Consider the following 72,089-nt stretch of genomic DNA (forward strand, 5'->3'; position numbering starts at 1 on the left):
ACTTATTTCATTATAATTAAAAACAAGTGAAAACAAACAATTGACTGAGTTAATTGTTGAAATACCATGTATAGACAGTGTTGATGCGCAATCGTTTGTTTTTTTGACGTCACGTAAATAACAAAAGATATCCACTTTTAAATAGACACACACACAACTGATATTCCTATATTAATACATACTATAAAATTTGCACCTAATTAACGCCCTCGTGGGTAAACAGTGATGTTTACAAAAAAATGTTTCAAACAAAAGTTTTTTATTTTTTTATAAGGAACATTTTTTACAATTTAACTTTTGTTCTATCTCTAACGGTTTACAAGATGGGTCCTACGGACCCAAGACCCAATTGACCTATGATGCTCATTTACGAACTTGACCTCACTTTTTACGTCCTGAGTACGTTGTAAAAATTTCAGCTCGATATCTTTTTTCGTTTTTGAGTTATCGTGTCCACAGACGGACGGACGGACAACCGGAAATGGGTTAATTAGGTGATTATATGAACACCTATACCAAAATTTTTTTCGTAGCAGCAATATTTTTAAGCGTTACAAACTTGGGACGAAACTTAATATAATATGTATATTTCATATATACATGGTATAAAAATAAACTTTTGTCGAATCATTATCAGTGTTTTTCTAGCAGTTTTGAAAAAAGAATAAATATTTTAGATAAATACATTAAGGGCTATCCATACAAAACAAATACATTTGCAAATGTAATATCACATCATATACAATATGTATAAAAAAAAATTCTAAAAAAACACAAAAAAAACTTCTGTAAGTATAAACGAAAAAGTTTTCTTTTGAAACTTGTAATAGAAAAGGTGTAATGCGAAGATTCAACAACAACATTCACTCACAAACTAACATACACAGGTCATTTTTAAGGTTAGATGCACAAGGTGTCATCATCGTATTATATACACAATCACCTTTTCAACTCGGGTATTATTGATGTCCTAATCTTATATCTTACAACATATTCTTGAAATTTTTTTATTGTACACATATTAAACCACATAAAATATTGTTTGTTAAGATTATACACACGTTCAGCTAATCTGAATCTTGTATGTAATCTTTTAGGATACCATACGGTTGGTTATACACAGGGTCGCACAAAACCCAAATATTAAGCATAATTAAAATTAAAAATTATTAACAATTAATTACCCTCATTTAATAAAACTGCATATAATAATGAAGACATAACCTCAACACATAAAGTTTTCTTCAGCCCAAAGTATTTGATTTTTTTTTACTTTAAACCAATGAAAATAAATTCAAAATATTTATTTGCTTCAAACACCATAATATATATTACTTTGTACATTATCATTATACCCTTCATTATTTGTCATTATACCCTTCCCACTGTGACCTGAAAATGTCTTTCTACAAAAGCATATATACACCAAAATAAGAGACACAACAAATTTAAATAACGAAAATATTATTTTTAGAAAAACTAAAAAATTCTATTAATTATAAACTTAACGATATTCTACGAAAATACATGGGCTATTGTAGGGCTTGAGATTTTAATATATTATTAAAATAAGAAATATGGGATTAACCTGGTTGAAGGTAACTGACTGCTTTTCCGAGATTCCGCTTCTTTTAGTAGAGCAGTAGCGCTACAAGCCTTTAAAAGCGCTATTTGATGTGTCAAGAAGAAGAATCAGTGTTTCTTGGTGTCACCGAATGCATTTTTGAGGTCAGAATGACACGAAGAGCTTTACCCCGACCCTGAGTGCCCAGTTGAATATCTGGAATATTCACCTAGGACATCTCGCAGCAAAACTGTGATGGGGGTGGAATCATTGGTGGTGGTAAACACCGCTGCAGCTTACATTACGTGCCTTTCAGCTGATGAAGAAGAGACTGCACTGTACTGATGGAACAATTTTTATTTCGTTGAGTAAGGCAAACTTACAGTGATATGATCTCAGTATTGGTGCTACTGCCATACTTAGACATATAGTAGTTCACATTTTCACGGGGAGAGCGTATACTTGCTAGACTATTCGGGTGGCGAACCAGCGTGTTGAAGGACCAAGTTAAAGAAAGTAATGCTTAATATTTTTCGTTTAATGCTGCTTCTAGGACATCGTTTAGATTTTGGACTTCGTTATAAATCGTTTTGACATCTTATTCCATATTTTAGTGATAAATCAATTTCAACAAAATTTTTCATTGGCTAGAACACAATCCTTCTAGGACCAAATAAGTAGTTATATAACAATAATATTTATAATGGCGTTTAACTTCCGTTCCTCAGACTTACACGTCTAATATACTACATCCGACTACATACAATAAAATTTTTATAATGTGATTACTTCGTCGGAGTCGTCTAATTCGTTATTATCCAAGCGACGACCGGGTAATTAATTTACCGCCCCATTAATTATAAGTGATCAGGCTGCCGCTGCCTGGATTCTAACCCTCAACCTCCCAGCTTGAGTAGTCAAACGGTTGAAGGCGATTGTGCCTCTTTATTCGCTCGGTCACCTAGCCGCGTAATATACGTAGTTAATATTTTGATAGCTTTGTAAAGGGTTAGAAAATATTTGTTAAACTCGTTTTATATCTTAAGACGTAACAACCAGCCATAAACACTTAGATGCCATTCTACAAATACTTCTTGACTGAAAACTAGTGTAGTGATAGTTTTTGTTGAGAGTGTACAATCTTCCAATAATGTTTTATAAGGTGAGATTGTTTTAGAAGTTCTTAGTAAATAGATAGTTGTTATCTTTTACAACTAAACACTTTGTGAAAAGACATAAATAAACATTAACCACTGTATAAACCTATATCGCATTTAATATGTTAGATGACAACCCACATGATGTTGTCTCATACATTAAATAAAGGATTGTTTATATTAAGCAAGTCTTTTGGAATTTTAGTTGATCATTTACTAAATCCTTAGTTATAATGAAATCACATCGAAAACATTGTTGAGTATAGGTCATGGTATAAAAAACTTTCGAAGGAAATGAAATTGATCGGCTTTTTTCAGAGCCACAAGCCCACAGGCCACATTTGTTTACCTTCGAAATATGTATTTATCGCATTCAAAAATAGAGCAAATGAAAGTAATGCTTTGGTAAAAACACCTTGGATTGAATAGTACCGATATTTGAACGATTTCTAAATCAAAAAATAAAAATATTGACCTGACTATACGCAAGTAAACCTGAGTGTCTAAATAAAAAAGCCACGGACTTTATAAACTTCAAATATAGTATTTATACTTCAAATATTTGCATTAACTACGAAATTTATAATTATCGCATTTAAAAATAGAGCAAATGAAAGTAACGCTTCGGTCAAAAACGCTGTGAATTGAATAGTACCTATATTTGAACTATTTCTAAATCTAAAAAGAAAAAAACTTTACCTAATTACACGAAAGTTAACCTGATTGCTTGAATTCAAAAACCACAACTTCAATTTAGTGTTTATTGCAAAACAATTTTAGGAAATCTTAAAATGCGGAATTGTATCAGAAAAATAAGTTTTGGCCAACTTTAACTTTTAATACGGTAGTTTCATCATGTCGAATTTGCCATATTACACATAAAAATGTAAAACTAGATACTATGACAAAATTTGAAAGTGAAATTAAAATTGATTAAAAAACTAAGAAGTTATAAGCATTCATAGATTGTTGCCCATCTCCTTTTAGTTATATGTATTTTATATGTATATTATCTATATGGTTTCTACTTTTTTTTTTTTCTAACGGTTCCCCGACAGTAAATACAATTTCACTTATCATAACAATTCAGATGAAAGTATTTTCTTGTAAATTACACCACACTTTGTTAGAAATTGTTTTGTAAATTACATTAAACTTTGTTCGAATTTTTTTTTGTAAATTACACCAAACTTTGTTCGAATTTTTTTTTGTAAATTACACCAAACTTTGTTGGAATTTTTTCTTGTAAATTCCTTCAAATCTTGTTTCATATTTTTTAGAGCATGATTTTGTAGAAGTCGGGGTTTAGTTTTTTGAACTTTATTTTATTGCAAATAAATATTTTAAACATTATAAATAAACATTCAAAGCATTTATTTGTTTATTTAAACCCCGACAAATACATGATTGGAAGAAAAAAGAAATATTTGATCGGATTTTTCGTGATAATATAACGAAATCTTATAATTTTAACGGATAATATACCGAAATAACATCGTGTTAAATATTTTTGAAATACAATAAAAAGTCTTAAATCAATTTGATCGTCAAGTGAATATTTCAAAAAATATAAGCTTTCAAAATATCTAACTAATAATGATGCTCCACCCCTAATTAACCCAAGTGGCCTTAGATAGGTGTTTTTAAAAAACACAAAATGGCGGATTTTTGGCACAAAATAGTAATACAATTAATAAAGAAATCAAAATGAAATGACACCACACGGGAAACAGATAAAGAATTATCAAAATCGATTCACCCTGTCAAGTTCTGAGGTAACACACATTAAAAAAAAATACACTCGAATTGAAAACCTCCTCCTTTTTGTTTGAAGTCGGTAAAAAAAACAAAACCTAGCAACTAATTACCTACAATAAATATAACTAGATATGACAAGCGAGAAACGTAAACAAAAAAAAATTTAACAGTCATAAAGACACCGATAATTTTTGTTACGTGTACAAGTAAATAGAAGGAAAGATGTACAAGAAAATCTTGATTAACAGAATTGTAAGCCAAATACGAATGTTTTTCAGTGACTTGTGTTTCACACTCAAATATTGAAATTGCGCTATCTATTTTATTTCCTTCGAATTTAAAATTAATTAATTTTAAAAATTACTAAAAAATATTGTTAAAAATTTAAATCATAGTTCATAATTTGTTTTTAATAAAACATTACGAATAATGATTTAAATATCTGTTTTAGGGATTTTCCTGCTTTAAAAATCATATACGATACGACACTGGAGGTCATTTGATTGTCTTTATGTTATTTATTTTATCAAAGTACCAGTAATTTCTTTGCGCAATTACCTTTTGAACTCGGCGCCAAACATATTACTCTATAGAAATAGATTCAATGAAATTAATTGACTTCAAAAGGTTTGTATTCAAAATACTATGTTAGTCACATTAATTTGCGGACGAATGAAAAACACTTCCTATGAGTTCCCAGTTCGCTTTTTATAGCATTTTAAATTTAATAAACGAAAAAGCCTTAATCTTTATATCTCGAAATAAATGTGAATGAAAATTTTGGAATGAGGCTAAAATAATTGTTTGAAGGAACTAACAATTAATTTGATTGGTATCCAAATTGGTATCCAAACAAGAAATAGATTTGAACAAAAAATCATAAGAAGGATATATGGTGCAATCCGAGTGACGGAAGAAGAATAGCGCATACGAACCAATAGAGAAATCCAAGAGATCCTGATGGGAGAAGCTGTTGTGAGTTCATCAAATCATAGAGACTCAGGTGGTTCGGACATGTGAAAATAATGGAGGAAGGATGTATGCCCAAAAAATTTTCATACCAAAGTGTACGCCACACGAAGAATAGGCAGGCCTCGACTAAGATGGTTGGACCGAGTTATCGACGACCTGAAGGTGATGCGAGTTACTGGATGGGGATCGACTGTCAAGGACCGAGCAATCTGGAGGAGAGTGGTCGAAGAGGCCATATCCCACCCCGGGCTGTAGCGCCCATTGGACTGAATTGGATCCAAATCGGAGTTGCGATGTATTTTTCGGCCTCGATACGGGTCCCCAGTATAATATTAAAATTGCATTTGCTTAAAGGCAACGTCAAATTGTTCAACAACTTGTTTAAATTATCTTTTTATATATGAGCAAGAATCTGTTATTATGAAGGAAAAAAAACAAATTAAGAAAAATTTCATTTTATTGTGTATTTTTTTATGCAAACAACAAATAAAATAATATTTGATATAATTTTTCATTACTTCAGACGACTGGAGATAGATACAGGCAGAAGACATACTTTTTATGTCTTGCAGATAAGACGTAGCTACTAACGTAAGCGTCATATACCCTTTTGTTTCTACAACACACATATATACTACACATATCATATGTAGCAAAAATTGAATCAAGTATAAAAAGAAAAAAAAAGACTACAAGTGTAAAACTTCACAAGGGTTCTATATATATCCATTCAAGTATTTATTTATAGGGCTTTATTTTATGAAAATTCATTATACAATAAACTAAAAAATTTTACTTTTTTCTTTATTTCCACTTTTTTTGCAATGGAGGAAAATTTCAACAGTTTTGGTGTCGGATTACCAAAAAAAAAAAAAATTTCTAAAAGTAAATTGTCAGCAAAAACTCTGAAAAGATGAATTTTTCTTTATTTTATATATTTGAAAGTTTTTCTTTGATCACCGGATAGCCAGCCTACATAGGATTTGCCAGGCCTGACGATGGGATCCAGGCTGACCAGCATTTATTCAACAAACCTTTCCCAAGAATAGCCAAGACTAATAAATCAAACCTTGATGTGTCAGTCCTTGTCCAAGCAAAATTTGATTAAATCTAATAACTTAAGTTTGCTAACTTTTTCCAAAGACTTGCAAGTTTTCGTGCAACTCTCTTTCTGTGTTAATAAATCAAATCCAGTTTTATCACCCAGATTCTGAACCATGCCCAACCATGCCCATGCCTTGACAAGGGTAACACAAGAAATCCATCCTTATCCAAGACTTGGCCAAGACTAGTAAATGAAGCTTGTTTAAGGATTGAGAAAGTCTAGTCCACTAGGAGGTATAATTGTTTTGCCCAAGGCTTAGGCAAGGGGTGGAAACTAATACATATACAAAAGCTAATAAATAGGGGGGTCGGACTAATTTATTTTATGACTTCAAATGAAGAATTTTCAATTCACGAATAGAAAAGTGAAGGCGCTTTTTAAAAGTATTTACTATTATGCAAGATATGAACGTTTAAAATTTCTAATTAAACAAAGAGGAAGATACCCACTAATGACGTCATACGTGGGTATCGCCATAAAGATTACATATATGCAATCTTTGATTTGTTTAAGCCTTCTTTATTTTTATCAATTTTAATTTCACTTTCTAATTTTGTCATGATATCAAGTCCAGTCTTGCACTTTTCTGGGGAATATGGGCAAGTCGTCACCAGAATTATCCTCTATTATAATCATTTTTTGTCATTAATATTCATGCTTACGTTTTTTGATAATAGAGGTAATGACCAAGCCCAATATGCGTGGGCTGGATGACCATTTGCTGAGAATGATCCTAAATTATAAGCAAAGGGTCACCCCGATAGTAATATGTTGTGTTTTATAGAAAATAATACTTGTTTCGATTCCACCTCCATTGATAAAACTTCCATGCCAGTAAATCAATTGAGTGTACGGAACCCTTAAAAACATAGAATATAAAACTAACATAAGTATTTAATTTTTGACAATCCATTTCCTACCAATGTGTTTTTTTTCTCTGTGAGTAACAACAAATCCTTTTTACTCTTTTAAATGCACATATTTTTGTCATACTCGAGTTTTATCGTTTTATCATTCTTAACTCATCTCTTGCTATTATTATTTTCGTCTTTTTTTATTCAATTGTCAGAAGAAACGATGATACACACAAGTATCTACTTGTATCTCTATTTAGTTTTTTTTCACAAACTTATTTCTACGAATTCACCATTGACTACTACATTCAACCGAGTCAATAGTGGTGGTATCCCCAAATTGTAAACTAAAGTGTTTTATAAGCCATCGTTGATGAAAATGACTACACTGCCCGTGAGAGAAATTAAATAAAAATTGTACGGTGGCCCAACTATCGCGTTAAATTTAATTTTTCGTTGCTTACGACAAATCTTTATTTGCCAATGTTAGCACAAATGCGAAAGAAAAATGCTCAGAAAATTTTTCAAAATCGATAGGGTTGAAGAATTGTTTGATTTTTTCGAGTCGACCCCTTTTTTTATATCTTGAGCAAATTCGTTCCTATTTGTGCACTTGTGATTATGACAGACGAATTGTGTTCAACGTATTGTGGCAAGTTTAATTTTTAAGGGACGTAATTGCTATATTATACACATTCATAATTTCTTTCCATTCTAACGAACAAAAAAATGTCAGCGTGCAAGATTCTTTACTGACTATCTAGCTCTAATCGACCTATTTCTTTGAAATTGGGTGTAATTCTTCTTTATAAATTTCTCTATCGTGAGTGCCTTGGATTTTAAAATATTTCAATTTTTAGTGTTTTTGAAAAATTCTAAAAGGTAAAAAAATAAAAAAAAAAATTAATGTCGACCCCATTTTGTGTCTTTTTGTTTTGCTAAGGTCCAGACGATAGCGACATTTTTACTGATAGAGAATTTTTAATTTTTTTTTTGTTTCAGACCACTACAAGGATTGGAATCGTATCAACCAGTGTGTCCTGTTTTGTTTTTTAGATCCCATTTCAACGGCTTGTAGTTAGTATGTAGCGGAATCTTTTAACATGATTTTGACCCCCTTCAAAACGTCGTATTAACTCGCAATACTTAATTTGGCATACTTATCAAGGACCGATGACAATGCGATAATTTATTTGATTTGATTATCATGACCAGAATTTTCTGGAATAAAAATTTACATATCTGAAAATATATATCCATTTATTTGCGCTCCCACCATATTTATACTGAAATTTTGGTAAATAAAAAACTAAAAAACACAAAATAAATAATAGTTTCAACACTCTAAAATTCACGATTTTGTAAAAAAAAAACTGAACTAAAAGGTAGAAAATAATTTCTTTAAATTCAAAAAAATCATTTTATCTTAAAAAAGCGTGTGGTGCTTTTTAAGATATTTTATAGTTCAAATTAAGATGAGCATTTCTGTGGGCTGTATTATGCATTTTGTTAAAATATATCCCCTTAAGGACCCACAATAAAAATATTTAGCTAGATTATAAAATTATTAATTAGCTAGACCGGTTTCGATTGCTTTGGCAATCCTCTTCAGTAGCATTAAACCTCTTAAAATTAAAAAGTCTTAAAATTAAAAAATATTTACAAATCCGAAAAAAGAACCGCATCAATCTGAAACAAATAATAATAAAATATTACCCTTAAAATTAAAATAAAATTATTTACCCGATTATAATAATAATAAATCTTTATGTTACACCCTCTAAAATAATGTAACTGCCTGCTTTCACCTAAAACACAATAAAATATTAAGTTTTAATCCTAAGATAGGATTATCGTTATGAAAATATCAGAAAACTAAGGGATTAAGCCTGAAAATAAAATGTAAGATAAGAAACGTTGTAAATATAAAATAAAAAACACAGAAATAAAAATAAAGAGAAAATTAGATTACCAACAAAATAAACATTTTAATCCTCGGTATACCTAAAACAGAATAAATAATTAGAATTTAGAAAAACCTGCAACAAACCAAAATAAAATTAAATGAAAATAAGCAAATTAAAAAACAAAAATTAAAAAATAAAAATAGAATTAATTAAAGAACAATAGAATAAGTATTACCAAATGAAGTAAAATGGTGTACCTAAAACAGAAGAAATTATTAATTAGCGTACCTAAAACAGAAGAAATTATTAATTAGCGTACCTAAAACAGAAGAAATTATTAATTAGTGTACCTAAAACAGAAGAAATTATTAATTAGCGTACCTAAAACAGAAGAAATTATTAATTAGTGTACCTAAAACAGAAGAAATTATTAGTTAGTGTACCTAAAACAGAATAAAATATAAAATAAATAAAAAAATGAAAGTGAGCAAAATTATAAAAATACAAGAAAATAAGTTGAAAAAATAAAAAATTTACCAAATGACAAACTGAAACAAACAAAAAATCAAATTAAGTAAAAATGATAAGCAAAAATAAAAAATAGAAATTAAACAAAAAAAATAATAATAGGAAAGATAAATAAAAAAGATGAAAAATAGCATAAAATATCGATTCTCGAGACAACACAAATGAAACAGGTAACTAAAAGAGACCCTGCCAACACAATTTGGGCAGGGTCTCTTTTAGTTACCTGTTTCATTTGTGTTGTCTCGAGAATCGATATTTTATGCTATTTTTCATCTTTTTTATTTATCTTTCCTATTATTATTTTTTTTGTTTAATTTCTATTTTTTATTTTTGCTTATCATTTTTACTTAATTTGATTTTTTGTTTGTTTCAGTTTGTCATTTGGTAAATTTTTTATTTTTTCAACTTATTTTCTTGTATTTTTATAATTTTGCTCACTTTCATTTTTTTATTTATTTTATATTTTATTCTGTTTTAGGTACACTAACTAATAATTTCTTCTGTTTTAGGTACACTAATTAATAATTTCTTCTGTTTTAGGTACGCTAATTAATAATTTCTTCTGTTTTAGGTACACTAATTAATAATTTCTTCTGTTTTAGGTACGCTAATTAATAATTTCTTCTGTTTTAGGTACGCTAATTAATAATTTCTTCTGTTTTAGGTACACCATTTTACTTCATTTGGTAATACTTATTCTATTGTTCTTTAATTAATTCTATTTTTATTTTTTAATTTTTGTTTTTTAATTTGCTTATTTTCATTTAATTTTATTTTGGTTTGTTGCAGGTTTTTCTAAATTCTAATTATTTATTCTGTTTTAGGTATACCGAGGATTAAAATGTTTATTTTGTTGGTAATCTAATTTTCTCTTTATTTTTATTTCTGTGTTTTTTATTTTATATTTACAACGTTTCTTATCTTACATTTTATTTTCAGGCTTAATCCCTTAGTTTTCTGATATTTTCATAACGATAATCCTATCTTAGGATTAAAACTTAATATTTTATTGTGTTTTAGGTGAAAGCAGGCAGTTACATTATTTTAGAGGGTGTAACATAAAGATTTATTATTATTATAATCGGGTAAATAATTTTATTTTAATTTTAAGGGTAATATTTTATTATTATTTGTTTCAGATTGATGCGGTTCTTTTTTCGGATTTGTAAATATTTTTTAATTTTAAGACTTTTTAATTTTAAGAGGTTTAATGCTACTGAAGAGGATTGCCAAAGCAATCGAAACCGGTCTAGCTAATTAATAATTTTATAATCTAGCTAAATATTTTTATTGTGGGTCCTTAAGGGGATATATTTTAACAAAATGCATATTTTATAGTGACTTTACTTTTACCAATATCTGTCCTTAAAATATTTACAATAATTGAAATTTAGCACCCCACACTTAAGCTAGTTACAAAAGCGTGTTTTTTACTTTTTTTAAACTTTTACTTATTTTATTTTATTTTTATTATTATTATTATTTTTTTTTTTTTGTACTTTGAAATGTCAAAAATATTATAAGAACAAATAGTTAGAATTCTATCAAATCGAAGGTACACTGAAGAAGAGATTTAATGAGATCCACGGTTACCATCTCGTAATCCAATGAGATCCATGGTTACCATCTCGTATAAATTACTTTGGTTACACAAACAACGTATTTCCATCAGAAAGTGGATTTAAAGACATCAAAATTAGTCGTTATTATTTCTTCTCCATGTTTCAGCATTAAAATGTATGAGCAACTTTATACAAGATATATGTATGGGCACTCATATCTACACTCTCTCTTGATCAGTGCCACTATGGTTTGATAGAACTATATAAAAATGTTTTCATTGTTTTAATCTTAATTTGAAAAATTTCTTAAATTTATGCTTCTAGATCATAATACCCCTTTAAACTAACGAAAGTACTCGAACAGGCTCGAAAATTTTCAAGGTTAATAAATTTTGCGAACACCCTTCAGTCTCGTGATGAGAGAAATTCTCACAATTTCTGCAGGAATTGAAAAAAAATAAATTTCTAAAAACTGTGCAAAGGTTGAAAAAATCTGAAAAATTCATTACGCGAAAAAAGATAAATTATATGGGAAAGATGGAAAAACTTTCAACCACATGAACCATTTGAAAAATAAAAGTTATTTTAGTTTTAAATCGAGTCTTAGTTGGTATAATTTTAAGAAATTACAGTTTTATCGGACAATAATTTTAGTTATTCATATCTCCGAAACTAGAAATTTAAAAAAAAAAAAGAAACCAAATTTTGTTAAAACAAGTGAAAAGAAACAATTGACTGAGTTAATTGTTGAAATACCAAGCATAGTCAGTGTTGATTTCTTTATCACATAACACATACAAAAATGTATAGACAGTGTTGATGCGCAATCGTTTGTTTTTTTGACGTCACGTAAATAACAAAAGATATTCACTTTTAAATAGACACACACACAACTGATATTCCTATATTAATACCTACATACTATAAAATTTGCACCTAATTAACGCCCTCGTGGGTAAACAGTGATGTTTACAAAAAAATGTTTCAAACAAAAGTAGTTTAATTTTTGATAAGGAACATTTTTTACATTTAAACTTTTGTTCTATCTCTAACGGTTTACAAGACCCAATTGACCTATGATGCTCATTTACGAACTTGACCTCACTTTTTACGTCCTGAGTACGCTGTAAAAAGATTTCAGCTCGATATCTTTTTTCGTTTTTGAGTTATCGTATCCACAGATATGATTTTATGAACAGCTATGACAAAATTTTTTTCCTAGCATCATTATTTTTAAGCGTTACAAACTTGGGACTAAACTTAATATACTAAGTATATTTCATATATGCATGGTATAAAAAGCTTTCGGTACAATAATATGTTTTTTTTACATTTTATCTTAAATTATGTGAAGGTAATCAAAAGGTTTAAGGAAAATCGAAGCTTTCTTAACTATTTTGAAATAATGCATGTTTTTACCGCATGTTTATTCCCCGATAGCTTCAAATCACAATGTTTATATAACTGGGTCGTAACTTTAGAACCTCACATAAACTGGTTTATTTTCATCTTTGACAATTTTTATATGTTTCAAAATAAATTTCAATTTTCATTTTATGTTATTCTTTATAGTCAAATAACATACATTTTATTAAATTATATCATAGATTTTTTTCGGTATATTTGATTTAGTTTATATTCACACTGAGCGAATAAATGGAGGAGAATGTTTAAATGAAGGTAAATTTTATATTTTTGAAGTCATTACGAACAAAAAAAAGTACAGTTTATAAAACTAGAACAATAAAGTATTATTTAAATATGGAGTACTAAAAAGTACAAAGTAATTATAATGGAATGATTATAATAATTTTTAATTTATTGTAAATCTAACCTTGTGTAGAAAACTATAGTCTAAGAGACGGTATAAGGTCGATCTTCAACTACTTGATAACCCAGATGAGACATTGTTTTGACCCTGACTATACAATGGCGAAGGTTATGTATTTGACCGATATGTATGTATGACCATCTGTTCGGACCTAGCTACTAAAATGATAATTTGACAAATAAGGTATGGTTAGAAGCGTTTTAATTGCCCGCTGGTTATAGGCTATGTAGCGTCACATTGAATTGAATGTGGAAATTTTTTGATATGTGATTTTTTGATCATTCATGAAATTATAACAAAATTCATCATCAAAGTTAAAAGTAAGGTACGAATAATTTCAACCCAAAATCTAAATTGCCTTGGTGCTCGTACTACCGTAAGTTTTAAAACATACCTAATTGTAAAATTGTTCAAGAATATATAAGAAATTAGAATTGCGCAATGTTAGTGTAGTGAGGGACGCAAAAGAAAATGAATTGGGCTGGAAATTTAGCATTCTGTAAAACGTGGTTTGAATTACTATTTGAATTACTATTACTATTAACAGTAATAAATAAGTACGCTTTTAAACATTTTAATAACAATGATAATGTATGCTGCTTCTTGGGGATGAAATAATTATCTTAATTAGTAATATTGCAACCATCCTAGATTTTTAAATCGCATTTTGAGGGGGAAGCCCGACTTCTTGGTTACGGTAAGAGTGGTCAAAGTTAAGTTTAAATTTAAAAGCCGGGATGCTACCTCTTGGGGGAAGACCACCAACTTGGTGTAAAATTTCTTTTGCAATAACTGCTGTCCTATTGATTCGTAGAAAATAAAATTGTCTACAAAAAAGGTCCTGTGTATTTTTTGCGCAAGTCACAATAAACAAAAAAATATTAAACAATCAACTGGAAAAGTATTGCAAAATTTGAAACAAATAATTTTGAAATTTTACGATGCAAATATTGCAATAATTCCATAACAGCAACATATATATGGGTATTTTACTCTTAAATAGCGTTATTAATGTTTTAAGGGCGCACAAGCTGTTTTAAATAACTCTGTTTGCGCTTTGTTCAGGAGTGCGCAACTTTAGCGACCTCTGGATCGAGAACTACGAGTCATAATAAACAATTATCTAGACAAATGTTATTGCCCGTTATGCTGTTTGTAACTTTCATTGAGGCTTTTTTACATTCCTTTCGCATGCTTCAATCGGAAAAAGGAAAATTATTTGTCTCAAAATTTTCACTAGCTTTTTAGTAGATTGATGTCCTTTACGGAAAAAACGCATGGGACCTATTTTGTAGTAGTGTTATTCTCTACAAAAATGCTTCCGGCACTTTTTTTATTTAAATCAATAGTGTGGCAGTTATTACAAAAATATTAGTGGCCCCCAGAGGGCGCCACATTCATTTAAAAAATAAACTCACCCCTTCAAACCAAAATGGCAATCTTCTCCCAAGGGGTACCATCACGCCTTTTTGTCGGATTTCTCCCCAAAAATACGATTTACTATATAGCATTTCGGCTAGGATTACTCTTACATTACAGTAATCTTTAGCCTGATTTGTAAGAGTCACACCCACCACCAAGTTGATAATGTAAAACAGAAACCTACAACTAAATGTATTATTGTCAAAGTTTAAGAAAAATATAAATAAATTTTAATAAAAATAAATGATCATGTCACAAATAAAAAGAGCATACTTAAAATTTTTTTTTTGAACGAATGGTTTTATCTCATCAGTATGTTGTTTTGTTTGTGATAAAATTGGGGATGTATAGTAGGAGAGAGAATTGATGTTCTTATCACATCTTAGACACAATGATCATCATTATCATCATATGAGAGCATTTTTTTATATGTTTCAACGCTATTTCACAATAGCATTTTATTTTTGAGAAAAAAAAATGAAATAAATCCTTTCAGGATAAATTATTGTTATTCACTTATTGGAAATGATGTGTTTATTTAAAAAGAACCATTTTTCATAAGTTGAAATACAATTTTTTTATTGGAAAATTGTTGTGAACAATTCTTAAGTACCATCTTCAACAATGGTAATCTCATAGATGATTCTATTGCATCTAGATTGCTCAACTCTACGCGTACGATGAAGAAACATTAAGCTCTGGTTCTATACTCTGAATTGCAAACTGAAATGGGACAGAAAATTTCAAGCATATTATATCAAAATATTTGAAAAATAAGTGAAAACAATCCATTAACTGAGTTAATTATAGAAATACCATGTATAGACCTATTATTATATCATCTATTACTAGATATGTCCAACGTGTACCAAGTATGTACATTGCTTCACAGAGATGATTAACAAAGGCAACAACACAATATTCAAACAGCTGACAGAGAAACACAATAACAGAACATGGTATTCAATGCGCATGATCGTATTGAAGGAACTCAGCTGCTTCGAAAGTTTGGTAGATTAATTCTGTTTAAAAATTTCAAAAAATGGTTAGATATTATTTTATTTGTAAGGAATATTTTAAAGTAGACATGTATCACAGGTAAATGACGTCTCATTATTAAAAAAAGAGTGTGTGTACTTATGTACACGCGTTAGAAGTTATACTTCTTTGGCGTATGAAAAAAATTTAAAATAACTCAAATGCAGTAGTAATCGACAATAAATATTAAAATCAATCAAAAAGATTTTGTTTAAATAAAAAATATTTTATTAACGTAAAAATATTGAAATTTTCATCAACTTGATTCACTGTAATATTAACAGATTCTGATCGAGGCTCAGGAGTTGCAGCTTGGTTTGAATCCATGTTACATGTTTGTTGCCGTTGTTCATAAGGTCGCTTGGGTTCTGCTGTAGATATATTTCCTTCCGATTTAGATTTTTTGCGCTTTCGGTAACGCCGACAAATTTCTGCATTAGTCATCGGCATCGCAACTAAAATGAAAAAAATCACAAATAAGTAACATTTAAATTATAGAACATGCTGTAAAATGTCTTCAAAAGAATTTGATTTTTTGATAGTATTCATGATTTTCGTGAATGAACTAATTTTGGACTTGCCAAGTATTAATGTATTTTACAATTAATCATTGTAAAATACATTAATTATTAATCTAAAATAAATAATGTTTCTTATTGAATATTTCATTATTTATTATTTATTAATTAACTTAGGTAATTAATTTCTTTGTAATCAATATTTTCACAGTTAATAATTATCACTTGAATTAAAATACTTGCCAGTATATTGAAGTACAATGCTAGATGTTTTCTATTAAATGCCGGAAAATTATTCAAGTAATCTGTAATATAAATTAAAAAGAGATGATTAAAATTATTCGATTCGATTCACAAAATGATAAAATATTATTATCTAAAGTAATAAATAATAAATAATAAATAATAAATAATTAAATTTTATTATTATTTGATTATTTGTTAGAAAAATAATAAGTTCTTTAGAAATATATCTATATATTATACTTACAAAATTAACCTCTAATATTTGAAAACACTTAAAGTTTTTACAGTTTTTTCACAACACAATGTCAAAAGTTTACAAATAATATTTATATATGTAATAAATTGAAGAAAAATGAATAATTATATAAAATTAATATTCAAAATTAATTATTCATATGAATACTATATTTCACAACCATTGACTTGAACTGGCTCAGGGATATAAGTACTGTGTACTGTATAGTATGAAGACTCAGTACTGTAACTATATTCAGTGTTGATATATTTTTTTATTATTTCAATTCTGTGGCTAACTTCACCATGTCGTTCGTGCGCGCGCAGCTCACAAATTCACTCTCATCAAAACGCGCCAAAAGAAGTATAACTTCAAAAATATTTATTAAATAATATTTATTAATTGTATATTAAGACATGCGCACAATAATCATGATCCGTCATTTATTATCCTGCTCAATCATCTTGGAGAGGTGGTTGTCTCAATGTTATTGCATACACATAAGTATAGACAGTGTTGATTACGTAATCGTTTGTTCTTTTACGTCATATAAATAAAGAACGACATAAATTATAACGTTATCTTTCTGCTCACTTCCTCGTTGGATATAGACAAAAATATATGTATAACGTATAAATTGAAAAAAATATATTCAATACCTATTCATACTATATAATATTTCTAACCTAATTTGCCCCCTCGCAGGTAGCAACTCTGTTTCAATTTCTGGTGATTGCATATACATAAGTATAGACAGTGTTGATTACGTAATCGTTTGTTCTTTTACGTCATATAAATAAAGAACGACATAAATTATAACGTTATCTTTCTGCTCACTTCCTCGTTGGATATAGACAAAAATATATGTATAACGTATAAATTGAAAAAAATATATTCAATACCTATTCATACTATATAATATTTCTAACCTAATTTGCCCCCTCGCAGGTAACAAGTGATATTTACGAAAAATTGTTTCAAACAAAAAATGCTTATTTTTTTACAAGGAACATTTTTTTACATTTAAAACCTTTATTCTATCCCAAATGTTTACAAGAACCCAATTGACAATTGACTTTTTGGAACTCAACCATACTTTTCACGCCCTAAGCACGCTATAAAAACTTCAGCTTGATATCTCCTTTCGTTTTTGAGTTATCGGGTTACAGACAAACTGACAGACAGATGCACATACGGACAGACGGATAACCGAAAATGGACTTATCAGTTGATTTTATGCTCGATCTATTCTTGGCCTAATACTGGCGATTGTCGATGATGGCTTTAATCGAAATAACATCCGAAATGGATTTATTAAGCTGTAGCTTCTCTCCTATGTTTCCATGTCCATAGTATTTGATTGTTCAGTATTTGAAGTGAGCAAAGATTTTTCAAATGTTCTAGCAACACGAAATACGAATCACTCAGGTGAACATGTGTAACGAGAAAGGTGTACTTTGCTACTCAAAATGCCACAAATCTTTTTCTTGTTGTAATAAATGATAGACACACTTTTTTTATAGGCTGATAGATCGTTTTCTTGCCAAAAGTCAACTTTCACTTCCTTAAGTGAGAATATATTTTACCTATCTAAATTCATCTCTGACTAGTACATTTTTTTACACAAAGTTTTAGTAAAAGAACCAGTTACAGTCGATTTTGCTCGGGGAGAGTCAACCCTTAGTGAAAGATCAACTTTTTCTAGATCAACAGATGTACACAAAAAAGAAAGAAGAAGGTACTTACAGTTAAAAATATTCCATAAAAATATAATCATATGAATGTACTCACCTGAAACAAGAACAAAAAAATATTTATGCATTCAAAAGAACTTACTAGACATACAGTTATTTCAAATATTACGATAAAATGAAACTTTAGTTAAATATACATATTTATTAAATCATATTTAAAAAGACTTCAAAAATTTTTAATATCATATCATTTAACGAAGGCGTCATTTGTGCAAAGAATTCAATGAATTCCCAAGGAAAGTTTCTCTACTGGGTATTTCGGTCTTCATACCATACATATCATATGGTTCCCACTTTATGGTCTTTTTTAAATTTTATTTTTAAAATGCTCGACATATTTAAGTATCACCATTATATCTTATTAAACATTTCGTTTTCCATTCAGCATCTGAACAATAATCTATCACGGAGGTATAAAGAAAGAAATATGAAGTTAAACAGCTGGAAAGTTCTTCAATCTTATGTAAAATTAACACCCTAAAATACCTAATTGTAATTTTTGTAATGAGCAAAGTAGAGTATAAAATTGACTACAATTTATCATCTGATTTTTTTTAAGTTTAATATTAACGATTTTCTATGGGAATGGGAACAATGGGATAAAAGCAAATGATACTACTTATAGTTTCAGTTTCCTCTATAGAATTCACTCATAGAGTTGTGAGAGAAAAGTCTATAATATAATTTGCCAGCCTGTATAATATACTATAATATACTACAGGTTTTGAGATCGAAAAATTGCAGGAGCAAGGGAAAAAAAAGGGATAGGTAAGAAAATGAATTTAAAGGCCCTTAGAAATATAAGAGAAAAAAAAAAGAAAAACAGAATTGTCTAGCGAGTCGAACGGGTAAAAGGTAGTCCGATGATATTTACTCAAATTTCATCGTCACTGATTTCAAATTACATTGTCAATTGAGGTATCATGTGTGTTGTGTCATATGTTGTTGTCCGATTACATTTTGTATTCAAGTTACCGCAAATATTTATTTTAGTGTTCGGTACGTAAAAATTTCTGTGAATATTCAGTTACAATTGTGATCAGACAAATTAAAGTAAAATTTTTAATTTAATAATCACAGTAACTTTTACGTATTAAGTACTAAAATAAATTTTAACTTGCCTAATGCTTACAGAAAACGAGTTAACCCTGGGACAGAAAGAGGGTTTGTTTAAATGATTAATACATACTTGACACTTTGTGAGTGGCTTCCTTTTGGCGAGTCAACCAAACTTCTTCTCTCTACGACTTCTTGCGAAAGTGCTGCGTTTTCAAATGAGCATGATCACGTAATATTAAACCTATCAGTCCGAAAAAACGCAGATCACTTGTTAACATTAATAGTTAAACAATAAAATATTTGTCTGACAAAAATACTGCACCGATGAGCTTGACTACCTTTTTCTGAATTGAATAATAATTTTTATTGTTATCAAGTAGTTCTAGTGTCCCACAAATTGATGCCGCGTTTTTTCTGAGCGATAACTTAAATAAGCCATTCTCAAGCTCAGTTTTAAACACAAGACTTTCGACAAAAGTCATAGAGGGAAGTTTCGTAGACTCGCCAATAGGATGCTACTCACGATATTTCAAGTATGTAGTAATTAATTAAAAGTAAAGCAACCTTATTGTCCTCTGTCTATTATCTAGTAATATCTGGATGACCGAGCTTTGCTCGGTATTCTTAAAAAGACACAAATTTTATCACTAATAGAAGACCGTTTTAAATGTCTCCACACAAATACCAATTTGAATGTCCCGGTAATGTATTTTATTTCATTAACTACGATATACACCAATAGATGTCAGGAAGAGTTATAATTTGCATTGTATTTCATTAACTACGATATACACCAATAGATGTCAGGAAGAGTTATAATTTGCATTGCCGGTTTCAGTTTTCCATGAAAAGACGGATAAAACGACGTTTTTTAAAAATGAAACCTTGCTAGATCGACTTTTTGCCCCAAAAAACCCCTGCTTACTCATTTTCATAAAAATCGTTGGAGCCATTTCCAAGATCGTTGATATATATATATACAAGAATTGCTCGTTTAAATATATAAGATTAAAACAAATTTAATAAAAAATTTTGATACACGAAAAAAAAAGGTATATTGTTAAATTTTAATAGCTCTGAAGTAATTCATCAAATTACTCATTATAGACTCTAAAATGTTTATGATGGAAATTGAACACGGAATAATTATTTAAAAATTTCTTACGTTTTGACCGTTTTGTCTTTTTTTTTATCCCACTGAGGAACGCAAAGGAATGGTAATGTTTTTATCAGTCGCGATATAAATTATTTCTTTTCAGTTTATATTAAAGTCGGGTTTTGTTGATTTTTAAAATAATTTTTTTTGTTTTTATTAAATAAAAGTTAAAAGCAGACATACACAAACATACGAAAAAGAAATATGCAATCTGACAGAAAAAAACTAAAACTCGAAAGGTATGTTTTAGAATTTATGTGGACATAAAAATAATTATATTCTAGTATCCATAAAACCTCAAATAAACTATTCGTAAATGCTTAAATTATATGCCATACTCACAAACAATAATAACATACCTAACCTTACATAGAAACTTTAATTATTCCTTATAACTTGGGTTCACCTCAAACTTTCAATTACCATACACATACCTCTAATATATAATAATTTCGATTTGCATTGATTGCATTTTGTGTGGTAACAAGAGAAGTGATTTATAATTCTATTATTGATTAATTGTGTACACGGTAGTTATTCTATTATTTCTTTTAATGCGATTTTGTCTTATATATAGCCTATTCGCAACAGAATTGATCTTTGGAGGGAACAATTAAGTTGTTGAACAAAATTTTGTTTAAAAAATGAAAAGATAATACATAGTTTTATTACAAAAATGTTTTCACTTTTTCATAATAATTTGAAAGTTACATGAGGTTTTAAAATATTTTTCAAAAGCGTAAAGGACACAATCGAAGGAAAACAAGTGAAAACAAACAATTGACTGAGTTAATTGTTAAAATTCTTTGTATAGACACTGATGAATGTCAGTGCTTGCATTATTTTGTATAAATTAGAAGACTTTAAAAAATCAACAGAATTATGGCGACCTTTCGGCCGCCATTCTTTTGGTTTTCAAAAATTTCGAAAATTTTCCAAAGTGTTTTCTAGAAAATTTTTTGCTTTTTTCGAAAGTGTTTGCAAGACAAAATTTTATTCATTTTAATAAACTTACTTTTAACTGTACGTAGCTTTATTAAAAGTTTTCTTTGCGAATTTCATTATTATTTATAATAAAAACAAAATTCCAAACAAAAATGTGCCTCTCTGAATCTTGCCAGTTAAGATAAAAGCCCTTAATAAGTCACTTTTTAGCCTGTTCTTCATAAGCCATCTGTACGGCGTTTAAGTAATTGGCTTCGTATACTTCTTTAGAATTTAGTACCTAACAACGCCGTACATATTTGCAGTGGTGAGACACGTTAATATTTTCAATTGTACTCACGTGTGCGCGTAAAACTTACGCCAAAGTGCTTAACTGACTTTTACATACAGGAAAACCTTTTTCAATATTACTCCCGGTTGGTCATTTCACTCAAAAAATTTTAGCATGCGGTTTTTTAGTATGCAATCAATAAGACTTTTTGAGACAGTTTCAAGTTCCACATTGAATGGCATATGACACTGGTATACTGTACTTTATTGAAAGTACGAAAAAATTATTTGCCTTTCATATTAGGTTTATTCTTACCGTTTTAAAGGCAAACTAATTAACTCTAGTAGTTCTAGGTGTCTTGAACTCATTAGTTGATTTAAAACGTTTCTGAACACAGAGTGAATTTTTAGCTCAAGTACGCTACTATCAAACAATATTCGTTTGTATTTCATTTATGGGGTATTGTTAGACCCTGGACGGCGTTATCCTTAAAATCGTGATTCTAAAACACTAAATCAATCATATTATTATTAAGTAATAATTAATAAAAATGTAAATAACCCAATTTTAATATTTATAGAGCAAATAATGTTTTTGATCATTTAGCACATCAGCAAAATTAATATTTAAAATTGTTAATTTTACGTCACAATATTTAATATTTTGACCTAGAGGTTTTATATTTGAAGACTCGCTTAATGATCAGAATTCATAAAGTATTATACACACGTCAAACATCATACAGTTATTATTCGACATAAGAATTGGGATCAATTAATAATCATTCATTAATCCATAAACTACGATTTCAAAGTTGAAAATTTATCGTCTAGAATTACAATTTCAAAATATACAACATATCAAGCATTAAATGAAATTCAGTGTTTGTGTTAAATTATCTTTAAGGATTTTACCAGTCTTTTCCTTGTAAAATATTTAAGATTGGTTGGTGGCAGTATATTCCATTATGGCAACATTTAGACAATGCATGTGAAGCTTTAAATATGCTTACAGTTCTTAACAAATTTTCATAAATATTTCGATGTAATTTAGAAACACATGTACATTACTTGGGATAGGACTTTATTTAGTGACGTTTTAAGAATTTCTAGATTTATATTAGTTGAAAATGATAGTGGAAATTCTTTCAATTTTTCTAAATAAAACAAAAATATTTTACATTATCCACTAAAAATGCCATTTATTTTTAAAATAAATTAATAATTAATTTGAAATATTTATAAAATCAATAAATATTTACAATTGTTGCAATCAATACGATAATTTCCAAAAATTTGAAACTCTATAGAAAAAATTTTGTTTATATATAAAATATTGTTAACACTATACAGGGTATTTTTCCATAGCACGTACACGGGGAGTAGCCACATTTTTAAAAGGGGTAGCCATATTTATCCACACAATTTCAAAGTAGCTGAAAAAATATTATTAATAGGTATTAACAAAACAACAAAGTATAAAACCCGCATGTAAAGACAAGTAACAACGCCTTTTATGACGTAGTTTGTTTTTTTACTAAGAATCTAATGTTTTCTTGGAAAAATATAATAAAAATAAAAAAGTAGGATTTGACCAAACCAATTTTTTTTAAATGTTTTTTCAAAATGATATAATCCAATTGAAATCAGTTCATATCCCTTCTTTAGTTTAATATTATTGAATGAAATATACTCATATCTACTGATTATCATTGGCTGCTGGTTATCGAATCATAGTCAGTGAATGAACAAATTTATCAATTTTTGCCATACCTGTAGCGCCCAAACTAGGGCTCAAATCCAAAATTGGTAAATGACTTTTTCCTTCGTCTTTATGAGCTTATTCTGTAGGCCGACGATCTGCAGTCAATAACAGAACACCCTGTATAAATAGATTCATCGAATAAGAATATTTTTTCAGTTACATTGAAATTTTATAGGAAAATGTGGTTACTTCTTTTAAAAATTTGTCTACTCCCCCATGGACATGCTATGGAAACACTCGCTGTATATTATATATTTCTATAGAATTTCAATTGTGTAAAATTGACCATAATACTGGTTGAAACAATTGTTAAAAATGCAATTTATTATTTATTTTAAAAATATGTAATTACCATTTTTATTGGATTTTGAAAAATAATATTTGTTTTATTTATGATGGCATTCCACAAATAAATGATTGCAAAATTAATATTTAATTTTTCTCTCTAATTTTCACAATTTGTATTGCTATCAATTAAATTATTATGGCCAAATTAAATAAATAATATGAGTGAAGGTACAAACCATCATAAATTATTGTGTGATCAAATAAAAAAAAAAATGGCGTCAATTTTTAGATAATTCTAAGTTCGGAGAAAAAAATTGAATGCAGTAGATAATTATGATACAAATTGAAGAAACTAAAATTGAACATTTTTGGATGGATAATAGTAATTTAAAATAAATATTTTAGTAAGTTTTAGTAAAGATAAGATCATATGATCATATAAAAAAATAGCGCCTTACCGCACCACAACTTTTTTAGGGCCATTTTACAAAAGTCCTTTTTTTTGCATTCAGCTGCGGTTTTTGAAAAAACTGTGATGCATTTTTTTCATTATTTTTCCGTTAATCAGTACCTCAAAATCTATTAGAAACCATTATTCAATTTTAGTCAATTTTACCTTTGCATACCTATGTTAACTACAAAAGATCGTACTAGCCATAATAAAATAAAATGATCCACCCTGTAGAAAATTATGAAAGAGTAAATATTTTACCAAAAATAAATTTTCACAATAATTCTGTTAAACCAAATGGTACGTCTGTTCGAATGAAACGAGTTTCGAGTAAAAATGAACATATAATCATAAAATAATCTTTTGTAAGTACACCTTTTCTAGAAAACTACCCACCTACATATAATAATAACAATAAACTTATGGGGTGTATTTTATGTATATTGTTTTAGTTGTTTGTTGTATGTTTACCATGTGGATTATATAGTCGCATCAATGAATGTGTTTACTCGTGACTCCTTAATAACAGCTCCGATTTTGATGATTTTTTTGTCAAATGTTTCTTTTTGTATATCATTTAAGGATGTATGAGCATGACAACAATGTTTGATTTAAAGGCTCAAAATTTGTTTGTAGGTAGTCTTTTACTCAAAGAATATGTGGTTAAAATTTCAGCTTAGGTATCCGTGCAAATTTTTAAGAAAAAAGTCATTAAAAATCGATATAAAATACATTGGCTCTTATGGAGGAATCTCCAAAAATCACATATTTTGGAAGTTTTTGATAATTTTCATTTGGAATGAATGAAAACAAATTAAAAAAAAACAAATTATCAAAAATATAAGACTTCATACTAAAAGTTAAATTCCAGTAATTAGTGAACATATGTGACGGAAAGGGAATCGAAGACTCTAACGTGGATAACTGCTTGTTATTTGTATTGTTTAAACAATATTTGTGCAACTTATATAAAAAAAAATCACTCTTGCATGATTTTTTCCACAAAAAAATGTATTTTTACTTACTAAGAACAATAAAAATGGGTTTTGAATTTAGGTGCGGAACATAACTTTTTGAAAATAAAATACAACCCATGTTACTAGCTGATAATATAGCATTCTATAGGTGAAGTAATTTTTAAAATCGGCTAAGTAGTGAACTCAAATGTTTGTATATATTTTCATACAAACTTTCATTTTATTTATTACTAGCTGACCCGGTGAACTTCGTATCACCTGCAACTTTTTTTTTTACAACTTTTGGTTCGTGATTATGTCAACCTTTAGACTCTAATTTATTTTTGTCAAAAATTAACACTGGTTGTATTATCTACGGTTAAAATGGTATTAGATTATTAAATGAAACTTGTTGGTCATTTTAACATGTTTTATGTGTTTTATTAACACAACGAAATACAATCAATACATAACAAAACATAATAAATAAATCTATTCAATTTAAGAGCATAAATATATAAAGACGATGGCTTTCCTACACGTGAACACGCGACATATAGTTGTCCGTGCGAGAAGTATGGACTAAATTAATCCCGCAAACTTCCAACGACTGGCCTTGCGATTTGTTTATGGTCATCGAAAGGCCAGGCGCACGGGTAAGTTAATAAACATACACAATATAAACAATATGGGAATAAACACAAATAAAACAAAAGTAATGACAAACATTCTTCTTGAGTTTCTTCTTGAAATTTTTGGTTATGTTTTACAAACTGAATATAGATAAATAGTATAACTTCGCAGTATACTTGTACGTATCTTCCTATATATTGAACACTCTTGCAACCATGAGGATCAAGCGTAACAATAGCGATTCCGATACAAAATTAAAATTAATAAATTTTGATTTCTTTACTTTAATTTTTGGGTTTTTTTAAATTTAGTTTAATTTAATTTTGCAATTTATTTTTATATATACATATCAATAAAATTGAAAAAAAAAACCAACTCAACCCACACCCACACCCACACCCACACCCAACTCAACCCACACCCAACTCAACCCACACCCAACTCAACCCACACCCACACCCACACCCACACCCACACCCACACCTACACCTACACCCACACCCACACCCACACCCACACCCACACCCACACCCACACCCACACCCATACCCACACTCAACCCAACCCAACCTAACCAAACCTAACCCAGCCTAACCCAGCCTAACCCAGCCTAACCCAGCCTAACCCAGCCTAACCCAACCTAACCCAACCTAACCCAACCTAACCCAACCCAGCCCAACCAAAAATTACAAAAATTGTGTTTTTTTGAATTTTTTATGATTTTTTCGATTTTTACAAATTGCAAAAAGTGTAAAAAAAGTTTTTGTTTCCGATTTCGATAAAACTAAGTTTATAAGGTAATTTTGACCCGAAAATTACAAAAATCGTGTTTATTTGACCATTAAATGAGTAATTTTCGAGATATTTTATGAAACTGACTGTAGAGCCAACATTTTCATTCCGTTCAGTCTCTCAATTATTCCGCATTGAATCTAATTATTCCGAAATTGTCCTTTTCATTTCAATTACGATTCATTACTGTTTCGGACACACAGTAATAAGTTGGACAAAGACCCAAGATATTTGTTATTCATTTTATTACATTAGTTTTCTTAGAAACTGTCCGAAACAAAAGGTAATCAATTTTTAAAAAGAAAATGATTTTTTTTCTAAGCCATCCCTGAACTATAGCGTACAAAAAAAAAACAATTTTGAAAATCGGTCCAGCCGTTTTTGAGTTTTAGCGAGACTAACGCACAGCAATTTATTTTTATATATACAGATTTTGCCCTATATAGGATGCATTTCAAAAAATTCTTTCTTAAATAACACCTACAGTATAAAATCAATAACGTATCGAAATTACAAACTTCTATCATAAGCGATTTAGGCTGAACGTCGATTTATCAGTCTCCCCTCTGAGAGTTTTCTGATTTTAATGATATACCAAAAGAAACGTTAAAAAAAAATCATTAAAATTGTAGCTGTTATTGAAGACTCCCTCAGAACGGCTATTTTATGTACTCCTTTATCCGACTAATAAAAGACCTGTGTTTTTTGCCTCCTTCTCCCAACTCAAAATTGAGGATTATTATAGTTATCATAATAGATACACTTTCTTCAAATTACTTACCGATCGTCTCGTTGGTCGAATAACAAAAAATGTTTTAATCATCATTAAATTTTATTATTTAGGTTAATCACATAAAATTAAATAATATAACTGAGTTAGAATGTATCTACTATTTATTTATAATTAATTTAAATAATAATACAAGTTGGTTAAAGTTCAAGATCCATACTTTACGTGGCTACTTCTTACAAAGTTGCAACATTCGTGTTCACACACTTCCTACGAGCCCTAGCGTAACTGCACTTGGTAGATAATTCAATTCTTATATTCCATAAAATAAAGTTAAATAAAAAATAATAATAAAATAAAAAAAGAAAACAAGAGTAGTATGAAAACAAGAAAAAAATTTTATCTAAAATTTTTATGATAAGTAAAATCGTCATTACAGTCGGGGGACCTCTATTCGATCCTGTGCAAAACTGTTTAATCTTAGAGGTCCCCCAACTGTAATGGCGATATTACTTATCATAACAATTTCAGATGAAAACATTTTCTTGTTTTCAAACTTTTAAGAGCGCGATTCTCTTCACTTTAAACTTATATGAAACAAATTGGCTGAAAATAAACAATTGACTGAGTTAATTGTTGAAAAACTTTGTATAGACAATGTTGAATATCAGTGATTGGATGATCTTTAATAAGTAAGAAAAGTTTAAGAAACGATGACGCATTGATGGTGGCCCCTCCCTCCGGTCAGCATTTATTCTAGTTTTAGAAAATTATTTTCAAGAAGTTTATTTTTCATTTTAAAAAATCTATCACAAGACTTACAAGTTGAAGTTACCTGCAAATATTCAACTCTCTATCTGTTATATTCTCTATAGAAAATGGACACCAAACTTTTACCCTAATTTGAACCTTCACGATTAAATAATGATGTTTATGGATTAGGGAAAAGATGCACCTATGAATAATGCTGCTCACTCACGAACTATTTGGATCTCACCACGATATAACAAATTTTGGCTCGACATCATGTTGACAGACTAATAAACGAATTCAAATGTACGAATTAGGTGATTATTTTATGAACACGCATACCATACTTTTCTTTGCAGCATCAATATTTCTAAACGTTACGACTTTGAAACTAAACTGAATACACTATGATGTATTCTTCCTATACGGGTATAAAAAATAACAATAAAACATATGTATATAAACTGAGATCCAAGGTACAACACACTCCCATGTATAAAATTAAAAATTAAATTCTATGAACTGAATAATTACATTAAGTGTAATATACAATTCGATACATAACAATGCGTTTTACGTAAAAGCGTAACATTATTCCATCTACCAAATAGTTTGTATGCACTTTAATAAAACGGATGTTAGAAATGTTCCGTAATAGCATCCAAACTCGAAAAATAATGATTTTAACAAAAAAAGTTTCACAGTTTTGGAGATGAAGAAATAAAGCGTGACTTTAAAGATCACTGAAAAGTGAAATAAGTTCGTATATGAAGATAGATAGAGGGAAACCTTAAACTTGAAAGTTGTTTCTCATAAAAACCGACAATTGAGCATGCTTGGATGAATCTGGAAGGATGAATCGGGAACTAGAAAGGGCAGATCACACCTTGCAGGACCAAACAAAATTAGATAGAAAATCGTGGTTTGATGATGAGTGTTAAAGCGCAATAAAAAGTAGAAAAGTTAGCAGAACAAAATGGCTAAACAACAAAACAAAAGATACTGAAGAAGCAAACAAACTACGAAGAAGAGCAGCGAAGAAAATGTTCAGACGAAGAAATAGATTTTTGAAAATAAATTAAAAGGTATAGAGAAGAATTTTTCCAAAAATCAGTCAAGCGAATTTTTCCAAGGTATTAAAAGCTTCAATGAAGGCAAACAAAAGAACTCGATGAAAAATTATACCGGTTGGAAAGATATTTCTCAAGCATGTCCAATGCAAGTGAAGAATGTAGTGATAGCAAGCATGACCAATGCAAGCTCTAGCGAAGTTCATGTACAAAATAAATAAGTTTCACAGGAAAATCCTAGTGCAACAGAAATCAAAAACATTATTCAAAGCCCGTAAAATAATAAGTCGTCAAGGAAAAACGGTATAACAGCAGAAATGCTTAAAGATGGAGGCAATCTATTACAAAATGAACGAAGCGCTGCTATAACCCTTATTTAAAAAAAGGGGATCGATCAGTATGTGAGAACTAGAGAGAAATCGCACTGTTAGACACTAGACAAAACATTGGCAATAACAATAAAAGATAGGATAGCAAATCTGATGGAAAATGAAATAGGGAAATATCAGTGTGGTTTTCGTAGGAACAGGTCAATTATTGATCAAATTTTTATAATATGGTAGATAAAAACAGCAGTTATGATCAAAATCTCCCGCTACACGTATTGTTCATTGACTTTAAGCTAGCATATGACTCTGTTAACAGAAAAAAGCTGTACGGTGCGATGATGTTACAAATACCAACAAAATTGATAAGACTTGTAGAAATAACTTTTAACGTAGCCAAAAATAAAAATTCTTCTTGATGGATACATCTCTGGCGTGTTTGATGTTAAAAATGGGCTTCACTTACCATACTTTTTAATCCCCGAACTAAAAAAAAGGGATGTTATAAGTTAGCCCGCTGTGTGTGATTGCCTGCCTGTCTGTGGCATCATAGCACTTAAACAGATGAACCGATTTTAACTTTTTGGTTTCGTTTGAAAGGTAAGTTAACTGAGAGTTTTCTTAGCTATGTTTCAAGTGCCAGTTTAGAGTTCCGTACCCGAAAAATTTATCGGGGGTTTTTTTAATTTTGTAAATTTCACTTGTTAATATACTGTTAAAGATGGTTATAAGGGAGAATGGGATACATACCAAAGGTAAAGTGTATGACCATCGAGACCAATGCATGCCATTTGGTTCCGAGTTTGACTGATGTTCCGGAACATTTCTAACACCTGGTATATAACATTCAAGTATTAACTAACAGTTACAGTTACAGTTATAGTTAAGTACAATAGTGTTTGTTGTGTGTATTTCAATATTTCATTATCCTATCTATATCGTAATAACATTGTATTTCTACATGCTAATTATATATAATGATACCTTCATGTAGATACGTTTACAATGAATGTAAATGAATAATGATTTACTGTCAAAGTTAATCAACTATAATATACTCTAATTTGAATTTGTTTAAATGCATATACACATATATACTACATACCTGTTACTGTTACTGTAGAGTAAGAGCCAGCGCCTGCCAGACATACGTTAAAGTATAAAAGCTGAAATTTTTTTGCGTATTCTCACTGGTGTAGGGACCAATCTTTGGGGGCTACAAACCTTGACTAACGGTTCCTTCGGTAGGTAGCAGGTAATCAGGGGCGCAGTACCCGAGCTCTCTCACGTTAAAGTATAAAAGCTGAAATTCACCCAGAGTGTTCAAATGACCATTTTAAGTCAATATTGAAAAAGACATATCAATCCATCCAACTAACATTAGAAGACATATCGGTCAAATATTCAATAAGTAAATCGTCATAGTTGTCATAAACGGTTAGTGATACACAAAAAATTAGTTTACAAAAAAGTAGGTAATTTAATTATCTACAATAAAAGTTATTACCATATTTGGTCTAAAGCGCACGGTTATGGAGATATAGCCTAAAACGGTTTTCCTTAAAATGGAGGCACTTACCCCGCTTATTTTTGTAAGGATTTCGTGCTTTTACATTCAGTACGTGATGCTGAACATATTTAAATAATAAAATAACTCTTGCAGTGAAATAAGTTCATAATCATGGAAGAAAATGTAGATAATTGTGTATTTTTGCATTTGACCTTCTACCACGTCTGGGGGAGTGTTAGCCCCTTCGGATTGATCTGTCTTTTTCAATATTGACTTATGGTCATTTGAACACTCTGTGTGAATTTCACCTTTTATACTTTAACGTGAGAGAGCTCGGGTACTGCGCCCCTGATTACCTGCTACCTACCGAAGGAACCGTTAGTCAAGGTTTGTAGCCCCCAAAGATTGGTCCCTACACCAGTGAGAATACGCAAAAAAAATTTCAGCTTTTATACTCTAACGTATGTCTGGCAAGCGCTGGCTCTTAGTACACTGTTACTGTTACCTACAATCTATAGTTATAGGTAGGTAAGTATTATTTATGTTGTTTACCTTTGTATGTACATATATAACCAATAATACAACTATCAATAGTTTGGAGTTCGTTCAGATAGAATCCCCTTGATGCAAATCGATTTTTTTTTTAATTTCACAGTGTAGAGAAAAATTCATATCGAAATTTTCAACATATCTTTACGTTTCATAGTCGGGACAATTAACAACTTTTTGATTGATGTCGTAGTCTAGTTAACAAGTGCTTTTTTGTTCAACTTTTTTCAGCAAGCTCGGAAATTTTGAACAAGGTGTCATTCGATTGGGAATAGCAAGTAGATAATAAATTTAGGGTTCCATACCCACGACAAATTTTTGGGGTATGGAACCCTAAATTCGCAATTGAAACATATCTTAGAACTATCTCCGTTAAATTACCTTTTTCCTTAAAGCCTTTTTCAAACTGAGTCGATTTTGAACATAATCGCTAATTTTTTAGTTTTATCGGATACGGAACCTTAAACTCGCAGTTGAAACATAGCAGGAACATAGCTTCAGGACCCTGAAGGGGATATATTTTAACAAAATGCATAATACAGCCCAGAGAAATGCTCATCTTAATTTGAATAAGAATTTACGTAGTTACAAAATTAAAAAGTTCAAATAATTATTATTGAAAAATAATTTTTTTAAATAATATTTTTAATACAAATCTATTTTTTTACTATTGGAAGCTACGTGAAAATGATTTTTTTTTAATTTGTATCCCTTATTGTTTAAAAAAATTTTATAAACAATTTCATTATTTATCTCAAATTTAAAAACAAATTATTTTCACGCAGCTTCATAGTAGAAAAATGGATTATAAAAATTGTTATAAAAAAAACTGTTTTTCAATTATTCTTTTTCTTTGGATATGTGTCGTTGCCCAGGGACATTTTTTCATTCACGATTTATCGTAAATTTTTACAGCGTACTCAGGACGTAAAAAGTGAGGTCAAGTTCGTAAATGAGCATTATAGGTCAATTGGATCTTGGGTCCGTAGGACCCATCTTGTAAACCGTTAGAGATAGAACAACAGTTTAAATGTAAAAAATGTTCCTTATAAAAAAATAAAAAACTTTTGTTTGAAACATTTTTTTGTAAACATCACTGTTTACCCACGAGGGCGTTAAATAGGTGCAAATTTTATAGTATGTATTAATATAGGAATATCAGTTGTGTGTGTGTTGTGTATTTAAAAGTGAATACCTTTTGTTATTTACGTGACGTCAAAAAAACAAACGATTGCGCATCAACACTGTCTATACGATTGCGCATCAACACTGTCTATACATGGTATTTCAACAATTAACTCAGTCAATTGTTTGTTTTCACTTGTATTTTTTACTCATTTTATCGAATAACTGTTAGGTTAAACTACTTTTATTAACTGTTTGATTAAATTATTTTTTGATAGTTGTTAGTTTAAAACTAACTTTCAAAGTTATTTTGTTCGAAATCAACCACCTCATAAACATCTGCATATATAGCACGTTCTACATTTTTGCATTCGGTTTACTTTCAAAACTTGTATACATTTTTCCTAATAGAAACAAACAAGGATTTTGACTATATTTACATTCTTAACACTCGAGTGTTAACACTGTTTACACTCGAGTGAACCGTAGAGTGAAGTATAAATATTTGATGATCTTTAAAGTTAAAAAAATCGATTGTGTAAATCAAAACTTTGATGGATGTTTATAATTTTTATTTCGAAATTACCGATTGGCTTATATAGACCAGAATTCGAAGAGAAGTATTGGTATAGCATAAGTTATATGTAGAGTATTTGAAATATTTTAGTATGCTAAAAACACATTCAGCTTGTAGAGAATATCTGCATTGTATTTGATCAATGCGAAAATTTGTTATACAAGCAACAAATGGATAAATAAAGCTAGTATCAAATAGATGTGTGGTGGGCTTTGTATATTTGAACTGAACATTTAAATAAGTATCAAACATTTCATTTAGTTATCAGTAATCACGTTTATGGTTAACTAACAAAAACTAATGTCATATAATTATATAAGAAGTGATTATTTCAGTCGTTAATTACTAAAAGGTGATTTTGAACCGAATGCATTTCAGAGGTTTCGTTTACAATCACATAAAATACAATTGATCAAAGAGTTAAGCCTCGCTCATAGTTAAGGATGTCCAAGCGCCAGGGCATTTTTGGACAAAAGGCATGACTTCTTTTAAATATGAAGTTGGACTAAGTCTAAATCAATTCTGAAAATTTTATGGGCGGTTGCCCGATTATTTAAACAAATAAATGACTTCAAAAGTAGGCATATTTAACATTGATCTTAGGGGAAAACGATAAATGAATGATATGTTTTTATAGATTTCTCTAAAACTCGTCGGTGTAAATTAAAAAACATCTATTTTAATTAAAGTTAAAATCTTAATAAATTATTATATTACGGTAGTGGAGACACAAATTTAAAAAAATATATATTTTCAATTTTGATGGTGAATTATCTTATCATTTGAAAATATAAGACGAAAAGTTAAAATAAAATTGTTCGATATCTGGAGTAAATTTCAAAATATCGAAAATTGAAAATTTTATTTAATTATTTAGCTTTCTATATACCGAAAACCAAGGCAGATATCGAAAAATTTTATGCTTACTTTACGTCTGCAATCATGAAGTTATAACAAAATTTATCATCAAAGTTGAAAATAAGGTGCTAATTTATTTCAACCACAAGTCTAAACTTGCGCTCGTACTACCTTACGCCTCCCTGATAACTGACTAAACCAAAATTAATGTTCAATTTTTAACTGAATGTACTGATAGCTAAGTTCATGAAGACGCAGTTCTCTTTCAAGTTTTTAGAAGAATTTCCAATGTACACTCGTCCATAAAATTAAGCGTACACTCCATATACAAAGCGACCCCACCCCCCAATCGTTTAACGAACCTAAAAGTTCTTACTGTTCAAAAAAGGGGCATGATAAAGAAAAACGCATCCAACTCTCGTAAAAAACACCAAGGTCTTGTCAAAAATAAATAATTAAAAAAAATTAAAAACCCGACTGCGTTAAGTAAAATTTGAAAAGAAAAAAAGTCCAGTAGTTCATATAGTGACTTTAATAGTATGGGCCCAGTGTTGGGAAAAATTTATGCCGGTCTAGATTTTAATATACCCCGTTTTTTTTTTTATTTTAAACTTATTTATTTTATTTTAGACTTTTATTTGTCGCGGCACCTGAAAATTTTTATCCAAATTTGTTTTTTCGTATCAAAATTGTTATTACCTATAATTTTAACTAAGAAATCTAGACTTTCTTCGAAAAAAATTATTCAATAATCGAATAAAAGTGGTTCGTTTTTCTATAAAGATCATTTTAGTTCAAATTGAATGAACAAACGCACAAAAAGCTAGATTTTTTCTATCAATTTCTGTCTAAACTATTCGGTTTACAAGAAAATGTTTCAAACAAAAAAATGTATGCGTATTTGTAAAGAACAACTTTCTAATTTAAAGCGTTTATCTAATGATTGCCAGTTATGAATCAGAGTGAGGTTTTAATTGAATCTGAAAACTTAGATCGAATTCGATGTCAGTATATGATGTGTCCCTTTGAAACTAAAATTTTTCGTTTGAAGCATTTCCCTCGATTTAATTTATTTATCGAGTCTCAAACATATGCCAGCTTAAAAAAGATATCATGTATATGATGTATATAGGTATTAGTGAAATGAGCGGCTAAATACCTAGATCGGACCCTGATTTTCACCACAAAGAACTACTTGTGGAGCACAAGCCGATACATATAGCGACAACTTTTTATATAGTAAATATTTTCTTTTAAAATTTAGGTGAAATCAAGTTGAAAGCATACATAATGACGTAGTATTATTCCTTTTATTAAATTATTAAAATTATTATTTGTGCTTCTGACTGATCCCAACACCTGAAGTAAAACCATCAGCTGGCTAACTCACTAACTGTTAGAATGGTCGACTTTTTATCATGTCTTGAGTGTATTTTCAAGTATCAGTCTACCTGATGAATTGAATTTTAAATAAATCAAATAATAAAATTTTTATGGATACACAACTGAAACAATTTTATGTAATACATATTCTGTTCCTTCGTTTACTAGAATGAGGCCAAAAATTTAATGCAGCTGAAGGTAATAAAATTTTCAATTAAATTAACGTTAATTATTACACAACCGTATATTTATGTTATTCTAAGGTTTTTTTTTAATTGTTTTTCTTTGTTATTTATTTATATATTGTTTTATATTTGTTTAATTATTTTATTGCATTATAAAAAATTCCCTTATTTTGTCATTTTATTTCAAGTTGTAATTATAAACTTCTCTGTTATTTTTCAAATAAATAAAGCTTTGAAGATATAAAAATTATTCACATTAATTAATGATTCACGAATATTACCCATCATTATTGACTATTTCCGTTGGAACGTATATAAACAATGTATCCCAATTTTTTTCCTGTATAAAATCATTTGAAATATTTTTGATAAAAAAACTGAATTTTTCCACGCGCAAAAAAACTTTTTTGTTAATGTAAGAATGATAATTTAACGATAATTTATCGGACTGAGTTAGAAAAATGAAATTACAAACTGGCAACCAAATATTCACAACTCTCTATCTTAACCGTTTGATGACGAAATGGAAATTTAAAAAATAAAGTTATTTATAATTTTTAATTTATATCAATACATAGTATAAAACAAAGTCGCTTTCTCTGTCCCTATGTCCCTATGTCCCTTTGTATGCTTAAATCTTTGAAACTACGCAACGGATTTTGATGCGGTTTTTATTAATAGATAGAGTGATTCAAGAGGAAGGTTTTTATGTATAATACATCCATATTATAGTAGAGTAAGGGGTTGAAATAGGGGTTGAAAGGGATATGCTTCAAAAAATAAAAAAGTTGTGCATCGATTAAGCTCAAATATTGACACGATATACAACCAGCTTCAAAGATCTATTGTTTTTATCTACTTTTAACCTTCGGAAGGTAGAAAGGTATAGCGAGAAAGTGGGAAGGAATTATCGAATATTTACAAATATACCTAAGTGGGGTATCAAATAAAAGTGCATGACGTGTACATTACAAAACTGTTATCCCACGCAAGGAAATGTGGAGGGAGGGGTGCAAGTGGGGATGTTGCCCAGCAAAGCGGATAGTTCACAGCTAGTAACTTATAAATCTAATGATAAATTTTGATTATTATCAAATGAAGGTAAAATCAAATAGTTCATTCCTTTAAACACTGTGTATATGCTTGGGTATCAATGTGGTCAACGTGTTTGACAAACATACAAACAAAAAAATATTTGAAAAGTAATTTTAAACAAGTTGTTGTCGACAACTATGCTTATGAAAAATTTACAATTTTACAAACGTAAATAGAAAGGATTTACAAATATCAAGTTTCATGTATTTCGCGTTTGTCAAACATGCTTGTACCACGGGCTTGCCCAACTGGATTGCCAAGCGGGGTTTTCAAACACGCTTTGTGAAAATGTTAGATAAAAAGTTTCGATAAACGAGTGTGACAAACGTATTTGTTGAAATATTTGAGTATTTAATGAAATATTTCAAAGTGTATGGACGTTGTCTATCTATAAAATTGTAAAAAACTTTTGTATTTTACTGTTTGTAAAGCATATCGTTAGCCATTATAAAATACGGAGTAAGAAGAGTTTTTATGGAGGTTCTTATGTATAACACAAGGAAACAGAGGGAAGGATCAGTTGTTTACAATACCTATAGTTATTTTTCTTCAATAATAAAATGATTTAATTCTGCGTTATTACATCACAACAATTAAAAAATCAATAAATTTTATACCATGCATACATAAATGATTCAAGTAATACTAAGTTTAGTCCGAAATTAGCAACGCTTAAAAATATTGATGCTACGAGCAAAATTTTGATATAGGTGTTCATAAAATCTATTTCCGAGTGTTCTTTTGAACGTCCGCCCGTCCGAAAACACGATAACTCAAAAGCGAAAGGAGATATCAATTTGAAAATTTTATAGCGTGCTCAAGACAAAACAAGTGAGGTTAAGTTCGTAAATGAACAACATAAGTCAACCGGGTCTTAGGTCAGTAGAACCCATCTTGAAAACTGCTATGGATAGAACAAAAGTTAAAATGTAAAAATATTCCTTAAAAATAAAGAACAACTTTTGTTTGAAACATTTGTTCGTATCATCACTGTTTACCGGGCAGAATTGATGGAAGTGTTTTGTATTTTATTTAAACTCATCGCCTAACGGAGTAAAAAGGGGTAGAGAGTTATTTTGGGGGTGATTTGGATCGAAGCTGATATTCGTCATTTTTGAATTACCCAATTGAATACTTAACCGGTTTTAATAATAATATCACCTTTAGACAGGTACGTTTTCAGCGAGTATCATGGGCTAAAGTTTTTAAAAAAAATTGGGGTTACGCACCAAAAAAAACAAAATCCATAAAATTGTGAATTAAAGGGTGGATAAATGAATTCAAGGGAGGATAAGTGAGGGCTATAACATGTGAATTAAAGGGTGGATAAATGAAGTCAAGGGAGGATAAGTGAGGGCTATAACAAGGAAATTTTAGCCCGCTTTGCTGGAAAGTTGAAACTTTCTATCTTGATATAATATTATCTATTTTAGAACTATAAATTTTTCAGATTTTTCCAACCTATCTACAGTTTTAAAAATATTTTTTTAAACCTTTCAGAAATTGTGAGAATTTATCTCAACATGAGAGTAAAGATGTATGCAAAAAAATTTAATTCGGAAATTTTCAGGCCCGTTCGTGTACTTTCGGTAGTTTAATATTAGTCGTACTCAGTAAATTAACGAAACTTGTGATGGAAATATGATGAAAATAGACCCGGAAGGCCGAAAAAAATTAATGTAATAGTGTCCCATTTTTGAACGCAACGGCTAACCAACTCATAATTACATCAATAATCCGGGCCTAAATTAAAACGTATTTCATTATTTAGATTATTCCTGCTCTAATATGTTCACTCTGAAATATCATTACAATAATCACGTAATCAAACTATTTTTGATTAGCTAGTCCAATATAAAATTAATACATATAAAATTATGTAGAGGTTATGATTTACAACATTAAAGATTATTGAACGCGCGAAATATTTGACGCATGTTTAGAGCGCGTGCGCATATCTCTCATCACGCAACTTAAGATTACCGCACAGTTAACGCGAGTGCTGACGTGTTAAAATTTACTCAAATATAAATTCATTCCTTTTTATCATGGAGTAGGTACAATAAATGTACTAAATTATCATTCAAAAGAAGTTTGTGAGTTTTGCTACTATGGAAAAAGTACTACAATACAGTATTACTAGCTGTTAAACCCGCTTCGCTGGGTTGTTTTTGCACATTTAAATATCAAAATTGTTAAATGAAAGACTTTTTTTTTAATTCTCTCTGTGTGTACGGAACAGTAAGATTTTTTTGGCCGATCCCAATATTATGTCTCTCTGTGTGTAAAGAAAAGTAAGGAACAGTAAAAGTAAACCCATGGAACATTCCAGATTGTTCGAGAAAGTTTGATAAAAAATCCATACAACATTCGAGAATATTCGAGAAAGTTCTAGAAAATTCGATAGAAATCCATAGAACATTCCAGAATGTTCGAGAAAATTCTAGAAAATTCGATAGAAATCCATGGAACATTCCAGAATTTTCGAGAAAAATCGAAAGACATTTGCGCCAGTAGCGCCATCTAGTGAAAATTGTACTATTGACAGTGGGGCCTATTGTACTATTAGAACTATTTTTTTAATCTATTTTCTATGAATTCCTAGATCATTTTTAATTCCACCCCCACCAAACTCTCTTATTCACAATGGGAGCCTCATGGCTACCCAATGACATAATCCCCTACCGAAGGTCAATGGTTAGTTTTAGGGAAAATCGGGGACATACAAACAAACACTCTCTTTTTATATATATAGATTAAGCTCTGAAAGTATGTAAGTATCATTAACAATGTCGATATGTATCTTAACAAGGTTTTATTTCCCAAAGGTACAATTTTTTGCAATGAACACTATGTATACAAATACATACAAATTATACAGTACATATATATAAATTACATCATGTAAAAACATACAAGTTAAGCTATTGAGTTGTATCGATGCACCACAAGTTCATACAAATAAATTTCGTACAAGACTATAAAATTTATCATTGGTAAAATAGAAATCTACTTGTGTACGTAACACAAATATAAATAAATTTATTGAAATTTCCAATAACTAAGTTTAGTGCTACAAAAAAGTAAAAAGTATGACATTAAATAATGAATAGTGATCATTCTAGACATATAGGTATGTATTAGTAACTATAGAAATTGAAGATAATTCGAATATATACCAAAAGTGTACATGAAAAAAGTAAAACATCTTTAAATAAAGGATGATTTATTATAAACACTAAAATGTTTACATTTAAAAGAAATGAAACCCTCAAAGCTCTTAAAAGAAACATTTTTCCCAAGTGCTAACAGAAGACACTCAAAGTCGGCAATTACGAATCGACGGAAGAAAAAGTTTGTTAATCACTAAAAAAAGAGGATAAAAATACCAGGGGTTATATAACTTTAACAATTTATTCAGTTTAGATGTTTATTTCTTAATAAAATCTTATCTTGTAACTCGATCATCTTAGTCAAAAAAAAAGTGGTCAACCTCGGAATCTAAGGGATTAAGTTGAATTTTTGTACAAAACTTTATTTTGATAGTCTCAAAAGTTAAGGACGCAGAAGATGGACCGCTCAGCTTAGCGAACTTCAGTGCTGGATCAATATTTATAATATTTATAAATATAAGTAATTAAATAATTATTTAAGAATTATTAAATGAATAGTTAAGGAAAAAAATCGCATAAAAAACTATGGGATTCACGATTGACCCTGTCTTTTATAGGGTTTTTTCACTTAATTATTGAATAAATACTACTTAAATAAATATTTAGTACCTTATATTTATAAATATTGACCTAGCTCTAAAGAACGATTAGTTAAGTGTTTTATTTTCTGCGCCCTCTATTTCAAAAACGGTTCAACGTACAAAAGAACATTACAGACAAAATTTGTTGAAAATTTTATCCTTTACAATTTTTATAATAAATGTTGATACGATTGGAGGCAAAGGAAACTAGATATTCACCAAAAACCTATTCGCGGCCCTTTGACTTTGAATATCTAAGTACGCGCACGTGTGACCATATGTGACTTTTGAGACAACATTTGCACTGTCAAAATTAAGTTTGTACAAATATCCAGCTTATTCCGTTAGATTCCGAGGTGAAACACTAAGATGATTGGAGTATTGAGAGAATGAATGCATATTTCGAACTATAAAATTTGGGGACGAGAAATTGTACAGCTAACCGAGCGATTAAGTACCATAGTATTTGTACTATGGTGATATTAAAATTAAAATCGGCCAAGAAATACGGATGACATAAGCATAAGCAGTTGTTTTTATTGGTTGTTTTAAGTTATTCGAAAAATAAAAATTTCTCGTCTGTTTGTAACATGGATAAGATTTTAATAAAGCACAAAAATGATGATTCAAATACCCAATTAAATTGTAATTGTATTAGACTCGAAAACACACTTTGAAATTCCGAAGGTTGACCTCGGTAAAATAATTCAAGTATAGAATCCCAATTTAATCAACTTAAGGAGTTTTTCGATCATCAAGTACATTTTGTAAAATTTGTTTAAGAGGTCATAAAAATTGTTTTCAAATGAATGTGTCTATTATACCTATACATACAGTGCTCCGCTTATGTACAATTTACATGTATTTGAATATTCCAGTTGATTTGGGAATAAAACTATGTATATAAGTTACCCACAACACATTTATTGTACCAGTTTCCTAAAAACTACCTCGTGCACTCGTAGACTACTGAATGATTATTGCTTTGAAGAGGGAAGGGTTACGTGGTTGTAATAAAAACTGAACGATAGTGATAGATATGTATTTACTGGAACTGAAGAAATACGTGTGTTATTATGAAAAACATAAAATAAGTAACTGATATATCAAATGTACAAAATAATTTTATTTGTTTATGGTTGTAAGTTTTATGGAACGCCAAGACCAAATTTTATACAATATCTACAACTTGAAGTAGTTTTATTCAAAGTATCTACTTTTAAGCGAACCCATTAGCAAACTCTATAAATCAAAAAATTATTTAAAAAATCTAGAAACCCGACTGAGTTTAATATAAAATGAAAATAAGAAAACAAGTCCAACAGTTTACATAGCGACTTTAACAGTCGGGACATTATTAGGAAGAAATGAGCCGGTATAGACTTTAATGGGTCCCGACTGTTAAAGTTGCTATGTAAACTCTTGGACTTGTTTTCTTCTTTTCAGTTTATATTTAACTTAATCAGGTTTTTTTATTTTTTTAATGTTTTTTTTTTTTTTTTCACTTTTTAGTTAGGATTTTTAAATACCCATTCAACGATACCCCAATTCCAAAATTTGTCGACTTGCATTTTCAGCCATGTGTATGTATGTATGTTTGGTCCTTTAAGACCTAACGCGTGAACGCGTTTTGATGATTATTACGTTAATCGATTTGTTTATTTAATAGCTATTCAATGATACCCCACTTGACATAGTTCAAAATGGTGTCTGGTGGTCTCCATATTGAATTTTCATTATTGCCGTATCTTCAGTAGCACTCTCAAGGTTAAGATAAATCAATTGACGTTAGAATCTTTAAAATCGGACCACGCGTTTGGCCTCTAGTGAGCCATATATGAACACACATATATATAGCTGATAAACACATTACCACTCCTTTGCGTTGCTCAGTCGGGTAAAAAAGTCCAATTTTGTAAGCTTTTCGTGATTAATTATTAACCACATTGTCAGTAACACAGAATCCAAGCTTTCAAAAAAATATATTTGCTAGTCTATTTTACAGGTTAAAGAAACCATTTGAATAACATTTGTTTAATTCGTCAGAACTCGCGTCAATCGTCCGATAATAATTTCAAGTGAATTTTAGGGACAGTGAAACTACGTTTTGCAAAATGTTTTACTACCTGCGTAATGCGTGCAAAATTGACAATAGTTGCTAAATCATATTGAAAGAATATTAAATTTGAAACAATTGAAGCCAAACCATAGCTCCATAGGTCTAAGAGTTTTTGAGGTATATAAAAATTTTTTTTCGATATCTACCTTGTTTTTCGAAATATTGAAAGCTAAATTTTCGATTTTCAATATTTTGAAAATTACTCCAGATATCGAAAAATTGTATGCTTACTTTTCGTTTTATATTGTCAAGTTATAACATAATTCACCATCAAAATTGAAAAAATATATTTTTTTAAATATGTGTTCCCACTACCGTGCTTATACATCCTTAATTAAATAAGGTTTTAAGTTAATTTAAATATTTTTTTGTTTTTAATTGGTACCGGCTAGTTTTGGAGAGATCTATGAAAACATATCATCCATCTACCGTTTTACCATAAAACCAATGGGGTAACGCTCCCTAAAATTTTCAGAATTGAGTTAGACTCACTCCAACTTCATATAAAAAAAATCAACCTTAAATTTAAAATTGTTTTGGTGCTCGCACAACCTTAACTCTCTTAAGTAACTTAAGGATAAAAACTATATGATCGTTGATGATTTGATCACTAAGTGAGTTGTTTACTTACCGATTCATTCAGCTAAATAAGTTTAGTTCTTATGAGTCAGCTAATCATCAGAGTATTACAGATAAAATTTAAAGAATATTTTATCTTTTTATCATCTAAAGCGTAAAGTAACAAACACAATGTAACTCATTTACTCAGTAATTCTGATAGGATCTAAAATAAGTTTAGATCGTGAATGAACAAAGAGATATTCAAAATGAAAAATTTAAGCGTAGTAAAAGTCGTTTGGTATGTATCTAAAAATTAGCCTATAACAAGAAAAAAATGCCTGTAACAATTTCAATTATTCGTTTTGCGATTAAGCCTCGACGATCAGCGCCGTTACTATTTTACTTTTAACAATCACGTTATTCTAACTATTAAGTATCGCTCATCTTTTGTCGTTTTATTAGTTCAAATTCCAAGTCAGTGTCTTCAAGTATATTCATAAAATCACAAGATTAGTCCATTTTCGTTTGCTCGCCTGTATCTGCGGGCTGAAATTTTCATAGATCTAAAAGTAGCTTTCAGTTTGTAATGAACCAAGTCAGTCGTTTGAGTAAGGAATTACTTCGATACCGTAAAATTGAAGCAGACTTCAATTTACTTCGTTCCTTTTTTGATTTTGATATCATGCATCACAAAAACGTTTCACTTAAACAATTTGGCCGTATTGATACTTTCGATTCGCATGATAAGAACTATATTTTATCATAACTTTTATCAAATTTGGACAAAACGTTTCCCCAAAAGGATTTTGTAGGGTTCAAGTTTTCTTTAACAAAATACTTACAATATAACTTTTTAAAATCACTTTGTAAAAAATATAATAAAATCTTTATCTAAGAAATGAAATTATTTAGACAGAAAAAACTGATGACAATGTATTTTGCAAGGTAAAAATGCTAAAAGATATTTTCCCTTTTCATTTTGTTTACACAAAATGTTCAACATACCATGACTCAGTATATATTTTTATATTTTAGTGATATGGTGTAAAAAGATGTAGAAAATGAATTTATCGTAAATTTGCACCAAGGGAGAAATACTTTCATAATATGTCTATTTCAAACCAATTTATCTTATACGAAATTTATGTTAAAATACATTCAAAACAGTATAATGTATCCAAATGAGATATATAATGTATCCAAAACAGTATAATGTATCCAAGAGAAAAAGCAACAATTTAGCACACATATTTATAATGTAAATGAAGTATTTTTACCAAAATGGAAAAGTATGACGTACTAAATTAGGCCAATAATCCCACCCGTTTGCTCTCCAATGTGCCCCATAGGAATACACATTTTCACAATATGGTGCCTGTTGGTCATCAAATGAAATTTTCATGACTGCCATATCTTCAGTAGCACTCACAAAGTTAAAACAAATCGATTGACCTCAAAATCATCAAAATCGGATTACGAGTTTGATCATTTGGTTACTAGTGAGCCATATAAGAACACACATATAAAGCTGATAAACACATTACCACTCCTTTGCGTTTCTCAGTCGGGTAAAAAATTACAAAATGCGAATGAATATGAATTGTGAATGCGAATTGAATCCTTGTTTTTTTCAGGGATAAATCCACTAAACTACTGTTTTTTTTCTTAAGTGTACTGGTAGAAAACTCAGCTTAATTTTTAGGCCTTAATATTGAGATTTAAAAAAATTTTGAATTATTTAATATTTTTCTCAATTTCAACTTTGGTAATTTTTTCAACATATTTAAATTTAATTTAAAGCTATAAAACCTATATTTTTATAAATAACTTATTAAAGAAGTCTCAAAAAATTTTGAAGAAAATCTATGAAATTTTTAATCGATCTTTCTCTCGGGTGTGGTAAGCATGTTACTCCAGGAAAGTATGGTAAGCAAGGGCAACTACAACTGATAATTTCGGGGTCGGATTTATTAAAAATTGAAAAAAGTGAGATAAATCATTTGATAATTAAATGCAACGATAAATGCAGCAATTTTTGTTGAATTATTTACAGCAAAAATTGCTGTCTTGAGCATTTAATTATCATGTTATCTCTCTTACTTTTTTAATAAATCGAACCCAGTAAACTATGTCTATTATTATGTACCATGGTAATTAGTCGAAAGGGTTTAATAAAAAGTTAAAAATATAATCAATAATTAGGAAATTCAATGCAACGATAAAGGCAGCAATAATTGTAATCCAATCATCCATCTCATTTGTTTTTTTTTTTATTAAATCTCACGCAGACATCCTTCTATTTCCAAGTACTTTGTCATTGGATAAATTTATTAATTAGGCCTCAGATCGAAATTCAATGAAAAGCTTTTTCGTTTGTCTTTACAAACTTATGTAGGAAGTAAAGAGCTCTGTAGTCAGTTATAGCTAAGAACACCTTGTATATGAATATATTTAAGGCTTTGCCAACACCTGTTACTTTCTTTAATAAAATGTAGAGATTGAGAACATCTCTACGATCGAGATCACTAAATACATTGAGCATGTAATCACAGGCAACAGAATGATATCAGCAAGCAAACAGTCAGTCCTGATATAGTATAATCCATATTGTTGCTATTTTCTGTCTTACACAACAAAATAATACGAAAAGCACAAAGATAACAAACTTCTTTTAAAGTATGTTCATATTGGGTAAGAGACACAATCGCTGATATCTCCTGAATATACTGTATAGGAAAGTGGATAACGCCAGTCGAAAATGTGTGCGAGTATTCCCAAGAAATTATGTTCTATAAGTGAACTACTTGAGATTCTATACCAATTTACAACTTTCCGCCATCTGAAGCTTCGGAAAAAACTTCTGAAACTTTTTGACGTTTACCGTACATCATTCGGCGTACAAATATTTAAGGACCTTTTCTTAACGCATGTTAAAGTTGATCTATTCACCTTTTTTCAAATTTTGTATATTAATAAAAAGAAATATTTGCAATAAATATTTTTTTCGAATTCGAAGAACTCCTTACCTTAGTATTTGCAAATGTTACCTGAAATCGATGCAAACACTTCTTATAAAGTCTTAGAATATGTAAACTTAAGAGCACAAAAGCAAAACTCATCGAGAAAAGCTTTTGGTTTCGTGTACCTAAACTCGCTAGTATATCTTCTATACATTGTTTATAACAGCAAAAAAACTAGGAAAGTAAAATAGTAATCGAGTTAACTAAAAACTGTCTCACACCTGAGCTCTCGAAAATAATGTTATTATAAATATATATTATTCTTATGTTTCTGATCGCTGGTTGTTTTTTTTTTGTGTATTTTTGTAACGTATATTTATAAAAGAAAATAAATACTCAGCTGGATCTCTTATAGATAAAGTAATTTAGTGAAAATGAACCAGCATTTATTCCAATAGGATGACAGTTTGGAAGCTGAACGAAAGCTGAATGAAAAAGTTACTTAACTTTCTTTGTTTTGCGTTCTTTAAGAAACTCACGTGTATTTTTCAGAACTAAAAACTGGGTTCTGCACAACAACTTGTCGTGGTGCTCACCTCAAGTAAGCAATGATCAAATTCATCAAGTGTATTATGTTTGATAGATACATTATCATAAATTAATAAGATAAATCTGATTATTTTCAATTTTATAATTGCCCAGTGAACATCAGTATCAGAAATATAAACAAAACGATATATGAAAGGTGATTTTTCAATAGTTTCTATCTGTGAAACACTGTGTGTTGTTGCTTTTTTTTATTATTTCTAATAGTTTTTTTTATAAACAAGTTAAGAATTTCAATTTAAAAATTACGAAATTTTAATTATTTATAATATAAAAAAATGAAACAGTTATTTCAAAGTTTTAAGTTTTCACGTCTGTCGACAGTCCCCATGACTGATTATCTTAATTTTACTATCGCTGCGCTAGGATCTCCAAAATATACGCGGATAGCGGGCAATTATACCTTTTAAATATCTATGTAATTTTCATCTTACCTGGATCATAACATTTATTTCAAAATAGTCATGTATTATATATCGTTTAAAGATGGAAAGAGGAGGAGTTTAGAATACAAAATTTCTTGCGTTCTAGTAAACACGTAAGGAAAATATGTTTTAAATATTATAAAATATATATATATACACGGTGTTCTGTTATTGACTGCAGATCGTCGGCCTACAGAATAAGCTCATAAAGACGAAGGAAAAAGTCATTTACCAATTTTGGATTTGAGCCCTAGTTTGGGAGCTACAGGTATGGCAAAAATTGATAAATTTGTTCATTCACTAACTATGATTCGATAACCAGCAACCAATGATAATCAGTAGATATTAGTAAATGTCATTTAATAATGTTCAACTAAAGAAGGGATATGAACTGATTTCAATATGATTATATTACTTTGAAAAAGCATTTAAAAAAATTATTTGATTGATTTGGTCAAATCCTACTTCTTTTTTTTAATTATATTTTTGCAAGAAAACATTAGATTATTAGTAAATAAACAAATTACGTCATAAAAGGCGTTTTTTTAACTTAACGTAAACAAACAAAAAAACGCCTATTCTGACGTAATTTGTGTTTTTACTAATTGCATTTTAGTTTTAATAATTTTGTTTGTTTACGTTAAATTAAAAAAACGCCTTTTATGACGTAATTTGTTTTTTTACTAATAATCTAATGTTTTCTTGCAAAAATTTAATAAAAATAAAAAAAAGTAGGATTTGACCAAATCAATCAAATAATTTTATAAAATGTTTTTTTCAAAATAATATAATCCAATTAAAATCAGTTTATATCCCTTCTTTAGTTGAATATTATTAAATGACATTTACTAATATCTACTGATTATCATTGGCTGCTGGTTATCGAATCATAGTCAGTGAATGAACAAATTTATCAATTTTTGCCATACCTGTAGCGCCCAAACTTGGGCTCAAATCCAAAATTGGTAAATGACTTTTTCCTTTGTCTTTATGAGCTTATTCTGTAGGCCGACGATCTGCAGTCAATAACAGTACACCGTGTATTTATATATATATATATACCTATAAAGTAAAATGGTTGGAGTTTGAAGAGGGGTGGTTAAAGGAAAAAAAAGAAATTAAATTGGTGTTAGAAATGAAAATGTTTTAGACATATATGAAGTTGAAACAAAAAGTATTTTGTATTATTAATTTGAAATGCAAATAAGTTCATAGACTTCAAAGTATATATGCAAGATGTGCATATATCTGCATATATGTATATATGCAGAGTAAACAAAAATAAGATTCGGCACGAAAGTTTGCACCAGCACAGTAGACATATTACTTTCTAAAGGTCTAAATTTTTGAGTTTTAAAAGGTGTAAACTTATAATATAACGACGGCGCATATAACGACTGATGAAATTTTATTGGGCGTTATAAGCTCGAGTATCACAAATGTTGAATGTTTTACAAAAAAACAAAGAAAGTTATAACTTAAGGAAACCATATAAAAAATACAAGGCTTTGTTCATTAAAAATAAATTTTGTAAGATAGTATTTAATTATGTAAATAACTCATTTAGACCGTAAGTAACATATTACAAATAAATTTTATAAGATAATATTTAATTTTGTAAATAACTCGTACTTGAAACTTCATATAAGTGGCTACCATTTGGCAAGTTTACCAAATTTTCATCCACGACTTTTTTTCGAAAGTGCTGCTTTTTGAAATGACCATGATAACGTCATGTTTAAGCGATTGGTCTGAAAAAACGCAAATTCCATGCCGAGTTTTTTCAGAGACAAAGCCTAAATATGCCGTTATCATGCTTATTTGAAAACGCTACTTTTTCGAAAAAAATCGTAGAGAAAAGTATGGTAGACTCGCCAAAAGGAAATCAATCACGAAATTTTAAGTATGTATTAATGATTACCCAAAGAAGTCAATGGAGACGGTTTAGTTGAATATTATAATAATAATTAGGTTAGATTCATATACACAATTTGATGAAATTCATTTATAAGTCTTTGAGTATTTTACAAAAGAAAACACTATTTTTTGTCTATTCATTCCACAAATAATAGGTATGATGAACATAGCTAACAAATGTACATATATCATACTCATGTTTAAATTCTTGAATATCCTTCTGGCTACAAAAGTCTTGAAAACCACAGATTGTTATCGTTATGCACAAGGGGTGATTTTCCAAACAATTAAAGCTGAAAGTTCTCAAATTACTAAAAACTATGTGAGAGAAATATACGTTTTAAAAAAAACTTTAAAATTATTTAATTTCAAGACATAATAAGTGTAATTTTTTAATATTAAAGAATCTCATCTCGATCATAAAAATAAATTTAAATATAGTTTATTTCAACAGATTTTTTAAACCTTGAATCCATATAGAAACGAAATTTCTGTAATTCATTTTGTCTGTCATTTGAGTTGGTAAACATTTATGGAAATCGACCCGAATTGGCCGATCATTTTTTTTAAGTTATGGCAGTCAATTTGTACCCATAGAGAGATAAAATAAAACTCATGCACAAAATAAAATTCCGATGACGATCAAATCTTGCTCCAAAACTATTAAAAGAAGGAAGGATTTTCATTTGAAATTGTCCTAATAAGTAAAATTTTTTCCACAGGGCGATAAAATTATCTACGACTGTAATGGTTGGTGGTACTCTTCATAACAATTTCAGATAAAAATAGTTTTTTTGAAGTGAAAACTTCTTTAGCGGCGTTGTACACTTTTTTTGTAATGGGTAAAAAATGTTAAACTCGCGTCAGGACACGTGACCTGATCGAAAAAGCGTAAGACTATGTCACATTCAGTACACCGGTCACCCTCGTCCGATCACTGAAGTTAAGCAACATTGGGTACAGTCAGTACTTGGATGGGTGACCGCTTGGGAACACTGTGTGCGGTTGCCTTTTTATTAAAAATATAATTTTTTTTTTTTTTTGAAGTGAAGGCTTCTTTAGCGGCGTTTTACACTTATTTTTGTAATTGGTAAAAAATGTTCATTCATGAAATTGTCATGTTTGTGTACGATAGCGCAATAAATAAATATTGTATTCTACCACATAAATGATAGTACTTTCATACTGATAATTAAAGCAATTCGTGCAAAATTATTCCCTGGCCATTCCAAAATATCAAAAATGCACACCGTTAATATTCAAGTTTTTACTTCTGCCGGTACTCCCGGAGTACAACCCGTCATTTTTTTTTTCATACTTCTTAGAGCGTGTTTTTGGGTTATATTTTATTTCTCTATGTGTCCAAATTGACTACTAACAATAATAAAAAGTTTGTTTCATTATGGGCTCAAGGCTAAAGGATGCTCGTCCCTTATTAATAGTAAGAAAATTTTCTAGCAGAATATGTGTGCATGAGTAGAAGTGCGTGGTGAAAATGATTTTTACGAAATTAGTGGAACGATTGGAAGTAAAGAACGTTTATAGTATATTTAAAAACTAAAAGGTTCTACTTGATAAAGATAAGGAAACAAAAAATTTCCAAATTTTTTAATTAGCTATTTTTAAAGAACTCAGTGAGAAATGTTCACAATCAGGTTTTCATAAAATTTTGAACTTAGTCCAAAGAAAAAGCTCAAGAAAGTAATATCCCAATTTTGTTAACTTAACGAACTATAGGAAGTTATTGTAATGAGTCCGATTTTCGAAATCGAGACAATCGATATATAGACCCGGTGAGAACTATGTTCCTTTCGTACCTTCGTACATTATCTTTCCGAAAATTTTAAGTATTAATTTTAAAAGTCAAATCTTGTTTTATTCTTTTACTTGTAACTGTATAAATTAATTATGATATTAGTTTAAAAAAGACAAAAGTAGGTACTTCTGATTTAATAGTTCATTTATTATGATATAACATAAAGTATCCTTGTACTTCAAATTGTCTCTATAATTAACTATCTTAACAAAATTTCTCTTTAACTCATTTTAAATACAAGTTGATAAATTATAAAAATATTTTTGAATATTCTCAAAATTCATGACAAATTGATCGGTTTTTGGTGTCCTTCTTGTCACGCTTTTTATAGTAGTATGTGAATAAATAAATTTAAATACTTCCATTTTCGCTTAACCGCTTTATTATATTTGATTTTTTATAATGCGACATGTTTCGGATATAACTCCATATTCAACTGCATATTTAATAATATGGAATACCATCAATTAAAGCTCTCTTCCATGAATATCTTTTTGTTGAGATTATCTTAGGATTGTTCGAGCACCTAGCCCACCAAGATTTTGTTATCCTAGAAGCCTAGAAGCCTAAAGGCGTGAAATTTTTCTGTTTCATGTTTTACTTCTTTCAAACGAAATATCGATGGGAATGTGGGATTGCGAAATGGAAATCTTTATTGATCATATTATTTTCTTGTGAGAGGTTTCAAAACGTTTCAGAATAATTTAGAATGGATTCATTATGAAGCAAAGTATATCCGTAAATAATTTAATTTAACTAAAAACAACTAAACAACTAAACTAAAAAGATTAAATTATAATAAATTGCCAACTGTGTTTAAGGATGTTTGAGCACGGTATGCCCCCACTACCGTGCTCAAACATCCTTAAACACAGTTGGCAAATTTAAAAAATTGATATTTTCAATTTTGGTTGTGAATTTTGTTATAACTTGACGATATAAGACGAAAAGTAAGAATACAATTTTTCGATATCTGGCGTATTTTTCAAAATATCGAAAATTTTATTTAATTATTCAGCTTTCGATATTTGGTAAACCAAGGCAGGTATCCAAAATATTCGTCTTATTTTTCGTCTACATTCTTATTTTTCGTCTACATTCATAAAGATATACTAAAATTCATCATCAAAGTTGAAAATAAGGTAAAAATAATTTCAACCCTAAATCTACACTGCTCGTACATTCCTTATATAGATGGTTTTTCCGTTTTCTATGTCATGGCTTATACGTTTACTTTCTATTAAAAAGTTTTTTTTTAATTTGTTTTCATTCGTTCCAAGTGAAAATTATCAAAAACTTTCAAAATATGTCGTTTTATAAGATTTCTCTATAAGAGCAATGTATTTTATATCGATTTTCATTGCATGAATACCTAAACTGAAATTTTAACCACATATTGTTAAGTTTATAAAAAAATTTGAGCTTTTAAATCAATTATTGTTTTCCATGCTCATACATACTTAAACCAAATATTGATTATTTAATAAGGGCTTTCATTCAATCTTGTAGATTACGTCGTTGATTTTTCAACAGACTTCAGTAATACGTATAAAATTGTAGCTTTGTAAAAAAAATGATGATGACGTAGCAACTTATAAAATGTTGTGTTTACAACCAGATGGTAGCCAATGGAAAATAATGATATGTAGATTTTACATTGAACACTGTATTACTTCAGTCGAATAGCAAGCAATAGGTAAATATATCTAAAAAAAATAACTCTCTGCCTATGATGACTATGAATTTATCATATTAGAATGAAATATTTAAAGCCGGCATTACATTGTGTATCCAATATGTTTTATTCAGGTGACCAAAATTAAAAAACAAAATGGCTTTTTTATTTATAAAGAATAAAAAATTTTTAAACAAAGTACGTTTCTGTTTAAAAAAATTAAAATGCACTTTTATTGGGGTGCTTTTTTTTTAATGGTATTATGGAACTTTTATTCAGGTGGAAATAATTAGCTGGTGTAAGTGATATGTTAAATTTGTACTGTACTAAAAAAAAGTTACTTGTTAAAGAGCATGGAACATACTCATTATACTATGTGTATACATATACAATATATCAAGGTATTATTCGCTCCGTGCGTGAGTTTCGTTTCCATGGTAACGAACAAAACAAAACAAAAAAAAAACAAAACTGTTTCAAAGAGGATCTCTGCTCCAAAGTAGATTTAAATGAAGTTGTTCACATGATAACATTCGGCTGCGATGCCTGTAATGAATTCGGGCTATCACTGGTCTGCGTACTAATAAAATTTAAATTAATATAATCAATTTAAATTTAATCATTAATAAAGGATTTTCGTTATAAAATTAGGACCCGATCATAAGATAGCATTTTGTTTTTAAAATATTATAAGTAAAAAATATTGCGGTCCAATAATCAATACCTTATCAAAATTTTAAAGAAATGAGCAATGAACTTTTTTCTTCAAATTTTAAATAATTTAAAATTTTTACAATGAATTGAAGTCCATCGTTGAAAAAAACTCACGTTGTCTTTTTTTAATAAAATTTACTTGTTACATGTAGACTAAGCCTTACAAAATGTTCCCATATAATGAAAGGTTAAAAATATTATATTTTTGTATTATATATGATTGTTGAAAACATACCCATTCTTTATTTGTGTTATTCATGTATTAGGGGTGGAATACCCTATATTTTATATACAGTTGTTGTACCTACTGTAATTCAAATTGAGGTTTGGTTGAATTGAATACAAAATCGAAAAAATGTAAGAAGGGTTGTAACTACTGCACTATTAGTGTAATATTTATTGGAAATATGCCAAGTAAAATTTTACATTATTGAGTCTATCTGTATGTTAAAAAAAATATAAAACCACTATAATTTAGTTAATTTAAAAATTATTATTATATCCAATAACAATTTGATTAATCATATATTGTTATCGCAAGCAGTCTTTTCTCATAATGAACTACATAAAATGTACTTTTTGAAAAATAAAAAGTACGTAATATTACTAGTTATTCAATTTCTTAAAGCAGAGTTTTAATTTAGTAACCATTAGTTTTAGACGATGCACATTATCGTCTCTTAGTGAATAGTCTTCAGAAAATAGCTACTTTTGATTCTAATCAATAAATTACACTATTATGAGCAAGATCAAAAAGAAAAACATTTATGTAGAATATAAAATAAGCAGCCTCTCGGCCGCCATATTCATTTTTATTTTATTTTTTTAAATTCAATGTATTATCGAGAATTTTTTTAGTATATGCCATTTTTAGAAAAAGCGTTTCCGCCCATATCTCCGTAATCGTACTCTTTAAGCCAAAACTTGTAATAACCTTTATTGTAGATAAGTGAATTTGCTATCTTTTCTGTAAAAATAATGTTTTTGGTATCAAAAGGCGCTGTTTTTTCAAGTACGATGACAATTTTTTAACAATGATAAAAGACAAGTATGTCGCGATCATTGCATCCGTGGTGAATTCATTTTATAAAAATAAAACTTGAAATAAAAACTTGTAGGAAATTTAAAAAGTCAACTAGCTTTTGTCCACGGCTTCGTTCGTGATGATAATTAATTTCAATGTATTTCATAAACGATTCATTTAATGAATCGCGTTGATTCATTTAGAGAACCAATTATATCGAATTAGAGAACCAACTTCACTTACATCCCCTTGGAAAACAGCGCGCCATTCGTCCATGGAGTTTGCTGTGCTCCTATGAAGAATGAAATACAAAAAGGTGATACAGTATACTTTTCTTTCAATCGCTTGTGATAATAATTCATTTAGTGAATTATTGATTCGTTTGTAGATCCAACCTTTGCCTCACTTATCCTCTCTATATACTGCAATATACACAATATCAACTTTGAAGATCCAAATGCTAACCTTCAACCCACCTGTCTTCGCTTAGTCCGCCCTCGAAAGGTCAACTTTACTTACATCCTGTTTGAAAATAAGGCGACAATCGGTGATGGAGTTCGGTGTGCTCCTTTAAGAATGAGCACATTATCAATTTGTTCATTCCTATCTTAAAAAATGACTTTTCATATAAACTTTTACACCCTATTTTAGCCCCCTATTTTGAGTCGTATAACGGTTAGAGATACCAAAAAACAATTTTGAAAAAAAAAATAGGAAATTTACATAGCTACAATAAACGTTATTACCACTTTTGGGCTAAAGTGTACGCTTACGGAGATATAGGCCGAAACGACTGAACCTATTAAAAATGGTTCTTTACGATACGTGGGATAACAAGATTATTAAGGTACGCCTGCGAAATTTACGAAATGTACGTTAATAATGCGTTATCGCACGTGTATCGTACTATACTGTATCTACGCTTCTGAAAATAAACGATAATTATTTTTTAAATTTGTAATGGCTTAGTTTGACACAGACAAGGAAACATTTGAATAGACCTCTTACATGCCAGTGAGATACGGAACGAAACATACTTACTTATTAAAATTCGTGGTTAAGTTAAAATAGAATTAGGTTGGTCATGTGTCGAGTATGAGTCAAATGTGTAGGGCACAGAGATGCAGGACATGCAAACCATATTCCAAGCGCATAAGGGGTCGCCATATAATGACATGGAGAGATTATTTTAAAAATTTTGGGAGAAATCAATGGATGCAGATGGTATTATGGATGTTAATGAGAGAATCCTTTGCCCCGAATTTGGGACGATAGCTCGTTATCATTATTAATGGCTAAGTGAGCAAAATAGAAGATTAAAAAATTACTATAGTAACTTTTTATTAGTTTACATTTTAAGAGTAGTTTGGAGTGTGGTAATGAATTCATTACGATACTGGTACGGTAGTAAGTTCATTACCACCTTAGTGCGTCCAGCTCAAAATCGAAAAAAATTGATATAGGGTCAAAATTTTTCGGGTTTTTCTTATTTTCCGGCATGATCTGGTCGTTTCCCGAGGTCGAAAACTTATAAACTAAACCCTTATACTCATATATTATAAATAAATACTTATACTACATTACATGCAAGGCGAGCTTCGTGATTTACTTCCGAACTCCACAAGAAATCCGTTTCATTGTCCAAGATGAAAGTGTAGTTGGTCTTTAAAGGGCTGTCTAAGCGAAGGAAGGTAAGTGGTTTTAAGGATAAAATGTGGGGTATTTGTTGGCATTGTCTATCTTATTTTCTTTAATTTTTGTTTTAAATATTCTTAGAACAAATACAAACAAACAATTGAGGTAATTGTTAAAATAACCTGTATAGAAATTATTGAATGACAGTGCTTGAAATATTTTTAACATATTATAAAAGCTTAGAAAACCAACACTGTTTTGATATTCGAAAATTTTCGAAAATTTTCGAAAGTGTTTTCTAGAATTTTTTTCATTTTTCGGGAATCTTTTACAAAACTACTAGTTGAAGCTACTTGCAAATTTTCAACTCCTTGACTTATATATTTTTTGAGACAATGAACACTCAAGCTTTGTCCTAATTTGCGCCCTCACGGGTCAACAATGATGCTTATGAAAAAATGTTTCAAACAAAAGCTGTTATGTTATTTTTTTATAAAAAACTTTTTATATTTAAACTTTTGTTCTTTCTCTAACGGCTTTCACGATCGGTCCAACGGATCGAACGAACTCAAACTAACTTTTTACATCCTCAGCGTGCTCTAACTTATCGTGGTCACAGACAACCGGAGATGGACTACTTAGGTGATTTTTTGAACACATAAAATGATGCTTGTTGCATCAACATTTTGAAGCGTTACAAACTTGGGTCTGAAATTAGTATACCTTGATATTTATTATACATACAAGGTATAAAACTAATACAAAGTGTTCATTCATTTTAAACTGATCACATTTTGCTGTATATATAATTTCATTCCCTGTAGGTTCTAAAATACATGTATGGAAAATATGTAAATACACATTTGTAATATTTAACGGATGCCCTTAAGGCCATTTAAAAAAGAAAAATATAATATTGATATTTTTAATAATTTCCGTTTTTATTGTTTCCATTTGCTTTTCTATTCAATGAAAACTGTAACTGACGAAATATATTATTGTCTTTAAGTATGGAACAAAAATTTTCGAATTGAAATGTAGAGTATACATCTTTACTCTACCAAAAAGTTAACTTTACTCTCTCTCTTTTTTTTTTCATTTCAGGGGGCTTCACCCCCTGCACCCCCGATGACGTTAAAACTATATAAATGATAAGTAATAATAATGACAAATATAAAATTTTTCATTCGGTTAAAAAAACGGCTTGACTGATTTTGCTCAAAATCTAATCAGGTCTCAGTTACATAATTATGCGTTAACTGAAATTGGTCCCAAGTCAATATCATCATTTGGTGATTGGGGACATCATGAACTGACATCAGATTGGATCTAATTCTTCGGGTTGCTTTAATAACCAATTTAGATTGTAAACGGTAAGAGATGGAATAACACTTCAAATTAGAAAGTTGATCCTCATAAAAAAAATAACATTTTTCATCCAAACAATTTTTTTCGAAAAACGTCCGTTTTCGTAGGAAAGACGCTTACTACGGGAAAATGTTTCAGCCAAAAGTGTTTATTTGCTTTCGATTAAATGCAAGAATGACCATTTTCAAATCGCATTTCCTCCGAAAGCTACATATGTCCCCCATCAAACACTAAAATTTTTGTTTGAGGTATTTTTTTATTGGTCCTGTGAAACTTTGTAAAACTGCTCCCAAAATATTCTTCGGATCAATCTGATCAAAAGCTTTCACGGCCACAAAATTTTTTAATGACGCATATTATAGTTATAGTATATGACTAGGAAAACTATATAGTCACTAAATTGCATCTCTTCTTTGTTTAATTAGGAATTTTAAACTTTCATATGTGAAAATTTTTTAGCCGACTTCCAACAAAAAAGAAGAAGGTTCTCTTTTTTTTATGTTTGTTACCTCAAAACTTTTGACTGTGTGAATCGATTTAGATGATTCTTTTTCTATTTGAAAGCTGGTGCTTTCCGTGTGGTCCCATTTCAATTTGATCCAGTTTTGATAATCGTATCCATGAGAAAACCATATAAGTCTTAAATTGGAATTAAGTATGTGCGCGACAAATCACGACAACCGATTTCGATGATTCTTTTTTTAGCGACAAATTAGTTAGTGTACTTCAGATTTACTAAAAAACACAAATTAAAAAAACTTTTAACAAACAAAAAAAGCCGAGAAAAACTATTCCAAAACAAAATAATAGTAACTAAAAAGTAATAAAATAACGATAATATAATGTAGCTACAATTTTTGTTATTTTTGGCGTCGGAGTCAGCCAAGTTAATGTAGTAAACTGTTCTGTCACAGTTGTTTCCTTCGTTGACACCGATTCCAAAAGTAACAATAACTGTAACTACATTATATTATCGTTATTGTTATTGGCTGTACAATGATTGGCTCTGTATCCCACAAAAAGTATTTTTTTTTAAATAATCGCTGAAAAATTGTCACTCTTGACAAAAAGGGATTTTCATTAATTATTTAAAAAAAATGAAATCAGAAAATGAAAAACCAAACCCTAAATGAAAAACTTTTTTTATATAATATTATTTTTCATTTATAAATATTTAATCACTTTGAGAGAGTGGATTCTTAAAGAAACGAATATATATTTTCCATGAAGGTTATAAGAAGGAGAACGATCGCTATAGAAAATATTGTCCCCGAAATATGGATAAAATAAGTGAGGCGATGCGACCGCTAAGTAGTATCAATAAAAGCGGGCTGTTGTGCGCTAATTTGAAATGATATATCAATTTGTACATTATGCAACTAACTTCATCTACTTGTACTCATAAACAGCTAACTTCGCAGATACTACTTCTTGATGACAGCGCGGCTGGTGCCTGAAAAATGAACTATAAATTCTACAAATTTTCAGGGACAGACGCGCTAATGCTTTAACACGTAGCGATCGTTCTCTTTCTTTATAACCTTCATGATATTTTCTTACCTCTTAATGAAGTGTAAAATATATACAACAATAACAGTGAATAAAATAAGCAGTAATAATAAGTAACTTGTTGTGTTTTCCTTTTTATTTTTCATAAATTAAATACAGATTTTCATCGTCATCTTTACAATACCATACAGAGTGTAGTGTAGTGTCATTTCCATGAATATTATATGGTATTATATAATATAAGATATATTGTTTATATATTATTAAAATATTTTATATATTGATTAAAGTGGAAAGCTTTTAAAAGTTAAATTCATTTATTATTATGATAATATGGTAAAAGAAAAATGAAGGAAAATTATTTAAAATATATACAAATATAATACCATAAATAGGAGTTTTTTTAAATAATTTTATTTAGCTTATGTATTATATTTGTTTAATTTAATTATATTTTCTTTATGTTGAGATTACTTTAATAATTGTTTGTTATTTCTTAATTAAGGACCAGAATGATTTTTTAAAATATTTTATTATTAATTCCTTTGTAAATTTCTTTATCATTTATACGCAATACAAAGAATATAGGACGTATTATGGTAGCCAAATTGATTGTCTGATTATTTTTTTAACCCATTTTAGACGTTCATCATAAATTTTAATTACAAATTTTCGACAAGTAATCGATTTTTATTACCGATTATCGATTTTTTAATAGCAGTTTGTACACGTATATGTCTAGCATAGATATACAACATATAGAAAGAGGATCTATATAGCGTAAAATAAAATTTATGGCGTAAAACAGCACCTCAGAATGAGTGACTCGAAACTAAATAAAACCATTCAACGCATGCTATATGTTCATTAGCAATCATTTGGTGGCGCTAGTGTATATCTCCAATATATCTCTCCATTTAAATTTCAAATCTATGTCATTAAATGGAATACTCTATCTAAATGTTTTATACAATGTGTTCGATTTACATCTAGGCATGTAAATATCACGAATATGACAAAATACTCCGTTAAGCAATCTAAGTAAGAGGTATTACAGGTGTTATATGAATTTGCAAAAGTTAGTTGTATCGTGGCTTATCAGTTGCAGTTCATCTATTCAACTAAGAAACTCCCACTCTCCAAGCGTCTTACATTTATCTCAACGCATATCGAAGCTTCAACACATGTATATAATACCTTTCACTTAGATTAATTGCTGAACGCATGTATTCATACTCGTTTTAATATGCCTCTATATAATACCTCTCACTTATATGTATTGCTGGATGCATGTATTCATACTCGTTATATTTATATGCCTAGATGTAAATCGAACATTCTGTATTTCTACGATGTATAGACATAGAGAATAGTGTATTTAGTATCAGCATTGAAACCGTGCGAAGCCGGGGCGGGTCGCTAGTATGAAATGAAATTGATAAAATCTACCAACAAAAAATGAAAATTGAATCTATGTAAAAAATAGTTCGTTTTATACTCTTTGCTAGTTAGTAAAATATTGTTTTATTAAATTAGGCGCTTCAACTCAATGTTAATAAATACTACAATGTGTAAATATGAATCTTGTTCAAAATGTAATCAGAGCTTTCACTCAACTACCTTTAGATATTATTATTATAAAACAATGTTCTATTTTAGAATCGTTTTGCCTTGGATAATTCCATTAGAAATTGGATAATAAGTTATGGAATTTGATGAAACTCGGTGGATGGGGTAATTTTGATCCAAAAGGTATAAAAATTAGGTTAATTTAATGATTGGATATAGAGTTTCTAAGATATCGCAACTTTTGGATCGATTTTAGTCCGTATCTCAAAAACTATTCGACCAGTCGTCAAATGCAACTGATTTTTGTACTTTTTGGGTCAAAATTACCTTATAGGTATACTGAGTTTTATCGAAATTTTAGATAAAATTTTTTTCGATTTTTTGCAATTTTTTAAGGGGTACCCGAGAAAATCGAGAAAAACTGAAAAAAATTTTTGTTTTGGAATTTGATGAAACTCAGTGTGGGTGGAGTAGTTTTGACCCAAAAAGTATAAAATCGGGTTCACTTAATGATTTAATTTATAAAAAGTAACAATGCCAGCGAGTATCATGGGCAAAATTTCATTTTCCAAAAACTTGAGGGCTATAACGTGATAGTCTTTGTTTTTAAAGAAGAAATTGTCCAGCAAAGCGGGCGGGTATCTGCTAGTTCTAAAATAATATAATAGTTTGAATTTTTCGTTATGTATGTATTTAAAAAACATTATAATAAATAATATTCTATAATGTTGATATAAATACTCTTTTAATTATATTATTATAATAATTATACTAAATATAATTAATATTTCATATTATTTTTATAATTTTAATTCAAACGAAAGTTTTAATGTTTCGTTATGTAGCAAAAAAATTTTCCTATGAAAAAATTATATATATGGTTTAAGCAATATAAATAATTATTTCCCCCACCTAAAAGGGTGCCAATTTTAAATTTTATAAAAAAAAAAACAAGTTTCAAAAAAAAAAAAATTTATCAAAATTGGAGCCATTCTCGAAGATTGCCTCTTTTATGTAGGTATACATTGACGCGATATATACAATATCATGAAAGCGATTAAAAACTAAATTAATGTACACATACTTAAAAATTTTACTTTAAAAAATCTTTTGAAATACCTACAAGCCTCCGATAAAGCAGGTACCTCAAAATTAAAAAAATAAATTTTTACCTTTAATTAAGTAAGGTTATATTGGCTGTCCACGCAGGACACACTTAGGCTATATAGCCCATTGTGATACCATATATGTGTTTTATCACCTTTCCGCTGATAATTTCATTTATCAGCTCCTCCATAATTTTCAGAGGCTGAGTGCACCTCCTTCATGCATATACCATGCACTACACCAGCCTATCACAACTATTAATTAAATTTATTTAGCTAAGACGGAGCGAATCGAACCCGCAACCTAATCTAACCTACCTTTAAGTGGGATAAAAGTTTGTATTTTGAAAATATTTTTTAGTTGAATTTTTTCTAATAACTGTCTTCATAATGCTTCAATTTCTTTTAATTTCTGATAAATAAAAAGTGAATAATATACTTAATAATAATTAGTGTATAATTTTTTTCTTCGACCTATTTAAACGTAAGGAAGGTATTAAAAGCAATCACAAATACTGCTGAAAGGCATTTGTATCTACAAAGCTTATTTTATTACCTATATCTATATTAAAGATATTTAGTTTGCCCTCAGGATTTTTTATTTATACCATCATGAATAATATAACATAAAATGTTTCAAAAAAAAGTACAGTAAAAAACAGAAATAACATGGAAAAATAATATACCAAATGTTCAATATAAATATTTACGCATTTAGTTTATCAGTTTTTTAGTTTTTTATCAGTTGCGTATATATTTAAAAAAAAAAAAAAAACAAACAAAGGTATGGTTATGTGTTTAGCATCATATACAGGGTGTGTGGTTATTCGAAACAAAGGTTGAAGGAGGTTAAACATTTGAGACGAGCTTTGAGGGTTGCGCGAAATATAAAAATCGCGAAAATTCATCTTATTTCGACATGAAAATATACCAAAAGTGCTGAAAAGTTGACGACCACAAAAAGTACGTCTTTGACACTTACTCAATCTACGTACAAAACTGAATACCTCATTCCTCTTGCTTAATTTAGAGTAGCTGTATATGTGATATAGAAAGAATTATATACTTCGAAAAAAACTGATTTTTATTCGAAAAACTGATCAGCATTTGAACTAATGTTTTTCACCGATTCTTCGAAATTTTAAGATTTGAATCTTCGTTAATAAGCGAGGCGAGGCGAAGTATAATGTTTCAAAAACGGTGGTGAAACGAGGCGAATTGTCTCAAAAACCTCGCCTCATTCAAGATGACAACCCACTTCCCAAATTTCATTAAATATTTTAGGAAAAATATTCATTTATTAAAAATTATATAGAAAATGCTAAAAAAATTGTAAATGTTACGAAAATTAATATATACTCATAACAAAAAATTTTCAAATCTTTTCATCATATTAATTATTTTTTGTTTTTATAATTTTATAATAAAATATAATATAATTTAATTATGACAATATGATCATATTATAATATAATTAATCAAAAAACCACTTTTAGCAAAAAGAAAACCGACTTCAAAAGAAAACCTTTTCCAAAACAAATTGATATGCACTAAAAAAAATAAACATAACGATAATATAATGTAGTAACAATTATTGTTATTTTTGGAGTCGGTATCAGCCAAGGAAATAACTCTGACAGAACAGTTTGCTATATTACCTCGGCTGACACCGACTCCAAAAATAACAATAATTTTAACTACATTATATTATCGTTATGTTTTTTACTTTTTAGTGCTTATTAATTTGTTTTGGTAAAGTTTTCTTTTGAAGTCGGTTTACTCTTTGTTAGTTTAGTTACATAGTTTTATTTTATGTTGTGATTTTTAGTGAATATGAATGCAGTAATTTGTCACAAAAAAAGGAATAATCGAAATCGGTTGGCGTGATATTGAATTATTCGTCTTCTTATCGTGCATACTTAATGCAAATTTAAGACTTTTATGGTTTTCTCATGGATGCCGTTTTTCATGGACCACACGACAAAAATCAAAATCGGTTCACCCAGTCGAAAGTCCTGAGGTATCACACAAAAAAAATACAGTCGAAAACCTCCTCCTTTTTTGTTTGAAGTCGGTTAAAAATATTTTCTAAAATAGAAATTAGAATTGTTGTTTGTATTCAAACAAAATATGATATCATTTTAGTTTTGAGATTTTATAATTAAAAGAGATAAAGAACAGAGAAAAAAAGACACAGAAAAAGACCTCCTATACAGTTCTTAAAACATCACGAGATTTTAACTTTTTATAATATTTAGTTTTGAATTTTTATTTTTATTTTTTTTAAATTTTTTTTTTTTTTTTCATTCGAAGAGTCAAAAAAATTTAGAAAATGAGAGACTTATATTCCGAGTTTTAAAGAAATTTATTTTCTAACAAGTTTTTTTTAACCATATTATGTACATTCATGCAAAATAAGTCAAAGTAAGCAAAAATTTTATCTTTAAATAAGCGAGGCGAGGCGAGGTGATAAGAAAACTACGCCGTGCCTCGTACCTCGTGAAATACTAATAGTATACAAGAATGAACAAGAAATAAGTATGCAAGGGTCTCAAAGACGAAATTTTTGGTTTGAAATGTGTAGTTTTGAAATTTTAAAAGCAAAGAGCAAAGCATAAAAATTTTACAAAGAAAAAATCAACTTAATCCCACTTATCAATGCTGAGATCTTTCTTCTATTTGAGCACTTACCTCTTTAGGTAGCAGCTATTGAATGAAAATTCATCGCATTCTTAATCATCAAAATAATAAATTGTTAAAATTTAGATTTACAACGTCCAATAATTTTTAATTTACTCATTAACCAAAATAGACAAATTAAAAACCTTTAATCAACTTTACTTATGAATCAACTTGCTATCTTTTTAAGACCTTTGTCCATCATCAGGCACCGAGATATGGGGAAAAAAGCAGCAAGGGGATAGCACCGAAACACAAGAGGTTCAGGGAACAATTTGTTGTAAATGTAAATAAAACTTATTCTGAAAACCTATAAACATATGGTTCATTACTAAGTTATCCTGAAAATTGTAAAACCGCGCATTCGGAGTAGTATTAGGAACAGGTATGTGTAATATTATAAATGGAGGTATGTTAGCAAAGATGGCACTGGAATACTAGCACAATGTGAACTACTTAGGAAAAATTTTTTGTAATCACTACTCCAAAAAATTTATCCATATGAAATGAAAATTACCGTACGCGAGTTTCGTTTCCATGACAACGATACACTACTTTAATTATAGAATTGTATGGATGCATATACAATTGTATGAATTGCAGTTATGACTTACATTGAAAATTTAATATTATTTTCTCACAAATTTAAATAACTAAGTATGATAATTTACATTAGAAAAATAATATTTGTGCGATTTGATTTCTTGTTTTCAAAATTTTTAATGCATTAAGTTTAATTAATTCGTGTTTTACAATAATTTTAATTTTACATTTCTATAACATTAACATGTAAAGAACTGCAAATTAGTCATTACAGCGGCCTTTATCGCCAAAAATTTTCACTGGAAGCGCTGGAATCGATTATATTGTCCTTACCATGACTACGCACACAACGAATATGTATGTTTTTGTTGGTATATCCTGTATATGTGAAATATGTATCAAGGTATACTAATTTTATTCCTAAGTTTGTAACGCTTAGAAATATTGATTATGCGAACAAACTATTCCTATAGATGTTCATAAAATCAATTAATTAGATTGGTCTTCCAGATTCTGGACCCAAAAAACAAAAATAAAAATATAATAAAACATATATATATATATGTTTTACGCTCGGGCTCGCTCGATCTTACAATTAGTAATTATTAAAATATGGATGCATTCTAAAATCAATTAACCAGATCATGAGGTTAATAGTTTTTCGTTGTTACTTTCTCTTGAATTATTTTGGATAAACATATAAAGGTAACCTTTGTACAATAACTTCAATTCCATCTACGTGCCTTTCTTTGCACAACATACAACAAACGATAAAGAAATAACATTACAATATATCAACAAATTTTTTTTATGTGCATGGTATTTGGCGACTGACAGAAAAGTGTCTATTTCCCTGCATTGCTTTGCAATAAGTATGAACTTTATATACAAAATTGTGTATTTGAATTTATATATGAATTCATAGATTTGTTGTTATATTCCTGTATGTACAGTTGCTGGTAAACGAACAGCTTCCACATGTCAGATAAGCTTCATATATAAAATTACAGAGTGTATCGGATTGGAAAAAATCTTGTATAATTGCGAAACAATTAACAGGAAAAGCAAACTAGTAATCTGTATTTTTTTTAAACTCAAAAAAAACAAGTGAAAACATACAATTGACTGAGTTAATTGTTGAAATGCCATGCATAGTCAGTGTTGATTTCTTTATCACATAACACATACAAACATGTAATAACTGATAATCAAGTATAGTACATATTATAAAATTTTCGCCTAATTGGCGCCCTCACGGGTAAACAGTGATGTTTACGAAAAAATGTTTCAAACAAAAGTTGTGTAATTTTTGAAGAAACATTTTTTACATTTAAACTTTTGTTCTATCTCTAACGGTTTACAAGATGGGTCCTACGGACCCAAGACCCAATTGAACTATGATGCTCATTTACGAACTTGACCTCACTTTTTACGTCCTCAGTACGCTGTAAAAATTTCAGCTCGATATCTTTTTTCGTTTTTGAGTTATCGTGTCCACAGACGGACGGACGGACGGACGGACAACCAGAAATGGACTAAATTGGTGATTTTATGAACACCTATGACAAAATTTTTTTCCTAGCATCATTATTTTTAAGCGTTACAAACTTGGGACTAAACTTAATATACTATGTATATTTCATATATACATGGTATAAAATTTCTTTCTATTCGCCATGTGAACTGATTCTAGCGCTGTCTAGTGGTAGAAATAGAAGCTGCCTATGAAATGTCAAATTTATACATGGCTATGATTGAATTGTTTATTTATACTTTGATAATGAGTGACATAAAAAATAATAAATTATTTTAACTATGTGACACGTTCGTACTCTTATTTCTGTTGAAATTTGACTTGTCATAGACAGCTTCTATTTTCTACCACCAGACAGCGCTAGAATCAGTTCCCATGGCGAATAAATGAAATTTTATTTTTTAATATTTTATAATAATTATAAATTTTATATGTATTTTAGAAGGGCTGTACAACGCTCTGTCAGATAAAGCACAGCTCAAAGTTAGTTGATTTGGCCTAACTTTCCTAAGTACCAAGTTGCTACGTTTTGAATCTTGGTGGATCTAAAGTTGAAAGTTTAGTCCCAGGTTTGTAACGCTTAAAAATGTTGATGCTACGAAAATAATTTTGATATAGGTGTCCATAAAAACACCTAATTAGTCTATTTTCGATTGTCTCTCCGTCTGTCTGTCTGTCTTTCAACACGATAACTCGAGAACGAAAAGAGATATAAAGCTGAAATTTTTATAGCCTGCTTAGGACGTAAAAAGTGAGGTCGAGTTCGTAAATGAGCAACATGGCTCGACTGGGTCTTCGGTCCGTAGGAACCATCTTGTTAACGGCTAGAGATAGAACAAAAGTTTGATAGAAAAAATGTTCCATATAAAAAAATAAACAACTTTTGTTTGAAACATTTTTTCGTAAACATCACTGTTTACCCGCGAGGGCGCAAAATAGGCGCAAATTGTATAGTAGATATGTATTATATGCTAATATCAGTTATGTATGTGTGACTTGTATGTATGTGTAATGTGACAGTGTAATCAACACAGTCTATACATGGTATTTCAACAATTAACTCAGTCAATTGTTTGTTTTCACTTGATTAGTTTAGATATTTTATATCCATAGAAATAAAACTATCTACTTTTACTCAATATAAAAGTACATGTCAATATTCTATTTCAATTAAAACAGAACAGCACTGCAATCTTATGTCCATTTTATTAGTCTATTTTGCAGAAGCCGATTTATTCCTGTCATCGTTTCAGGCGTAGATTATGCGATTACAAATTATTAGCACCTCTTGAAATTAAATCAAAATCGTAAACTTTGACATGGAATATTTCGAAAACAACAGGCGTTGGCGAGATTAGTGTCTCCAATTGAGACATTTGTTCAGAATTAGAAGAAGAATATTTCCAAATACAGTGGTTCGAGGGTCTTGTATCTACAGATGACGAATCGTCCAGCGAAATCAATAGACGTGAGTATTTTATAAATAAATGTTTGTTGTTTGTTGTGTAGTTTGTTACAAGTGTACCTCGTCGTTAAGGGTTAAAACTGAATCATTCTGTGGATAATATTATGTATAGGTACTATAAAAATGGAGAATACGAATTTAAATCGAATATTTCATATCATGTCGAATTCAGAGTGAGCTTTTCTATTCGTAATAGAATTGAATTGTGTATAATATGGATTGACTTTCATTCATTTCACACCCATGATACACCATCACCATATATTTTTGATATACTTATCCTATTTCTACCAATTTATTATTCATATATAAATATCTCACTTTATGTTATGGTGAACAAAACAAAACACGAAAAAAAAAGTTTTTATTCTTTTAAATTGTTCACTCGATGACAAAAATATTTTTTCCTCGTTTTTATTTTCTCTTGCAAACCGATTAAAGAATTATAATAATACTCGAAAGTAATTTTCTAATTCAAATTATTATTATAAAACTTTTCATTCAAATATTTAATATACTTTTTCCATACTTTTTTTTTAAACATGACGTCAACTTTCAAATTTCATTTTTTGCTATTATATTTAGGTCCCATGCTTCAAACGAACCGGTATTTTTAAAACCGTTTAATGTAATAAAATGACATAAAAAGTTCATCACTCAGAAGCCACGTAATCTAAGCAATTTTTATACACTACCTCCTACTATAATTGTTAGTTAACAAGTGAAAACAAACAATTGACTGAGTTAATTGTTGAAATACCATTTATAGTCAGTGTTGATTTCTTTATCACACAACACATACAAACATGTGACACATACATAACTGATAATCAAGTATAGTACATATTATAAAATTTCGGACGGACGGACAACCGGAAATGGACTAATTAGGTGATTCTATGAACACCTATGACAAAATTTTTTTCCTAGCATCATTATTTTTAAGCGTTACAAACTTGGGACTAAACTTAATATACTATGTATATTTCATATATGCATGGTATAAAAAGAACCACATTGTTATAGAGAAAAACAAGCCAAGAAACATAGCGTTTTTGTTTACAGCTAATCAATGGCTAAATTAAATGAAAAAATTCGCAAAATTACAAAAAACGGTTTTCTTGCTATTAAATTGGAAAGTTACAGATCATAAAAAAACCTATCGATGCGTAGGTGTCGAGAAAACGGCACCTACGTATTTACATTACATTTGAGACGTTACACGAAAGATAACAACTGCAAATATTTTTTTAAATGTAAAGTAAGTATTTATTAGTAAAGTGTGCAAGTTCCAGAGTTTTACCAGCAAGAAACCCATCCCAAAAAATGCACTTTTCCGTTGCCCGATTGTCGCATCAAAAATTAAAAATTTTTTACTGGTAAAGTATCATGCTCGAAAAAGTCTAGACGAAACCATTAAGTCCCGAAAAACTTAGCTCTACCTTAGCCCCTCGACCAAAAGGAAAGTTTTTACGAAATGTCCTATATCGTAAAGAATGCGATATTTAGTAAAATTTTATTCCTACTCAACTTTAAAATCGAAAAAGAAAAAAAGTTAAGCAAATGTAAAAACGACTATTTTCGCTCATTTTTTCAAGATTTCTCGGCACCTACGAATCCAAATCGGACTTACCATACGTTAATCGATAGTTTTTTTTTAGATCTAGAACATTACTATTTAATTTTTTTGCATTGGGCGTCAACTTTCAGTTTTAATGCAAGAAAATCGTTTTTCTGTCTTTCGCGAATTTTTTCGGTTAAACTGATTTCATTTCTCCCACTGGTTCATGCTTCGTTTTCCAAAATTTCTTTATTATTTTCAAATACACATTCGTTAGTTTTTATACCTTAGACAGCTTCTTTAATGATTCTCTAATTTCTTAAACTTAAATTGATTTAAAATCGCATTTGTGAGTAATTTATACCCCTATAAAACAGACGTTTTCCGGGCGCTTAATTCAAATGTAACATGGATTTTCCTATTTTCAGATGGAGCGCCCCTTTAAACGTTGCATATTTATTGTCCATAAGATACATGCGAAATACGTATCGATGATCGTACATATGACAATGCGCGTGAACAAATCTGTCATCACACGATTAAAGATTACTGAACAGTTGACGCGAGTGCTGATGGGTTAATATGTTTGTCAACATCATAAAGAACATAGCAAATAATCGAGAACAACTGGATCTAAGCCAAGGTCCCCGCCCCTTATAAACAGTAAGATTATTAGACTATAGGCAATACCTTTTTGAGTAGTTTAGGTGCTTGTTGAGATTACGTAATTTGAATTTTTCGTTATTCAGAGCTGATAAGGATCGATAAGAATAATAGTAACAGACATTTTGTATAAATAAACAAGTGAAAACAAACAATTGACTGAGTTAATTGTTGAAATACCATGTATAGTCAGTGTTGATTTCTTTATCACATTACATATACCAACATGTGACACATACATAACTGATAATCAAGTATAGTACATATTATAAAATTTCCGCCCTAATTGTCGCCCTCACGGGTAAACAGTGATGTTTACGAAAAAATGTTTCAAACTAAAGTTGTTTAATTTTTGATAAGGAACATTTTTTACATTTAAACTTTTGTTCTATCTCTAACGGTTTACAAGATGGGTCCTACGGACCTAAGTCCCAATTGACCTATGATGCTCATTTACAAACTTGACCTCACTTTTTACGTCCTGAGTACGCTATAAAAATTTCAGCTCGATATCTTTTTTCGTTTTTGAGTTATCGTGTCCACAGACGGACGGACGGACGGACAACCGGAAATGGAATAATTAGGTGATTTTATGAACACAAAATTTTTTTCCTAGCATCATTATTTTTAAGCGTTACAAACTTGGGACTAAACTTAATATACTATGTATATTTCATATATACATGGTATAAATATGAAATTTTTACAGCAACATTTAATGATCGATATTGACATTTTTATTTCAATTTAAAGGAAATTTGATTTTCTTGTATAGTTTACCATATGTTGTTCAAACAGTTACCAAACATATCTACCGATGTAGTTAATGTTTCAATAATACATTGTTCTCTTCGCCATGATTTGTTCTACAAATTTTTTAAAAGAATAGTTTTAGAATACTCCATTCAGCTATATATTTAATATAAAATCCACTTTCTTAAAAAAACATGTTTTCACCATTACTCTTTTCTTTTGTTTGGAAAATATTATGTACACAAAAACGAGATGTAATTTTTATATGGGAAAAACCTTTATAGTAATAAGTATATGCCTTATGGGTGGTACTTTCTAACAAAAGCAAAGTAAATGCTTTTCACGAAATGTGGACGCTAGCTCAAAATATTATGTAAATTTGAAATTTTCTTAAAATGTATTTTCAATAAAATTGCTCATGTTTATACAATAGGCAAGTAAAAAGAGCAAAAAAACTATATTTATCTTGAAAATATCTATTATATAGAGTATTCGATATACTGTAAGCTCAGCATTTTAACCTAAAGACTCGGGTAAGTTTGGACGAACCCGCAGTTAAGTTTAGTCAATAGAGTATTGCTTTCTCAGTGCGTGTTCAATCCTCATTGCAGTTTACACGAAGTTCTATTCTAAGATAATCTAATCAAGATAAGTCTCAACTTGCCATTTATAACTCAACCAAATTTCATAAACCAAGCTTTGGTTTGCAAGTTTCTGTCTAGTCTCATACAGGTCAATAAAGTAAGCCAGGCTAATAAATAATTCCACCATCACATTTTGAAAAAGACTTACCTACTTAACTTATATGCCAATAAATCAAGCACCCGCCAGTAAGTCTTACCGGAAACGTTTAGTAGTGCTGTGGATATCTATATTTGATAATGCAAAAGAAAATGTGATTTGTATAGAAAACAGTTAAGATGTATGTAGCTAGAATGTGGGTACTCTTAGTAGCGCTATCACTATTCTACAGAGGATGCAAAACATTGTCATACGAGTTATGCTGTTCCTTTGCTAGTAACAAATGCAGAAATAAATTTAATTTATTTTAATTACAAAGGAGAATATTTAGAGGTCTCGATCTATAACGATTTTTAAAACGATTATTTATAGTCGCATCAATAACAGCTCCGATTCTGATGATTTTTTTTTTAAATGACTCTTTTTTATACATTATTTAAAATAGGAAACAAATCAGAATCGCGACTG

The sequence above is a fragment of the Chrysoperla carnea genome, chromosome 1 (genome assembly GCF_905475395.1).
Source record: "Chrysoperla carnea chromosome 1, inChrCarn1.1, whole genome shotgun sequence".
Classification (NCBI taxonomy): domain Eukaryota; kingdom Metazoa; phylum Arthropoda; class Insecta; order Neuroptera; family Chrysopidae; genus Chrysoperla; species Chrysoperla carnea.